Genomic DNA, 72,089 nt, shown 5'->3' on the forward strand with positions numbered 1-72,089 from the left:
TCCTCCAGAGTTAAAGCTTTACTGAGCCCAGCATTAGCTTCTTCGGATAACTGAGGAAAATTATTAAGAAAGACATTACCATCAGTTTGTGTGAGTTCACTTTTGTACAGTTCCTCATAAAAACTAATTGCTCTTCTTCGAATGTCAGAAGGGTCTGACAACAAGACTCCAGCTTCTGAGTGTAAGGCATGAATAAACCTTCTCTGTCCATTTTTTTTCTCCAAATTAAAGAAAAATTTTGAGGGTGCATCCATCAATTCTACACTTTGAAAATAATAAATGTGAAGAGAAATAGCCAAAGCAGGTAGAGCCAAGAGAAAACACACAGAGAAAGATGATATTAACGTATTATCATTACTAACATTGCGCATTAAGTTTTGCAAGAATTTTCTTCAGACGATACACTTCCTGGTTAGTGAAACCTCCATCACTCCTAAAAGCCTTTGCTTTTTCAATAAACTGCAACACATCGGGAAATATTCTTCAACACAAACTTTTCTCATTCAGAAAAATCGCTTTCACTCTCTGTATCAGTCTGACTCAAGTCACAATCATCCATTCTTTTCGCCTGTTTACCAACATCATGACGTTGTTTTAGTCTTCTCTTTTGAGGCGTTTTAAATGCACAATCTTCTGAATCAATCACAGAACAGCAATCCTCCTCTATACCGGCTAAAAGTTGCTCAACTGCAGCGTTTTGCGACTCGTTCGCTTGACCCGCTGGCAGATGCCTCACCGCGGATACTTCATCTTCCGCCTCAGCGGCACTGCACTCCCCCTTCAGTAGTCTTATCTACCAGCACAACTTCTGATACTCTTCCAGCGTCTGCCACTGCTACCGATTTTTGAGCCATAGTTGTTCCAGGCACCTCAGCATCCGTAGGCAATACAGCAGCAACATTCTGCATTTCCTCGTCACGAACAATGTTATTTTCCTCACCACCATCAACCGGTGGAGGATTATCATCATTCTTATTCAATCTGACAAGCGCGGATAAGATGCCCTGTTTCACCTCAACCGAAACATTTCATAGTATTTGTTGTGGCGAAAATGACATAGTTAAACTCATCATGACGAAAATTTAGAGACAGATCTAAATCGTCCAGGTTGTCTTGGAGAACCATATAGACATAACGCCTACATGACACAATGTGCTTCAAAAGTGGTGACTTGCACCCAATTGGAATAATTTTTATAGGAGAAACCAATTTACCATACCGAGAGAGCATTCTGGTCAAAATTTCGTTTGAAATAAAAGGCGGCACATTAGAGTCACTTTTTTTTGAAGGAGTAGAAAGAGGGAGCACTTGGGTAAAAATACCATTAAGCACTACTCCAATTTCTACCAAGTGATTCGCTAAATCAACTGTCTTCACAAACACAACAATAGCGCTGTTCATGCGAGACGCAGACAGAATGTTCTCAGGCCCAATCACTTCTCCAACAGCCAGGCTACAGTCTTCTATTCCGACCGCTGAGTCTATTCTCACACCATGACGGCGTCAAAAAATCAAACCTCCCGCTACCTGGGGCAGCCATGCAGCAGACGCCCTAGAATATTAAACACCTCCTTATCCTCCCAAATAAATGAATAAAACAATACCTAAATTTAAATCACCCAAAAAAAATAGATAGAAAAAATATATTACTCATACCTGACACACACGCCAAACTCAGCTCACACTCAACGCTCCACCCACTCACTCAGCACATCCGCACAGAAAGAGAGAGAGAGAGAGAGAGAGAGAGAGGTGAGAGAGAGAGAGAGAGAGGTGAGAGAGAGAGAGAGAGAGAGAGAGAGAGAGAGACGTGTGTGAGAGAGATTTTTTTTTAGATTTTACAATTACATTATTAAAACAGTTGTAAAAATAACACTCAATCAAATAAAATCACATTAAATCAACACACTCTTGAAAATGAGATTATTCTCTACAATAGAGCAGAGCACATCCTTGTGACACCAAATATTGGAAAACTTTTCTAGATCGTTCATCAAACTGTCACGTCTATTGCGATCTCAAAATTCCGGCCAGTTGATAATACCTAGAATATCTAAATCGACTGCTGGCGGTAGATCCTTTTCCTATTTAGCACCAAAACTCTGGAATAGTCTTCCTACCATTGTCCGGGAAGCAGACACACTCTGTCAGTTCAAAGCCAGATTAAAAACACATCTCTTTGGCCTAGCATTCACATAATACATAATAGACTTCTATAGTTCAATGTTAGGCTGCATAGATTAGGTCAGCCGGAACCGGGAACACTTCCCATAAATCCTGATGTACTCATTACATCATAAGAAGAATGGCATCTACGCTAATTTTAGTGTCTTTGTTTATCCCGAGGTTTTCCCGCAGCCTGCCGGATCCAGGCCGTATCCAGATCTGATGAAGGAGCTTCGCCTTCACTTTAACGCACATAACTATAGAACCAATTCTTAATGCGCATCTGAACGCCATCAGCGTTTCTCACAGGTTCGCGTTTAAAGTCTGTGTAGAGAGAATGGTGTCATCTTAGCGGCCTCTAATTTAACAACAAATGATTGTTGCGACGGAAGCGAATCAATCAAAACTAACTTTAGCTGGAAAATAACTTTACTAAAGAACCGCTATAAAGCCAAAACAATCTCTGTTACCTTAAATTATACGCTTATCTCTGTAAAGCTGCTTTGAAACAATCTCCATTGTTAAAAGCACTATATAAATGAAGATGACTTGAATTGACTGTAGTAATTAAAATCTATTCATAAACGCAATTTCAACATTTTGACAAATACAAAAAACAGCATCATCATCTGTAGATCCTTCAGCCTTATTTCGTCTACTCATATACACAGCCATCTTTGCTCTTCCCAAAATGAAATGAAAGAGTTGACACCATAGATATCATATATAAACGCTAGATGTCTCGTGCGCGCTGCTGGCCAATGGAGGTCGACGTCCGCACGTGGCGGCCATCTTGCCACAGTGTGCTCGCTCACTCGTTTAATGGTGCATGTACTTTTAAATAACCATAACTTGCTCAATTTTCTACCGATTTTCAAACGGTTTGGTTTGTTATAAACGTGTAGATGTAGTTATGACACTGCATACATACACTGCATACATATGAATAATTATAACATACATGTTCAAGCATTCGGAATTATAGCCATGTTAATAACGTTTGTAAGAAACCAAACCGTTTGTAAATCCGTCAAGATTTCAGCGAGATGAGAGGATTTGTGTGCGAGCTGATCACTCACCTTAGCTTCACTGTGACAAGATGGCCGAACGGTGATGCCGGAAGTGACTGCGCCATATATGATATCTATGGTTGACACTGCTCCCTCTTTCTTTGGGAATACTTCTTGTTGCGTCCTGTGGACGTTTTTGTGAATTGTGTGCTCTTGGGAGAGTGATGTCACCTACTGGGCAAGTTATGCATTGCATGTTTTCTTCTCTTGCTCTTTCTGTCTCTCCCTGTTATAGATCGCTAATTGGATTCCAGCTGATGTTCATCATTCATCAGTACTGAGTGAACGCTACAGAGGTCCAAGGTGTACAAGACTGCAAAGAATCAATGCTGGTGTGCTGATGGCTACGCGCTCACTCTTTGTCCTGATCCAGACTGGTTTTCTTTTGTATATTTCAGTGTGACCGAGTGCGGTCTTTATTACTTCTTAACTTTGTGAATGAATTTTTCAATTACAAACTATGAGAGAGTGTGTGAATGCTATGGTGGGTGTGTTTATGATTCTTTTGTGTTATTTTCTAATTTATGTAAATACCTTTGTTTGCCTTTCTTTGGAAGCGGTAGGGAGAGGGTGCCATTTTCTTTGAACTTAAGATTTTGCTTATGTTTATGGTTTATGGATAGGGAGATGGGTAAGACTCTGTCATTTCTTTTCTTTTTTTTTAGTTAAGGTTATTTAGAGTTTCCGTGTTTAGTTAGAGGATGTTTTGTTTGTTATGTTGGCCTGGCCCTCTCCTGAAGATTTGCTTCCTTTGTTATTAATAAAATAAGTTATTTGCTTAATTTTGTGTTTGTGCTTTTCTGGATCAAGGGATTGATGGGACCGTCAGATTTTTTTTTTTTTTTTTACATTTTGTTACAACTTCATTTAACCCCTAGACTAACAGTGAGGTTCGTAACACTTGTACCCTAAAATAAACAACTGTTTGGAAAAAACTACACCAAACAATTTAAAAAGATCTTCCAGCATAGAGAACAGAGGCACAAGACGACAACAGTCCATAAAACAGTGAAAAACTGTCTCACGAAGAGTGCAAAAAGGACAGTCATGATTAACATCAGGGTTTAAAACAGAAATAAACGAATTAACAGCCACGGCTGTATGTAAAACTCTCCACTGCAAATCAGCAGCCTTCTTCAACAATGGTGGTTTATACAGCGATCTCCATTCAGGTCCAACACCGTCTATCAGACCTAAGCGAGCTCTCCATGGAGTGTCAGTTTTACCATTTAATTTATCTTTGTTTAAATTTTTTACAATCAATCTGTATAACAATTTCTTATCGGCATCATGAATAGACAGACAGGGATTATTGGTTTCTAAAAAAAAACCTGTACAGTCCATAAAGTCTGGGAGAACCTTCACCAGAGGAAAAATGTCATCAACACTATGTTGAACAGAACATCACAATAAAAATGCAACAATGTGCGTTCGGCATCTGTTAAAGCCTCTTTCCACTTTTTGAGCAACAATTCTATCATGTGAATAGAATGCACCTTCAAATGAGAAGCAAGGAGTTGAGTATTGTCCATGTTTGCTCCTGTAAAGTGAATTACATGTCCCAAAGTCACTACATTGGACAAAGATAATTGTTTGAGTAAACTGGGACCTATTTGCCAGGCCGCACTCAAACGGGTCCCATACACAACTGGCTCTTGAAGAAGCCAATAGAGTGACCTGTGATGCTCTGTCCTCTCCGTTCTAAACAGATTCCAGACTCTGAACAGTTCACGGTAGAAACTTGGCAATCCACCGGTGTTGAGCTGCTTTAAGTCCATCAGAAACAGTGTTCTGTTCAGGCCAAGTCCACCTAGCTGGTTCAAGATCGCACATGCCAACGGTCTCCACACTAGATCTGCGGGACCACACAGAAACCTCTGCACTTGTCCTCCTTCATCTTTCGGCAAAAATAACACACTTTGAGGCGTCCAATGCAGACGATCCCAAAAGCAGTCGACAAGAAGTGCCTGAATGTTTGACAGCAAATCTGGAGGAGGATCTACACATGATAGACGATGCCATAAAGTGGATGAAATCCGGTTGTTAATGACAAGAACTCGACCTCTATAAGACATTTTCGGTAAAATACACTTCCATCTGGCAAAACAACCTTTAGTCCTTTCAAGAACATTATCCCAGTTTTTAACGACAAAAGTTTCATCGCCCAAAAAAACGTCTAAATATTTTAACCCCCCGTCTGTCTTCCAATTTAATCCCAACGGCAACTGAAACTTGTTTTCCATCACTCCTATACAGAGAGCTTCACTTTTGCTCCAGTTTACTCTGGCTGAAGAAATGATGCCATATTGAACTATAACATTTGCTAGTGTGACGGGATTAGGTGATTGACAGCAGCGTTTGCCTATCAGCAAGTAGTATCTTCTATTCAAAGGCTGATTGGCTGTTACCTGGGATGCGTCATGTCCGTTTTCCTCTTTTTGTTTGCTCGTGTTGACGGTGGTTGTAGGTAAGCGTGCTATGTTTTAATAGGTGATGATTTTGGGAATTGTTGGGGTGTGCATAACCTGAACTCATTTGTATGTTAATCATAGTGCAGCTTTATGCTTTGGTGCTGGTGCCCTTTCCGTACTGCTTAGTGGATGTGATGACTGTTCGCCTCTCAGGTATGTTTATTGTTAAGAGCTCGTTATATAGGGCTGATATGGTTGTGCGGGCTTAATATTCTTTTCGCGTACTAAATAGGCATGATTCCCTGTATCCCATTGTGTTATTGGTGGGCATGACTGTGACCAATCCGTGTCTATAAAGCGTGCTATCTGGCGTGATATCCTGATGGTAAGTGTTTAAACGTAACTATGACTGGGAGTGGGGATAGTATTATGATTGGTAACATCTCCTTTTGTGTTCGTTATAGGATTCTCCCTCTCGTTCTATGCCGTGATTGTTTGCTGCTGTCTTTGCGCTGTTAAAGTGCTGCGGTTTATACAGCCGCACAGACGCGATCATCACCATTAATAAAAGGGGACTGCTCGTTTGATCCTTATCGTGTCGCTTTAGTAGCTTGACTACGTCAGACTTCTTACTTCCGCTCAATTTCATTTCGCTTCTGTACTCAGTCTGAGACAGCGTAATAGCTTTCCGTTTTCCTCCGGCTTGAAAACAGCCGGCCAATCAACGAACAGAGGGCGGGCTGAGAGCCGTGACGTAGACACTGATTGTACCATGGATGCGTAGATTTTTACTTCACATAATCTGCAAAAATCGTTCACAGCCATGTTCACTCCGGTATTTCGCTCCATGGTTTTGTTTTCGCATCATACATGTGTTTACAGTGGAAGTTAGATGCGGCTGAGCCTGCGCATAACACACGTCATAACCAAACGTTATGTGATTGGCTTACGGGTAACCAATGATTTTAAACTTCAGACAAGCGCCCCCCCGCGAGAAAGAAAACACTTTTCAATTATGCCATGCCAGACTCTGTCTACGAAGCAAAGCGAAGTAGCAGAGTTTGGTATTACCAGGCTATCGCTTTAGTGTCCTGCTTCACATCTCTGGCTTGTTTGGGAGGCCCGATTAGCTCATTTCACTTGTCTGGGAGTTAAACTGGCCTCTGTTTCTTTTTTTCTTTTGATTTAACCCATTTAATCTTGTTGTTTTTTACTTTAATTTTGTGGAAGTAAAGTTTGTCTGGCTTGGTTGAATTGATTTGCTTTTGTTTTTGTAAAACCAATTAATTGGTTATAGCTCTGGATGTATGTGATCAACCATCTATTAATGCAACTCTATTTGTGTGTGATCATCTACTGAGTTCAAGTTGTTTTGTAGTAATCTCAGGTGTTTGTTATTGATATTCATTGCTGTGAGGACTTGCTTCATTAGTGATGTCCACATTACCATTTCTATGTTCATTTCTATAGTTTCTTACCCTTTTTGGTAACACTTTATAATAACTGTATGCTATTAATCATTAGTTCAGCATTAGTAAACAATCAATTTGTCATTTATAAAGCATTAATAGACATTAATAAGCAGTTTATAAATACAGTTATAAATGCTTTGTTCTTGATTTATAAGCATATCTATAATGTGCTTAATAATTGTATTTTCATACTTTATTAATGATCAATTCATCATTTCTAAATGAAGTATAGCATTATTTACAAACCAGTTATTTAGGAGTTGTCAGTGGTTCATAAGATCACTTAGAAAGTGTAAGTAAAAGATTAATAATAATACGGTTAAAATACATATTATTATTCAGACATATAGTAATAGTTACTTAGTGTGTTAGTAAATACTTTATTAACATGTATTTCTACTGTAATTCAGGGTTAATTCCATTAGTTATAAACCTCAACTAAACTTCAACTAAACCTCAGCCCTGCCGGTATTATTTAGTTTTTGTTTTACATGCATAACTGCTACATACTAAGTTGGGTTGTTTTTTTTTTTTCTGTTTGAAGTAGGGTTTCTAGTGTTTCTTGTTGGTTTTAGTGTCTAACATTTTAAACCATTTTTGTATTAATAAACATTTGTATTTTTTGCTCTCTACTCGCGACTTGACTAATTATATGAGGGAACCGAACCTGTGTGCTTTACTCAATTTTTGAGTGGTTTGAGTATTTTCCCTGGGGTTAACTCCTAGGGTGGCGTAGTTGGACTTTCTTGCTAGTAAAAACTTGGGCTTGTGTCTCAAAATTGCACCGCCCCGCCACACTAGCATATCAATATCTTGTTGATTATCCACCGTATTATGACTAAATCATCTGCATATGCAGATAACTTTAAAGGTATATTGCACCCTGGTAAAATCACACCTTGTAAAACAGATCTAAGTCTATGTAGTAAAGGTTCAAAAGCCAGAGAATATAACATGCCAGAGAGGGCACAGCCCTGTCTAATTCCCCGCTGGACCTGAAGAGGAGCGCTCAACACACCATTGACTTTTAAAACATTCTGAACATCACAATACAAAGTCTTAATCTTGTTGATAAAACCAAAAGTAAACCCAAAAGCGATCATTGTTTGCCATAAATATTTGTGTTCAACACGATCAAAAGCTTTTTCCTGATCAATAGAAACAATTCCCATTTTAAGACCAAAAAGCTTAGAGATTTCTAACAAGTCTCGAATGAGAACAATGTTATCAGAAATCAGCCTGCCAGGGATGCAGTAGGTCTGATCAGGCAAAACCACTTGCTCCATCACTTTACTAAGTCTATTTGCCAATACTTTGGAGAGTATCTTATAGTCGGTACAAAGCAGGGACACAGGTCTCCAGTTTTTTTTATGATCTGCAGGTCACCTTTTTTTAGCAGCAAGGTAAGAACTGCCCTCCTGCAACTCAAAGGCAGACGTCCGTTGGCTAGGCTATCCTTCAGCACCGCCAGAAGATCTTCTCCAATTATGAACTAAGAGTTGAATCAGAGTGTTTGAACTTTTCCAAAGTCCCACCATTGTTGTAAAGACACAAAATAATTTTCTGTACTTTGATAGTTTTTCCAAAAAGATACAAACATTTCTTTAAAATTTTAAATCTTCGAGTAGAGCTGTATTAAAATGCCAGTAGGCACTACTGGGCTTTACACACTTCAGAAAGACACAAATCACAACGAGTGAGTGATCAGAAAACCAGACAGAATGATGCTTAAAACAATAAAAACGGTCAAGTCTGGCCATAGACAATAAATTGTCTTTACAATGAGTCCAGGTGTACTGACTTTGATTATCATGCAACCCTCTCCACACATCATGTAACTCATGAGTCTCTAACAGTTGAATGAGACGTGTGCGAGAGGCAAGATGAGGCTCTACATGATTCCTGTCAAGTCTACTCTCTGTGCAATTCCAGTCTCCACCTATAAATAAAAACTCTTTATCATTGCAATCTCTAATAGCATCATTTACATTTTCCAAAAAAGTCAATCTCTCTTTACCAACAGCCGGAGCATATACAGTGATAAATACAAGTTGTTGATTTTCACATATTACTCTGACTTTTAACAGTCGACCTTCAATAATCTCTTCACATTCAACAGATTGAGGATTGAAACTTTAGGAGAAAAGAACACCCACTCCACAACTGGTACTAGTTTTGTGACTTCACCCTCCCATTCTCTCTTCCAATCAACTTCGTTATCAACAGTACTGTGTGTCTCTTGTACAAAGATAACGTCAAATTTTTTAAGGGAGCACAATCTGAAAAATGAAGCTCTTTTTCTTTCATCTCTAGCTCTATTCAAATTCAGACTGCCTATTTTTAACTCACTCATAAAACAAAAGAAAAAAAGAAAACCAAAAGAGAAACAAGAAATAAACAAATATGAAAATAAGTTCTAACATTTCATTACTAATAAACGCAGGGACTTGCGACAAAAATATCTTTTTTGCCGGATTAACAAGCTTGAACCAAGATATCTTTGATCGTTACTCCTTGTTCAACAATTGTTGCAAATTTATCAAAGCTATCTACAAAAATCACAACACCGTTGTTCATCCTTGACGTGGATTTAACGCTATCATATCCGATAATCCCTCCGACTGCCAAAGCGCAATCCTCCACAGAACAGTCTATAGTTGGACAAAGTTGAGCGTTTCAAGCCCCGCGCCTCCAACACCGCGAACCGGCATGACTCCCGGTTACACCGGTCGGCGCCGCCACCACGACAACTAACCCACTTAAACTACACCACTAATGATAAATTAAATAAAACTAAAACAACATAGAAAAAAATATAGAAAAGATAGAAAAAAACACTCATGCAAAAACCACGCTCCCAATTTCGCATCCACTCACCCAACTTCCGCTCAGAGAGAAAGAGAGAGAGAGAAGAACCGGCACCGGAGCGCAGTGACCCGAGCTCATACCAGCTGAAGCCCTCAAGCGAGGCTGAGATGTGGAGGCATGAAGATAAGAGGAGAAGCCTAATGGTGGATGCAGGTGCAACTTCACACATCATCACAGACTTCACCTCAGGTGCAGAGGTTTGACAGTAGTTTCCAGGCTGACACACACTGCGTGTAATTGGCTGATGGCACGAGGTGTAACGGAGTCGCCAAGCACAGAGGGGAAGCAGTCGTATGTTTGGGGGACAGCAGAGGACGGAGTTTCAAAACTACACTAAGAAACGTGCTGTACATCCCAACATATCCACAGGACATCTCTGTGAAGGCAGCCGCCTCGAACGGAGCAACAGTGATCTTCAGAGATGGGAAGAACGTTCTGCTACATAAAGACGGTACCGAATTCCCCACACACGTGCACAACAAACTGTACTATTTGCACACAATAGACAATGAATGTGTTGACCAGTGTAAAAAATGTTATGACTTGCAGACATGGCATTAGATATTGGGTCATTGCAATTATGGAGATATAATTAAGCTGGAGAATGTTGTTGATGTATTAAGAGTAGAGCAGAAAAACCTATCCCACGTTGTGAGATTTAGATGCAAGGGAAGTTTATTGAGACTAGAAACAGAGGGCCAGAAGCGAGAGCCAAAGCAGCTCTAGAAATGGTACGCACTGATTTAGCAGGGCCTATGCACCCAGTGTCCAAAGACGGCCATAGATATGCATTATCTTTCACAGATGATTATTCTAGTGCAGTGTTTGTATATTTTCTGAGGAACAAGAGTGACACAATGACCGCCACAGAAAAATTCCTTGCTGATATGGCTCCATAATGGAAAGTTAAATGCATCAGGTCTGATAATGGGACAGAGTTCACAGGAAGGGAGTACCAGGCATTATTGAGTAGAAGTGGTATTAGACATGAGACCTCTGCATCATACTCTTCACACCAAAACGGCACTGCTGAACGAAACTGGAGAACCGTTTTCGACATGGCTAGGTGCATGTTAATAGAAAGTGGGTTACCAAAAATATTGTGGACCTATGCAGTCCAGACAGCTGCTGTAGTGAGAAACAGTTTCAATAACCGCACTAAACAGACAGCTTACTTCATGTTAACAGGCAAACGGACATTTCTAGGATGCAGAAGTTTGGATTAGCATGTTACGCTTACCAACATGACAAAGGAAAGCTGGGGGTGCTATAGACAAGGTTGTCCAGTAGAGGGCGGCATGGGTTTGCATATGTTAGCTTTTCTCTTGATGCACTGGAGTAGAGAGTAGTGTTGTTCCGGTGTCAGTGTGTCATCTGCTGAGGCGGTGTCGAGATGCGTTGTCCGCTCTGCACCTGTTAATAAAGAATCAAAGTAATGTATCTCCATGTCTCCACATTTATGATGCACCAATATTACAGCGGACAGTAGATTATGTGTCAACACCTGCTCTCTCCTCTTATCCATCACTCTTTCTTTTTCTCTCAGTCTCCTCATCTTGCCCTGTCTCTTCCCCTCCTAAAGCTGAACTTTTTTAATTTACTGAAGGCTACAAATTGTATTATATTAAGTCTCAACATGTACACATTCATTATTAATCTTGTGCCTAACATGATGAAAACAGCTTTGTTAATGTTTTTTGACAGTAAACTAATTATTACATTACAGGAGTCACGTTACTTAGTAGGGGTGTAACAATACATGGATATCGATGCATCGATATAATGTCTAACGATACTGTAGTGCCTTCCAGTAAGTTGTGACAATGCTGTAAACTACACGGCTATGTGTTTTACTTTCACTTTCACTTTAACAGAAAGGGCGGAGTGACTAATTAAGGCTAATTGAAGGCAAGGTATATTTAACCAGGTGGAAAGAGGACATGTCACCTGGGTGTGTTGGTTTGACCTGTGAGAGTGAGTGAAGTTAGCGATTACCAAGTGGACAATGTCCTGTGTTATGTGAACTGAGGCTTCCTGCGCAAAGCTGTCTGTTGCGACGTGGAGTCTGGGGGTTCCAGTGCGACGCACCTCAAAGACCGGCTTTTGTAAGTGAGCGGTTCACTCAACAAACAAGGGGTTAACTTCCCTCCGGGAGCCTGACGAGGTCCTACCACACTCTCCTGTTGCAATTCCGTCTGCCAAAACTGGTCAGTGTGTTTGACGCACGATCACACACTACTACACTCATTCAAACGCTTTCAGACACACACACACACACGCATTCCATTCACATCCACATATTTGTTTACTGCATATCCATGCTTTTTGATTGTTTAAGTTGAATGTATTATCATTGATATATTTGCATTTTCTTTTTCACCTGTGATATATGTATTCAATATGTTTTTTTCTGCTTTTGTTCTTTATATGAAAACTGTTTGGCGTGAATATGGACACTCGAATCTGCCAGTGTGGATGCCCAGTTAGAGTGTGACCAGTATTACCCAGTTTTTGTTTGAGTATTGTTTTGTGATTGTGTGAATACTGATATTAAACTCCTACGTTGAGAACAATACATATATTTATATGCTTATTTTTTTGTTGTTGTTTTCAAAATTAGTAACTTTTTGAATGATGTGATGAGCATTAAGTAATAAATTACAGTTAAACTGAAGCCTATTTCGAAATATTTGTTTTTTTGTGTGTAATCAGTGGTTTTCTTTGCTATCTTGGGTTGTTTGATTTTTGTCAGTTTTTATAAAACTGTCTGGCGGCCGGATTTTTTTTTGTAAAATAAATAATTTAAGTTTAGGGCACCACCCACACTGTTACAGAGTCACTAAGGACGCCTCAGGGGTTTCAATAGATTGTTCGTTTTATTCCAGTTTCAATGCAATCAATGCTCCTTTTTTAGAGTCCTTCTTGTTCAGTGTATAACGTAAACAGTCCATTATGCCACAAGAGGCATTGTGCGTTCAAAAAGTCCATTTCAGTGTGTATGTGAGTGTTTGTGTGCACGTACGCATGTGTGCACATTGCAAGAAATTCCTTGCTCGAATAGTCCAATAGTCCATTGTGCGCGTGTAAAGATCAGTATACATGTCAGTTCCTACAAGGTGAAGTAAACATTACATATACATTGGACATTCATATCCACATGTCATTTTCCAACAATAAGCAAACCTTTGTAATCGGTCTGTCTATAACACTTGTCTTTGTTTTAAAAGTCAAGCTACGAACAATCCCTTTTGAATCTTTGTGTCAATAACTCTCCCCAACATCCAAGATCCCCTAGGGGCAGTAGGGTCTGCAATTAACACAATGTCACCATTTGCATAGTTTCTTTTCTCTTTAAACCATTTCTGTCTTTCTTGTAGGTTTGGAAGATACTCTCTAACCCATCTTTTCCAAAACATATCAGCTAAGTATTGTACTTGCTTCCATCTGCGTCTACTATACACATCTGATTTCTGAAATAAGCCAGGCGGTAATGTGGGTTGTCCTTTGAGGAGTAAAAGGTGGTTGGGTGTTAAAGGTTCGAGGTCATTTGGACTATCTGAGTTTGAGGTAAGTGGGCGACTATTCATTATGGCTTCTACCTCACAGATGAAAGTGTGAAGGGATTCGTCGTCTACTATTTGATCCTTTGTTAGTGATAGAAGTATTACTTTGACCTGTTTTATTAACCTCTCCCATACTCCTCCAAAGTGTGAAGAGGCAGGTGGGTTGTAAGTCCATTCTATGCCCTTTTGTTGCAGAGCAACTTGGAGTTTGTTGCTTTGGTTCCATTCCTTTATGGCATTCTTTAGTTCACGATCAGCTGAAGTCAGGTTAGTTCCATTGTCAGATCTTATTTGCCGTACTTGCCCTCGTCTGCTTATAAATCTGCGGATTGCGTTGATACATGAATCAGTGTCAAGTGAATTGGCTATTTCCAAATGTATTGCTCGAGTTGTGAAACGTAAAAATGACACCATATCTTTTCACTTCACTGCGTCCTCTTTTTACTATAATTGGACCAAAGAAGTCTGCTCCAACAAAGGTAAATGGTGGTAAATCTGGTGGTTTTCTTTCTTTTGGCAAGTCTGCCATTTTTTGTTCTCCTAAATTTGAATGTAGGCGTCTACAGAACACACACTCAGACCGTATCTTTCTAGCAAGGGAAATTGCTGCTGGAATCCAGTACTGCTGTCGCAGTTTGGCCAACATATGGTTCCTTCCACAGTGGCCTAGTTGTTCATGAATGTGTTTCAACACCAGTTTGGACACATGATGGTGTTTTGGAAGAACCATTGGATGTTTTCGATCCTCTGGCATAGCCATTCTGCTTAACCCTCTGAGGTCGGCAAACACGCCGGCGCGTTTTGCTGGATTTTCTCCACATTGTAGCACTATAAACTTTTATTAAATTACTCCGTCATTTATGGTGATACAGAAAAAAGAAATATAAAAAAAGAATCTGTGATATTTCTACTTTTGTATGTGTCCACTTACAATCAAATCAAAACATTGTGCTTTTGTAAAATAAAGAAAATAAACAGGGTGTGCGTTCTGCCTCTCCGTCGCGGTGAACTTTTTTTTCTTGAGCACGTCTATAAACTGAAACAAAACTCAGCGAATACTTGTCACACATTTATGAGCCATATACCTTTATAAACATTTAAGTGTGTACTTTTAAATGATCGGATTCAAACTGAAAACAAATATTCTCTGTTTAAGTAATTTGTTTAAAACCAACAAGATGTCCGGCTTCTCAAACGCTTCCTAATTATTTTTAATTTGACCACGCCCACTCGCGCAAAAGAGATTCACATGCTAATCTCCACATGGAACGCGATCGCGCTCATTACCTCAACAACAAAACACCAAAACACTTAACAAGTCTCTGCTTTTCGTCGAGTTTGAAAGATGCGCCGTGAGCTTATGTTGGATTTACATCAGAAGAAGAAGAACGCGATTTGAAGACAAGAAAGATGTAAGGTAAGAAATTCTTACATATTAGTTTGTTATTGTTGCATAAATTTCACATTGCAGTTGAACTGTTGCTAGATATATGGTAAATATTATAATATTTAGACCCGTGTTTACTGTTACTGTGTTTGTGGATATCTGCTCAAACGTTGATATGGTAACCATAATGTTTTATATTTGAGCGCGATCACGTTTGAATGTATCATATTTTGGATCGCGATCGCGTTTGAAATGTTCAAATGTTCGCGTTCATGTTTTTACTATTAGGCTATCTCATTTCATATCATCATAACGAATGGAAACATATGAAGTAACATGATAATCAATATATTTTTCTCTAGCTTAGTTGTTACTGAAATCTTTTGGAAGATTTATAGGCTGCTAACGTTATATGTTATTGTTATTATTATTTTATCCAGCACTGCGCATAGCCTATGCCTACAAGGCTCAACAAACCTGGTGTTCATTATATTATAAATTGTTGGAAACATATTTGTGTGTGTGTGTGTGTGTGTGTGTATTCTGTGAATTTTAAAAAGCAATTTTAACCAGAAAAATCTAAAATTTATTCCCAAAATCGTGCAGGCCTTTCTCTTGATATCAGTATGTTCACTTTTTCTTTCAGGGCCCAGATGCCACTGAGTCCTGCTGACTTCAACATTCACATGAGTCTCTGTACATGAACATGGTAAAGTGAAAATCAAACACCTTGGAAATGAAAGGTATGTACAATGTTTTTAGGAATGGCAGAAAGGTCTCTGTCTTTGGATCATTGTTTTCAATAAGTGCTTTTTTGGCATTTGTTGTGTATCTTTGGATTATGTTGTGTTGTAAATAAATCCAAACAATCTAAAAGCCATTCTTTTTTAAATCTCCTCATTCTTTGTGAAAGGTTGCTCAGAATGATAGGGCCTGATATCTCCGAATAGGGCCGTTAGGGGAGGGTCTTTGTCTTTCTCAGGTGTGAAAAGCTTACATATTAATGACCTTCCGCATAAAGCTTTTTCACACAAAACACATCGTAAAAATGTTAAATAAAAATATTTCTTCTTTTAGAGCAAATATTCTAGGCTACGTCATACAATTTTCAAAAGTCTTGTGAAGAAATAATCAGTATGGGTTTCATGGCCTTATTTCAGTGAGAATTTTTTTTTGTATTTTCACAAACCACGCATAAATGTCATTATCTCAAAACTACAAACTTTTACATACATGCTGCTGATATATTATTGTAGCAGAGTTTGTGCTGAATACAGTGTAATTAGACTTTAGCCATGAAAATGTCACAAGAAACAGAAATAACCACAAATGTCAGAGCATGTCAGAACACCTCCAGGGCCCAGGAAACAGCTCAGACCCCAGAGGGTTAATCTCCCTCCTGTACGAAGTAATCCATCTTGCAGAATAGGATCAAGCCTACGAATGTGGCTCTGATGACTGACATGAGCGTTTTCCTTTTGCAAGGTTTCGATTTCTTCTGGAAATGCCTCCATTTGAGTAAAGCGTACAATTGCATTTTCTGCCTTTTTGACATCTTCTAAAGTAATCTGCTGTACATTCATGCATTTTTTGACTGTATGCATTTTTCTTTCCATCAGACATTGTTTCTCTGCATTTGAGTTCTTAATACTCATGTTGGTAAGTATTTCCTTTCTTTTCAGACTTAATTGCAAGAGAACGTCTTTTAGCTTAAGTAGCCATGCTACTGCTCTGGTTAGATTGTTCCAATTTGAGTGATAGTGTATGAATGTGTGAGTAGGATTTTGTTCTTCCTTTACAATTAAGTTCATGATGAGAACATCCTTCTTCACTTCCACATCATCATCATCTTCTTCTTCATGTGTTTGTATGGCAATGTCAGAATTTGTCCATTCAGATTCCTGACATTTGAGAAATTCTGGACCATTCAGCCAAACCTTTGAATTCAGAAGAGCACTGGCCTTGAGACCACGAGATGCACAATCTGCTGGATTTTGTTTAGTGTTTATGTATCTCCATTGTTTTACTTTGCTCAATTCTCTGATCGTGTTCACTCTATTAGCCACGAATGTTTTAAATCTTTTGTTCTCATTCTGAATGTACTTTAGTGTTGATGTACTATCTGTCCAGAAAATGGAGTTCTCAAGAGCAAGTTGTAACTCTGCTTTGATAAGTCTATCCATTCGTACTGCGAGTACTGCTGCAGTGAGTTCCATTCTTGGCATTGTAGTTTGTTTCAGTGGTGCAACTCGTGATTTACCCATTATAAATGAGGTGTGCACTTCTTGTTCTGAATTTGAGAGACGAAGGTACGTGACACAGCCATAACCACTTTCAGACGCATCACTAAAGTGGTGTAGTTGTGCAGATGTTATCGGATCAAAGCCTTTTAGCTTGAGACATCTGTTGACACCGAGCTCTCTAATGCAACTTAGACCTGCCATCCATTCATGCCACAGCTGTATGTAGTGGTCTGGTAGGGCTTTGTCCCAGGCATAATTCAGCTTGCAAAAATCTCACAGAATGTTCTTAGCAGTAAGGACGAATGGGGAGATGAAGCCAAGAGGATCGTATACTGAGGATATGATGGACAGTATTCCCCTTCGAGTACATGGCTGATGTTTCAGGCTCACTGCAAAAGTGAGTTTGTCTCTTTCTATGTGCCATTGTATGCCAAGAGTTCTTTCTGTAGGAAGATCACTGGATTCCAAGTTAAGGTCTTTGACCTCCTTTGCTCTGGCTGCTTGGGGGATGGACATTAGGACTGTTCTGCTGTTACTTATCCATTTGTGCAAACGAAAGCCTCCCATTGAGCAAGCTCTTTCATGCTCTTTGCACAGCGTCACAGCATCAGCTTCAGTGGCCACCAATTTCAAGCAATCATCTACATAAAAATTTTGCTTAATTGTTTCCACTGTTTCAGGCAAAAAGAGATCTTTGAAATCTTCGGCAGTTTGTCTGAGGGCAAAACTTGCACAACTTGGTGAGGACGTTGCCCCAAATAAGTGCACTGTCATTCTGTGTTCTTTCAGTGGTTGACCTGTGTCACCATTTGGCCACCATAGAAAGCACAAAAAGTCCACGTGCTTCTCCATAATTCTCACCTGGTGAAACATGCTTTCCACGTCTGCCATAAGGGCGATTGGCTCCTGGCGGAAGTGCAACAGGACGCCTACCAAGTTACTGGTGAGATTTGGACCTTGCATCAATTTGCTATTCAAGGATATCCCCTGGAAGGATGCGGAGCAATCGAATACAACTCTCAGGGAGCCCTTCTTTGGATGGTGCACTCCATGATGTGGAATGTACCACACCTTTCCGCTTTGTGTTTCCAGTTCATCAAATGGCACAGATTCTGCGTGGCCCTTTTCAAGCATTCCTTCTAGAAATGCATTATATTCTCTATGATATTGTTTATTCTTTTCGAATTTTCTTTTCAGAGACATAACACGTTGCTGTGCCTGTTGGTAGTTGTTTGGCATCATTACATCATTTTCTTTAAAAGGTAATGGTAAGTAATAATGACCATTTCTTAGTTCCTTTGAACTTTCCATCATAGACATGAACAGTTTGTCTTCGACTGACATCTCTGATTTCTCCTCAGCTGCCAGTTCTGGAAAATCTTGATGATACTGTTAAATCAACAAGTCATTCAAATCTGCTACAGATATGCAATGTGCACAAGAGTATTGTGGTGTTTTTACCGGTGATGTTTAACTTTCTTTTCAATGAGTCCGTGCAAAATGTAGCTGAGCTACCAGGATCCAAAAATGCATGAGTATTTATGACTTTATCTGAATTTGAGACTTTTACTTTCACTGGCACAATAGCAAGAGTGCATTGTTTTGATTGACTGACCCCCATTAAGTCATCATCTTCTACAGAAACCATAGCACTACTCAATGGTTTGTTTCCAGTTATGACGCAGTCATCTTTAATTCCATCTTTTTCCTTGCCAGTGTGAATGTGAAGGATGGTTGGATGAGACAGAGAACATGTTTCACATTTCATTCTGTTTTTGCAGGTTTTGCTAACATGTCCCTTTGTTAAACATCCAAAACACATCCCGTTTAATTTCAAGAATTTTATTTTCTCACTATTTGGTTTAGACTTAAACTTTTCACAAGTTTCGAATGTGTGATTTCTTTCACAAAATAAGCAAGGCCTTTCAAGAGCACACTTATTTGTATTCAGTTTGTGTCCATATTGTGACTCGTTCTTTTTTATTTCAGGTGCCTGAGCAGCTGTAGTGGCAAAGCTGGTCCTCCCACTAAGTTTGGTGAACGTTTTTTTGTGGTTTAGGTCTTGACGTTACTTTGCTCTCTGTTGAGTTGTGTATGTCACCAAAAATTGGATCACATTGCTCTGGACTGTCTTTCAATAAAGTCTATCAAGTCCTTGTATGTTGCTCTGTGTTTGTTATCTTGCATGCTACACACATTTGCTCGCCATTTATCTCGCAGCCTAAATGGAAGTTTAGACACAATGAGTCTTAAGTTGGTGGAACTTTCAAGCTCTTTTAGGCCATCAATGTCTTGCATTGTATTGTAACAGCTATGTAAAAAGAGAGCATATGATCGCAACCTATTGCCATTGTCACGGGTGACAGATTACTTGAAGCGGAACGTTTGATGTGAGCCAGAGTTTCCGGGAGGGAAGACTTAGGCCGGGGGACCCGGGGAGTCTCCGGTTCCGGGTGTAGCGGCCGATGACAGGGCTCATCAACAGTTAATGGAAACTGGTGCGGGATAAGAACATGGGGCGCTGTGATTGGAACACACGCTGATGTGTCCTCCACTCTCTGTCTGAGTCCAGTGCAGACCCTGCTAAAGCTGTGAGTTACACGCACCCACCATTCTCTGTCTGAGTCCAGTAAAGAGCCTGCTAAAGCTGTGAGTTATACGTACCCTCCATTATCTGTCTGAGGCTAGTGAAGAGCCTGCTAAAGCTGTGAGTTATACATATCCTCCATACTCTGTCTGAGTCCAGTGAAGAACCTGCTAAAGCTGTGAGGTACACAAACCTTCCATTCTCTGTCTGAGTCAAGTGAAGACCCTGCTTAAGCTGTGAGTCATATGTATCCTCCACTCTCTGTCTGAGTCCAGTGAAGACCCTGCTAAAGCTGTGAGTTATACGTACCCTCCAATCTCTGTCTGAGTCCAGTAAAGAGCCTGTTAAAGCTGTGAGTTATACGTACCCTCCATTATCTGTCTGAGGCTAGTGAAGAGCCTGCTAAAGCCGTGAGTTATACGTATCCTCCAATCTCTGTCTGAGTCCAGTGAAGAACCTGCTAAAGCTGTGAGGTACACGTACCCTCCATTTTCTAACTGAGCCCCGCGAAGAAGAGTCATCCTTATACTCACCTCTGGAGTCCCGTTGCCAACGGAGCAAAGACTGCTTTTTCATAGACCTTTTAAATCAATAAAGTATTTTTTTTTCTTATTAAATCCCATTTTTGTCTGTCTGCCTGTTGTGTCCTTGCGGTGTCGGCTCCTCGCAGTGGTGCGCAGGTGAGGGGCGTGGCCGGTCATCTGGTGTCCACCCCGACCTGCGCCGGTGACACCATCCTCTGGTTTGATGGTTGGCCAGTTCAAGGCTTTATTCATGTAAGCAGATGCTATTTTATAGCTGTTTCCAAAGTTGTATTCTAGTTGCTTTTTAGCTTCTTTATATGCAATGGAGGAATCCATATGCATAAAGCTACTGACAAGGTTTCTGGGTTGGTCTCTTGTATACTGTTGTAAGTAGTATAGCCGGTCATCCATATTAGTAGTTTTATTCTCAATACATTGCTCAAATGCTTTGATGAGCGTCCTATATTGAAGAGCATCACCATTAAATATGGGTATTTCTCTATCTGGTAGAAGAGAGAGTGTTTGCTGTTTCACAAACATTTCAGTGATTTCAGTTTGTCTTTTTAATACATCAGTGACCTTTGCCATTTGGGTGAATCTCGCTTCCTATTGGTACTGAGATGCTCTGATTTGCATTTTGTTGTGCACCTGCAGTTTGCCTAGGGTCAGTTTGAGGGGCTGATCCTTCTCTCTGGGATCTCACTGGTCTTTGTACTGTTGCAAGGGTATCATATTCCATTGGTGTAGTGTCTTTGTATACGCCCGACACTGAACGTTGTTTTTCAGCTTCTCTGAATACTCTAACCTTTGCCTCTGCAGCAGCAAGTTCAGAATCTATGACCATTTTTTTCTCTTCGTGCCTTTAATTTTGCAATGATATTTGCTTCTTCGATATCAAGATCAATTTTGTTATCCAAAGCCTGCGCCTTTTGCTCTAATAGCTGCACATTCTGCTTCGGCCTTTAGATGAATGAAAGATTCTCGTGACGCGCAACTGAGAGTGCTTGTTGCTTTGCAGCTATGCGTGACACTGTGCACTTACTTGAGATGCGCTATCTTGGGACTTAACAATATCGTCCTGCTCCTCTTCTTTCTCATTATCTTGATTAACCTCGAGCCAGTTCGTGACACCTAAGAAGCTTTTGAAAAGGTGATATTTGGGTTGGTACCAGTCTAAGTTATCGGCCTCCTTTTCGTATGCATTTTTCGTAAATTTTTGTACAGTTGCTTGTAAACTAATAAAATCCATCAAACAAGTTAACTCGTTTCCTAACAGTTTCTTTGTCCCGCCAGCTTCAATAAGACTATTGATTTCATGTCGTTTGCATGTTAAAACACCAAGCTTCCCCCTACGTGTTGCAATTAACTTAAACAGTTCTTTTTCTTCATACAAATCCTGCTCTTCAGGCTCTTCGTCTGACATTTTTTCAAAGATTAACTCAAAAGTTCAACACACAAGAAATCGATAGCATTTCAAAGTCAACACATAAATGAGAAGACAAACGCAAGTGAAAAGGCCCATTCAGTTTGTGGTGTAAGCATGGCGGCTCACATTCAAAGTCATTGTATGAGCGCAGCGGCTCGCTCCAATTCAGCGTTTTACTCACAAACGTCCAAGGAGATAAAGGTTAACGTCATCAGCAGGAAACATGTATAATCCACATACTTTAGAGAATGCAGCTCCCAATCTTCCAAGTATCCTCAGGGTAAATCAGACTTTCCAAACGCAGGTGACTTCCAAATGTTCCAATGCAGCAGGTTTCACTTTCCAATAGCAGAGGGTTTTCAACTATGTAGTGCCTTTCAGCAAGTCACTTCGGAAGCCTCAGGGGTTTCAATAGATTGTTTGTTTTATGTAGTAGAAGGAAATCCAAGGCACTCTTCTTTAGAAAATTATAAAAAGCCTTTATTGGATTGGCTATTTCATGATAGAAAATTTAAAAGACATTGGGGAAAAAACAACCCACGTGTAGCGGCACAAACAGCCTTCTTCAGGGTATGTTTTCCAAGCAAACAATTTACTCTTTTATAGATGCTAATTAGAAACACCTGAATGACAAATTACATGCACATACAGAGAAGGTCCACTAGGAGGTTACATAGCAAATTAAATCCCAAAAAAAAAAAAAAAAAAAAGAAAAGAAAAATTGATACACATACACACATACACATATATACACCTACATATACATACACACACATGTATATATACATATACATACACGCATACATATACTCAAAAAAAAAAAACACACTGTATACACAAAAGGCATATCACAAAAAGGGACTGAAGTCTATTTCTTCATTCAAACCAGGGTATACTGTGGCCTGTAACTCATATATATAGAATGTTTCTCTCTGTAGAAGTAATTTTAATCGGTCACCACCCCGAATGCTCTTTTTGATCGTTTCTAAACCCTCAACCATTAGGCCTTCTGGATTACTATTGTTCACATTTTGAAAATGTTTTGCCATAGGGTAATCTAAATTAGCTTTTCTAATGGCATTTTTATGCTCCTATACTCTGTCTTAGATTGTTTGTTTTATTCCAGTATAGCATTTGATTCTCTCAATAAATAAACTCAAACTTGTAATAACGAAAACATAAATATGGATGACGAACAACGTAATCCATCCAATACTTCCAATACGATAAACTGTCACTAAACTGAAAAATTGAAAACCATATGCCTGCTGGCGTCCATGCATTTCCAACATCCAATTCCAAAACTTTCCAACCCCTCAAGGATTCCTCCTTTGTCTACCTCTATGCCACTAATTGCCGCAGGTGTGCAATTTGAACTCCTTCTGTTCCAAGGCCTTCCAAGGCCGTAAGGTCATGATTCACCAGCAGGGGTCATTAAATTAACTTCAACATAAATGTCACAAATGGCTCCTACAGATACGATGCATCGATTCCACACGTAAAATATCGATATACACCTTTATTTTGACACTCTCCACATTCTCACGTAACATCCTTCCGTCAAAGCGCACATTTTCGTTTACTCACCAACCATACTGTCTGCCGGAGTGTCTTTATAACGTTAATCTCCTCATCTGAAATAGATGCCTGGCAAGATTGACTGAACCCTAAACACGTTTTGTCACAAAAGCCTGTATTGTCCACTGTCAAGGCATTGCGAGTTCATGTTTTACAGCAGAAACAGACAAGCAGTCGCACCCTTGTTGGTGAACACAACACGATAAGTCCGTTTTAGCAACTCAGCGTGCAATATTCATGTCAGATGTCACTTCGAAAAGACACGCTAGCTAATGCTGGGTACACACTAAAAGATTTAATGTGAGAGACCACAAACCAGACCAGATTTTCAGAGTCAGCTTGTCCAAAAAAAAAAAAAAAAAAAAACCTTTTACCTATAGTATTTCTTTTGTTGCACAAATCTTCAATACGCCTATGATAAAACCATGGTTAATTTCCGGTCTCTCTCTCTCTCTGTCACACACATAGGCCTACACATGTGCACTGGTACACCTATCCTTATGTGGACGTCCCATATTAGGCTTAATGGTTTTTATACTGAGCTAATTACATTTTCTAGCTCCTTTCCCTAACCTACCCAACACAGAAAACTTTCTGCATTTTTACATTTGAATAAATATGGGTCATCATAATGAAGGTCAAACCAGACACACACACACACACACACACACACACACACACACACACACACACACACAGTCTATTGTGGTATGTTTTACATGACAAGTTGTATAAACACTCGTGCTGTTGCCACAAATCGACAAGCTGATCCTCCATCTCTGCTGTCCACATCCATTTAACTTCGCTGCCCTGTTTGTTATGCTTCTGTCTTCTCTCAGCTATTCTGATTGGATATTGTTTCGTTTCACGTGATCATCTCCAGAGTGTATGTGTGTTTGTCCTTGGGGTTCCCCCCACACATCAGGATTTATGATCGTAAATATTCAACATGCTGATATTTACGATTTACGATCGGGGCAGCTCCGACGTTCTTCCGATCAGATTCAGTCACTCTTAACACACCTCACACCAAGAGAAAATATGATAAGATAATCTGTAGAACCATCCAGATAATCGGGACATTACCTGGGATTGTCGGAAGGGGGGAAATCGGCCCAAAATCAGCCCATTTATCTTGTGGTGTGTGTGTACCCAGCATAATGCCTGGCTCACACTACAGGAGTTTTATAATCCTAACCGATTGTGAAATCTGGTGGCAGCACACACTTAAGGAGAATCTTTGCAGATTTTCTTCCCTCAGATCTTAACGCCTGTGTGGGCCTTCACAGTTTGCAGGATCGCCTCAGTCATTTGTGTTTGAATAGCGCGCGCTCTCTGTGGGCGGAGTCACATTAAAAATAATTAGCTGAGATAAGAACGACTGACATCTTGCTCTTTTCATACAGATTGCATAAACTGAGAATATTTGTTTTTTATAAAAATTACTTAATTTAAAAGAAGATAATTCAAGCTTCATGCCTGTGTGTCTGTATGCCTGATTGACTGAGTATTCATTTTCGGATGCATTTCAGGACTTAACTGACAGAGAGAAAGCAGAACTCGCTTCGTGTTTATTTTTCTTTATTTGGCAAAAAGCACAACACTTTGTTTTTATTGTGAGTATACACAAAAAAAATACACACTTAACAGGATCGATTGATGTATAACACAAGTATGTCAAAATCAAAATCAAAATAGTATTTTGACTCTCTCTTGCACTGATAAGGAAAAAAGCGAGCAGATGACGCCGGCGTGATTGCCGACCTCAGGGGGTTAAAATTGCTTTTTAAAATTCACAGAATACACACACAAATGTTTCCAATAATGTATAATGAACACCAGGTTTGTTGTGCCTTGTAGGTATAGGCTACGCGCAGTGCTGCATAAAATAATAATAACAATAGCCTAAGCAGCCTATAAATCTTCCAAAATATTTCAGTAACAACTACGTTAGAGAAAAATATATTGATTATCATGTTACTTCAAATGTTTCCATTCGTTATGATGATATGAAATGAGATTAGAGTAACATGAAGCCTTTGTTTGGTGCGTTTTGCTTTTCAAACGCACAGCGCGCTCCAAAATATGAAACATTATGGTCACCATATTATACTTATCTACGTTTGAGCAGATATCCACAAATGCAGTATAGTAAACACGGGTCTAAATATTATAATATTCACCTTATATCTAGCAACAGTTCAACTGCAATGTGAAGTTTATGCAACAATAACATAAACTAATAATTAAGAATTTCTTACCTTACATCTTTCTTGTCTTTAAATCGCGTTCTTCTAATTCTTCTGAGGTAAATCCAAGTGAAACAGCAAAGCACAGCACAAACACAGTCTTCCAAACTCGATGAAAAGCAGAGGAGTAAGTTGCCGAAGTCTCTGATTCTTTGTTTTGAGGTGATGAGGGCGTTTACAGGTCTGCGTTCGTGTCACGGGGTGACCAGAGCCGGAACCTTGTGGACACACGCGGTGGGCTGCGGGAGAGATCGGCGAGAGAGAGAGAGAGGCCGCGGCCACGGCCGAGGATGGAGGCCGCAGGGAAGAGAGAGAGAGAGAGAGAGAGAGAGAGAGAGAGAGAGGCCGCGGCCACGGCCGAGGATGGAGGCCGCAGGGAAGAGAGAGAGAGAGAGAGAGAGAGAGAGAGAGGCCGCGGCCACGGCCGAGGATGGAGGCCGCAGGGAAGAGAGAGAGAGAGAGAGAGAGAGAGAGAGAGAGAGAGAGAGAGAGAGAGAGAGAGAGAAAAGACTTCGGCTGGATTGCGGGTGTAAGCAGCTGTTGCGGCTGTTGCACCGTGAGTCTGTTGAATTGCAGTTTTATTGTGAAAGTGAGCACGAGTGAAATCTTGCAGTGTGTTGGTGAATATACGAGTGTGGGAATTGTGGTTCTGCTGTTCACTCGCAGTCACAGCTGTTCATACCTCTCCCCGCCTGAGCCCTGTTGAAGGAGAATGCTGGAGCTGCTGAGATGCGTTCATGTTATGTCCATAACTCTCTCTGTCTGAGCCTGAAGAAGAGAACGCCGAAGAAGAGAACGCTGAAGAAGAGAACGCTGAAGAAGAGAACGCCGAAGAAGAGAACGCTGAAGAAGAGAACGCTGAAGAAGAGAACGCCGAAGAAGAGAACGCTGAAGAAGAGAACGCTGAAGAAGAGAACGCGGAAGCTGTGAATTATGTTCATTCCTCTCTTTGTCTGAAACTGCTGAGTTACGTTCATTTATGTTCATATCTCTCTCTGTCTGAGCCCCGAAGAAGAGAATGCCGAAGAGACTTTTTAAGATTGTTTTTATTATTTAATAAAGAACATATTTATTTTGAATTCTGTGTCTGCCTCCTTTCGTGCTCACGGTCAGCTCCTCAGGGGCGGTACGCAAGCGTGGATCATTCGTCCGCGTGGATCATTTGCATGTCAATCGCTCGTGCGCGCGTGGTTAGTTTGGTAGGTTAGTTTGGTTGCTTACAGATAGCTCACTCGCTCCTTCTAGCTAACGTAACCTTCACCACTTCAGTTAAAACGATTGTCATTTGACAATGCATCTAGTCAATTTGTTCAAATATTTTGTTGTTTGCGAACTGAACGATGATTATTTTGCATGTTTGTATTTCAGAGTACATCACAGCTACTGCGTACAAATCTGTGAAACAGCCAATCAGAGCAGAGCTCAACATTATTATTCATGACCCTTCCAAATAAGGTAATAACAGCCCATTTCATTCCAGGGACAAATCCTAGGGTTGTAAATGAACATGTAAAACCGTATCTGGAGGATTTTAGAGGATGCCCTTTCCTAAGCCACATACATTGTAGGGGATTATTTTGAATTTTGAATTATTTGAACACAGAGGCCCGAAGCGCAGAAGACGGAAAGGACGGAAGAATGCCCATATATGGGGAACGATGTCGACACCAGAAGCCCCCTTGACTGGGGCAATAGAAGGTTGAGGTCACATGCTTTAGTTCCTCTGGAAAAAACCCAAGAAACTGCATAGGAACAATGTAACCCAGTTCTGTATAAATATGACTGCTTTTTGACTGTTAGTTGTTGCATTTTGATGTCGTGTACATCCCTGGGGAGAAATCAGCTCTCTTCTAGTTCAGTTTATTAACTGAAACTCTTTTTGCTTATATTGCTCTGCTGTATTATCTTAACTTGAATAGCTCAGATGAGGACAAGTTATTTTTTACATCTATTGCTTGAACTGCTTTAAGGTAAATAGCCTGTGTAATTCTCCACTCATACAGGACTGCCCTGTGGAGATTGGATAAGCTGAAGTATTATAACCTGTAACCTCTTGATGATTTGCAACAAATATTAATCATTGTGTAACCAGTATTTTTATCGTTTGTTCAAATACATTTTTATTTCATAAACACAAACACTGTTCAGTTTTACTTCAGCTTACAAAGACAGTTCTATAAGTAATAGACAGAGCATTATAGTATATCTTGCAAGACCAAGGACAACGAAGGATCCAGGAGAGATTCTGCTGGAGGGTAAGCATGAGTTTGATCAATGTGCCTAGTTGTCAATGATTGTTATTGTTGCACGAAGGTGTAGGGACACACCTAGATTTACTGGTATAGGCTAAACAAGCTAGTGAGGATTTAATCCTATTCTGACCTGACAGCAAAAGACTACCTAGCTACTTCGATACTAGGGGTTCTTCAGGAGATGAGATAAATACCAGATCTCACCACAACATACAAACATATCTGCATATATGTAGATATTTGAGAACAATTTCCCTTACGAAAATTAACCATGGTTTTACTATAGTAAAACTGTAGTTAACTATGACTGTAGTAGCCGTGGTATTTTGGCCAAACCATGATTTTTAAAAACCATGGTTTTGATACCATGGTTTTACTACAGTTATATTGTAGTAATATTACAGTAAAACTGTAGTTAACTATGTAAGGGATAATCCAAGGCTAGCCATGCATTAAAGGTTTTTAACGCGAAGCGGAGGGTGGTTGCCTCTACGTCGTGCATTAAAATCCTTTAATGCATGTCTAGCCGTGGATTATCCCGCTTATACCTTGGTTATTTGCCAAGTTAAAAACAAGTTAAAGCTGTAACTGATGTTTACAGTGTAATTTTTTAACAGATGTGTAAAAATGACGGTTATTTTCTTAAAGTTACGGCTCGTTAGTTCTAGCACTCCGTCCGCTTTAAATAAAGTAGAGCCATTGGATTGCTTTTATTTGAATGAATTATCACATTTATTTAAATTCATTATTAAAAGAGAGACAGAGAACTGAAAGAGAAGGAACAGAGAGAGAGAGATGCGTGCGAGAGTTACCTGTGTGCGTCTCTTCTTTAAAGTCTACAGTCCCCTCGTTGCTTAAGCATATAGCTAACTTAATGATTCTTTAATGGATTTATTACAATTATTTATGAATAACAGGCAACACTGACAGTGACAAGGCAATCTTTATTTGAACTAATCATGTCATTTATTTAAATGAATTATGTAGAGTGTGAAATAAAACCGGCGTTTCTAACCACAATTACTATATAAAGACACATTACATTTATTGAAATGCATTAAATTAAATGAAAACTAAAAAAAAAATCAAACAGTTGGAAATTTCGATAGGGGATTGTTTTACTCATCATGATGTTAAACTCCACATTTCCATTTATCGTAAAGTTAGACATGGAAAAGGGTAGGGTTATTTCAGGTTTAGGCTTGGAGGTGAAATTATGTTTCGCTTTGCTTGTTGAGGTTCTAGATGTCAGTATGTCACTCCATGCCCTCCTCTCTGACAAAGATGGGGCCCAATATGACCGCAAACTCGCCTCGCATCGGTGGCCTGTCACTGACATGATCTGGCTTTCTAGTCCTGCATCAGAGAGTCGTCCAACGGCAGTGCTCCGCAAACTATGGTTTGTGTACATTTGTGAGATACCTTCCACCTGAACAACAAGAATTTAAAGATTCAGTTCAGATTTGGAAAATAATATAAACAGTTTAAATTCATGGGCAAAAACGAAATATCTATTACCAACCTCTTCACAAATACTTTTTAGCATATTGCCAAGGTAATTTTTAGCATTTAGCAAAGGTAGCATTTTCTGGACACTTTGACAGATATTTTTTAAAGCTGTCCACGGGACAAAGTGGGTCGCCGGTGTTACGGGTGTAGTGCAGGTTGAAGGAGACTCAAAGTCCAAAGGCTTCAATACAAACGATTTACTTCAATCTTACTCACAGATACAGACAGGCAGGATGACAGGCAGGAACACACACTCTAAACACCATACTGACAAAGTAGAACCAACCAGGACTGACTGAACAGAGGAAACTAAATACACACAGATGAACTGAAAACAGGTGATACAAGAGAGGGTAATTAACAAGACACAGGTGATACAAATGAACTAATGAGGGTAACCATGGAAACAGATGAGCTAAACAGAAAAACAGAAACACAACACTGACAGTGACGTGACAGCCGGGGCTCGCAAACATAAATCCTCGTAAATTTTCCCTATCCGATGCAGTGGGATCCTTGTGGTTTTTTGTGCCTGGGTTATGCGCCAGGGTCAGGTACTCTTTCCAATTCTCGTCTTGCCGGAGAACGAAAGACTCTTTTGATAGGTTACGGTTTCCTTCTCTTCCCCGCCGTGCAAAACACAGCTGTATGTCAAACCAAACTTTTCTTACAAGTCCTGTGGGTGTGAAAGGGGAGAGTGCAGGTGCATTTCTAATTTTCTCCAAGTCAGACTCAGTAATATGCGGATGATGAACGCTGGTGTCTTTTCCATTTGTCCTGTAGCGCTTTAAAACTGATTTAAAGACGGCATTGCTTGACTTGAAGTTTTTATCACTTATGATGTTGTATTTTGTAATGTGACGGTTCATACCTGCATACCTGTTCATCAAACTTGCAACACTGTATTCGCGTCCAGTGGTAGACTGAACAGAGGCATAAAACTCCCGCAATGTCTCATTTAAAAGAGAAGCAGAGTAGGTCTCGAAATCACAATTGTTCTGTCTTTCGCGCAAAAAGTCACTGAAAGTGTTAACTGCCCATTTAGTTGTCTTTTTCGTATTGACCTCATCTTTGTCGTCTTCGATCTTATCTAGCTCTGCCGGTGTTAATTCTTTGTGCCGCTTTTTGTCATTCAACGTCTTCTCCAAGTCTTCTATTTCGTCTTGTGCCTGGGCCCATTTCTCAAAATTGCCATATTCACCATACAAATTAAACGATATGCAAAAATCATCCATTTAGCCTACCTAAATAAACGTTTTCATATGTGTCTCTCACTCTGTTTGCAAGTGTAACTGTGTTACTATGGTTACCAATGTTTATAGTAGTGGATTAATTTCGAACTGTAATCAAACTGACTAGAACTACCTGTGCATTAAACGGTTTTACTGCACACCTTCCAGCCAATCAGAATTGAGTATTTAAACAGCCCGTGGTATAAGACTGTAGTAACCGTGGTATTTTGGCTGTAGTAAAACCATGGTTTTACTCTAAAACCATGGTTTTACTACAGTTATATTGTAGTAATACTACAGTAAAACCATAGTAACCATGACTGTATTAACCGTGGTTAAAACCATGGTTACTACAGTCAAGGGTACTATGGTTTTACTGTAGTATTACCACAGTGGCTTAAATGGCTTAAATTTAAGCCATTTACTTACAACAAACATCTACAAAATAACAACAGAAAGAAGTTACCATTCTATGATACAGACTTTATTACAGAAATTACATAATCTGAAAAAAATAAAATAAACTTGCTTTTGTTCTCACATGTGACATAAAACAATAAACTACAAAGTAATACAAAATTATTGGTGATGAAGTGGTGCGGTGCAATGGATAAAAAATTCAGTTGCTAATTTACAAATAAAAAAATAGCAATTTGTTCCACAGTAATAATGATTTATATACAAAAATAACATTGTACAAATAAACATGACTTAGAGCCCCTTTAAATACACAGCATCTACCTACTCTAAACATGTCTATAACCTGTAAACAAGAGTCCAACACAAGCATGTTTGCAATTTATACTGTACATACATTAACAAGATGACAACAACATTACTTAATTAATTACTTCATTACTTAAAAACATTACTAAAAGTTTAATGGAAAATTCTTACATATACTACTAAACAAATTCAGAAGAAATTAGCAGTTCTTTGAAGAATGTTTAAACTGATATCCAGTCACAAGAGATGAAGACATGGAGTCTCCTCATGGGGGATGAAAACTCTAGGTGAAGAAGTTTTTGTTCAATAACAGGTGATGCAGCATTCATGCCAGTAGCTGTCAGTATGAAGTCAGTCATATAGGCCAGTAGGTTACAGTCCAGCTTTGGTTTGGTTCTGTCTCGATCTTCAGCCCACATGGACGCAGGAGCTAAAATGAGAAGAATACACACCACATTTGCTGGAATACTCAACTGTACTATTATTGGGTAGCCGAGTAATAATGTCCAAGTGCAATAATGTCCATTCAGCCAGTGTTTTCATAAATAACCCATCAATTATTAGGGCTCCTGTGGTAGATTTTTCCCTAAACCTCACTATCTGGGTCTCGTCTACAAATCGACGTCCCCATTCAATAATAGCACCTAACTAACTTGTTCCCCTAAACTAGCTTCCTTCCTAAACTAGCTTCCTGCGCAGGAATAAATCGACAAACAGACTTCAGCAAATGTCCTTTAAATGCTTTAATCATGGCCGGGAGAGTTTCTCGAGCAGTTCTCAGGGAATCTCTCCCAAGAAGCAAGGCCAGAGACAAATTCCATTGAGAATCCCACCAGAAAACACGGATACAACAGTTTTTATAGAATCGAGAAAACAAATAAGACTAACATCTCACCTTCAATATGATTGGTTCAATTGGTTCAAAAGCCCCAACCTGTTCCCTCTGTCACTGGCACAAGCTAACTCTGTTTTTGTGAATACTTATCACAAGGATTTGAGAACTAGTCATTTGTCTAGTTTCACTTCCCCTTTCTGTTATTTATACACACACACACACACTCTCAAAGTCTTCTCCAAAGAGTTTGGAAACATTAAAAAACATATGAATGTTGTTCCTGCAAGAAAAACAAATGTTAGTTGATTGATTAAAGTTGATTAATTAAAATCCATCACACTCCAAAAGCCAAGAAGAAAGAATGTGTAGCAGCTGAGTGTATTCTCCTTTACTTATACTCTTGAAAGATTAAACGGAACAAAAAGTACAAGTCTCATATATACATCATTTCACGAAAGAGAAAATGAGTTGGAATAAAGGACAAAAGAGATGGAGAAAGTATTGGTTTGAGTAGAGACATCTGTAACCAACAAAGGGATAGAGCTCTAGGCACTCAATTCAATCGTAAATGCATAATAACAGAGAATTGAGAGATACCCAGACAGATAATCGAGAAAGGGTTTTCCTCAGCCAAAGCTATTCTATTGTTTCAACCTGGAAAACAGTGCATGAGTCTTGTGGACCTATTTTATGGTGATTTTTCATTCCTTTTACAGTTTAAAAAAAGATTGGCTCTGTTAAATTTCACTACATGGAAAGAACAAATCAGAACATTCTTCCAAAGTTCACGTTTTGTGTTCCACAGAGTCATAAAGGTCCAAGAAAACGTGAGAGTAGATGACGACAGATATAAAACATTTTTTGGTAAGTTACTTATCCCTTTAATGTCTATCATATTTTGTGGAGTTATACTGACATTTGTTAGACAAAATTTAATTGATTTGTAAATGAACTTTGAATTTTTATTGATTCTATTTTTAAATTGATTGAATTTTTAAATTCTCTCCATTGGGAGCAATGCAACGAACACATTCAAGGCCCAGAACGATAGGAAAGACATCATTGAAGTAATCCATGTGACTCCAGTGTTTAACCGATTTTATGAAGCATCAGATATAAAGCGTTTTCAGATTACTTCAGTCGTCATAGTTGAGCCGAACCGTTTGTGAAAGTTAGACTGTTTTTTCACTCAAACCACCATTGTTAGTTAATTGTATCTTTAAGGTAATTACAGTTGCACACGTTGAATCAAATAGTTTGTCTGTAATCTCAGACATTTCCTACATTAGATCCACAAGCTTTAAGATGTGTGTTTTTACAGTGTGTGCAGTGAATGAAGAGCTCTTTAAACACGGCAGTGGAAACTTGTGAAACATCTGTCAGTCTGTGTGTTGCTCCACAAACTTCTGCTTTGACCTGCAGACGAAACACACAATCCTGTCAGTAACGTAAGTTCTTCAAGATTTATTCCTAGTTTAATAAACCATTGTACACTTGCAGCTGTGCTGGACTGAATATTCAGAACAACAGCATTCTTGCTTCTGTGATATTGTTCAAATGGAGGATTTCCAAACTTTAATCTTACATTTCACGTATTTCAAGCTTTCTAACATTACACACATCTCCTCTAAAGAACATGTAGAGCAAACTGAGGAAACTTTATTTCAACAATCACACAGACCCAAGATGGTGGACCATAGTCGCAGCGGCTTTGAGTTCCTACAGTTGGTATAGTTTTTGCACATTATTGGTGGTACTGTGTATTATTTTGCACAGTCATCATGTGGAGACACTTCAGTATAGCCGTGATAAACTTTTAGAACTTAATTCTGGAATACACCATCTATCAGTGGAGACATTTATTCCTCCGGGGCTCGTCAGATCATCACCGGAGATTCTTGCGGAAGTGAGCCAGAGGAGGAGACGCTGTGAGCGGAGACAGAAGAGAGGAAAGCGAGCAGGTGTATAGGCCAGGTTAACGGCTAACTCGTCCAGGCCACCGCTTCCTACCATCTTCCTCTCTAATGTCAGGTCGATTCGCAATAAGATGGATGAAATACAACTACAGTTGGCAACACGGAGGACCATATACAACTGCTGCAGCATGATTTTCACCGAAACATGGTTGGGTAGCACCATTTCGGATGAGGCCATTCAGTTAGCCGGACGTATTGCCTATCGAGCTGACAGGACTGCAGACTCGGGTAAGAAAAGTGAAACTAGAGGTGTGAAGTGTGCAACTAGAGGGGACAAAACGCTGGATCAGGTTTATACTAATGTAGCGGACGCATACAAAGCCCAGGTTTACCCACACCTGGGCCTGTCAGACCATCTTTCACTCTTGCTACATCCACAGTATACACCAAAAATTAAAAATAAGAATGTGAGAATGTGGCCTGAGGCGGCTATCCCCCAGCTCCAGGACTGCTTTCACTCCACAAATTGGGAGGTATTCAGAGGGAGGGGGACACCAACACGGGAGTCTCTGGATGAATACACTACCTCAGTTATGGACTACATTCATTTTTGTGTAGATAGTGTCACAACCTGGAAGAAAATACATGTGTTTCCAAATCAAAAGCCATGGATGACACATAAGGTACAAAAATTAATCAAGGCTAGGGATGCAGCATATAGATCTGGAGACAGGATCGCTTACAGTAGAGCCAGGACTGCTTTAAGGAGGGGAATCAAATCTGCCAAAGCAGAACATAAAAGACGGATTGAAGCCCATTTTAATAAATCAACAAATCCACGGCAGGTGTGGGAGGGCATCAGGGCAATAACAGGCTATAAGAAGACAACATCTCCCTCAGCGGGCATTGATGCCACCTTAGCTGAGGGACTTAAACCTGTTCTATGCCCGTTTAGACAGGAACAACAATGACCCGATACAACCACTGATGCCCTCCAATGACACGGCCCCAGTCCTGACCACACATGAGGTGAGAATCTGTTTGCGCAACATCAATCCCAGGAGAGCGGCCGGACCGGACGGAGTACCGAGGAGGGTGCTTAAGTATTGTGCGGGAGAGCTGGCAGAAATTTTCACCACAATTTATAACATCTCGCTGTCCTCAGCCTGGGTCCCAGCATGCTTCAAAACTGCCATAATAGTTCCAGTGCCAAAAACATCCAGAATAGCATGCCTAAATGATTACAGGCCTGTGGCGCTTACACCTATACTGGCTAAATGCCTTGAAAGATTGGTAATCAAACACATTAAAAACGCCATACCACCCACACTGGATCAGAATCAATTTGCTTATAGGGAAAACAGGTCAACAGAAGATGCCATTGCTATTGCGCTCTACACCCTGCTTCAACATCTAGAGCACAAGAACACCTATGCAAGGTTGCTCTTTGTTAATTTTAGTTCAGCTTTTAATACGATTCTGCCAAATAAACTAACAGCAAAACTGTATTCACTAGGATTGAACACATCATTATGCAATTGGATTTTGGACTTCCTAACCAATCGCTCACAGTATGTGAGAGTTGGTGGGCACATCTCATCCACTTTAGTTATCAGCACCGGAGCCCCTCAAGGATGTGTGCTCAGTCCATTACTCTACACGCTCTTTACGCATGACTGCCTAGCCTCTTTGTCATCTAATCTCATCATTAAATTCGCAGACGACACTACAGTGTTAGGACTTATGACCAATAATGATGAGACTGCATACAGAGAGGAAGTTGAATACCTGGCAACATGGTGTAAGGAGCATAATCTGGCCCTTAATACGAAGAAGACCAAGGAAGTGATTGTGGATTTTAGGAAAAAAGGACAACTTAACCACACTGCAATTTTTATTGGAAGCGAGGAGGTTCAGCGAGTTCCTAGCTTTAAGTTCCTGGGACTGACTGTTACTGAGGACCTGTGCTGGGGCATTAACACCACCTCAGTTGTGGGAAAGGCACAGCAACGCCTCTTTTACCTAAGGAAACTAAGGAGAGCTAATCTCCCTAAGCAGCTTCTGGTAAATTTTTACCACTGTGCTATTGATAGCGTGCTGACCTATGAACTATTGGTGTGGTTTTCCAGCTACACTAAGGCCGAACAGCAAGCCCTCCAGAGGGTGGTGAGGACAGCAGGAAGAATCATAGGGACTAACCTACTGGAGATAAACAATGTCTACACCACCCGCTGTCTGCGGAGAGTGCATAACATTCTGCGAGATCAGTCGCACCCAGCGCATTTGCACCCAGCGAATGTTATGCACCTGTTCCACCAGCTGCCCTCAGGGAGACGATACCGGGCCTTGAGAGCGAGAAACACTAGATTGGCCAACAGCTTTTATCCCAGAGCTTTGAGACGGTTGAACGAGCATTCCTCCAATTTACAAGCAGCCCCCCACATTTAACATACTTCTCTCTTCACACAACTTAATAGTTGGGAACTGGTGTATGCATTATGCACATGTATGCATAAGTTACAACCGATTGCACTTTGTAGACTTTTTTATTGCACTTATATTGTAGGATTCTCTGATGTTATTTCGTTGTTATTTATAACAATGACAAATATAGAACAATTCAGAAAACAAGTTATGTCATATAATTTTCCCTAATGCTTTTAATAAAGTAGTAAATGATTGCATGTTTTTTAACTAATGACTGGTTTGTTATTTAGTGTTGCCTGTCAAGATTTCATGAAACAATGGCAGAACAAAACGCCAGCAGCAACAGATCAAGTGAAGATTATTATATCAACGGATCAAGTGGAGTAGATTATGGAGATGAATGGAGCCGTCAGATGAGGGAATTTCTCAGGAAACTTGAGTCTGCAGAACCATTAATTATCAGGATCATTTCAGCCATTGAGATTCCAATCATGATCTTAACTCTGTTTGCGTTGTGTGCTCTTATCAAATCTCATCGCTCCACTCCAGTGTTTGTTATTCATTTGATTCTTTCAGATCTCATTCAGATCATTAGTAGATTAATGATGACATTCACAGGGTCATGGAAGGTGAATAATGCATATTGGTATAGTTTGATTGTGGGTGTGTATTTTATGGCATGTGTTGCTTTTGAACGATATCTTCTGGTTTCTCATACTATCTGGTACAGATCTCATCATTCACTAAAAGTCTGCTGTGTCATGTCTATGATCATCTGGTTTGTTCCTATGATCTTTGCAGACTTTGCAGACGTTAACCCTGATTGGCTGTTTAGCTTTCTGTCCCACTCGATCGCCTGTTTAATCCCCTACCCGATAATCATTCTGTGTTTTGTTGGCACTTGTCGCGGTCTTTCACGCGCACTATCACTTACTTCCCTAAAGCGCAAGAAAATTTTGGCCAGTTTGTTCCTGGTGCTTCTGACTTACACTTTTCTCATTCTCCCGAACGTAATCCTGAGTTTTATTGTAGATTTTTTTACAGTTTTTTACAGATTTTACAGTTACGACAGTTACAGTTACAATATATTTTGGTATTTTTCTGAATTTCTCCTGTATCTGAACCCACTGGCTGACTGTGTATTGTACATGTTCTTGAGGCCTGATGTTAGAGGGTTAATGAAGTCTGTTCACTGCTGTTGTAGAACTGACACACATCAGAGTTCGACACACAGCCGGGACGAACACTCTCGAGACAGTAGTGCAGCGTTTGCCTGCTGTGTTTCAATGCAAAAGCCTGCGTCTCATTCACAGACCGCCTGCAGTTCAGTTTAAACATCTGCACTCAATAAATGAAGTCAATGTCATTCTTTTCACTGCACACACCCTTCCTTTCTGTGACATTTAGGTTTATTAGAGAGAACTCTTGACTCATAAAACTCAAAACTCAATTGCTCTGTTTGCGCTCCATTAAACACATACGGTAAACAGAGTTTTATTAAAGATGTATTGATGTGCCGTTGATGCTTCTGCTGACGTTCTGTATCAGCAGGACTTTATCATGCGATGGAGAGGAGGGTTGTATAAAGCACGGTTTATTCTCATTAATTCCCCCGATAGACTGACAGATCAACAACATCAAGTAGTTTAATGTCATAGTCTTGCTTGTGTTCCTAATGCATGTACATTATACTCTTTTACCAAATAACTACTATTCACGCTATTGGGTGAACTATCCCTAAAAAGACTTGATTTAAAGTGCACAGAATATATTAGAAGAGTACTAAGTTTATATACACATATTAACCAGAGCTTGCATGGAAATCAGAAGAGAGTTATTTGTAATATTGTTGTGTCTTTATAGAAGTGTTTCATATCGAGTCAGAGACTGTCCTGTATTCTCTCTCTTCTATCATTAATATAATTAAAGAGCTCTCAGTTCTCCTGTATGTGTTTCTGTCTGTGATTATTTGACCAATAACAGCTGAGTTGAACGGTAAATGGAGAAGGTCAAAGCCAGAAACCAACTACACAACTAATGATCTTTTGCACCAAGAGGATCCCAAACTTGAAATGAAATGTTTGCACTTCCTGTGTATATTCTACATATGTTGTTGTATGTATTGTACTTTATATCTGTTTTTCATGCCAACAATGTTGATAAAATGATCAAATGCATTCAGTGGCACTCATAATTTAGTGTAATACAATGGCATCTGTAAGGTAAATAAGATGATTGTGTATATAGCCACTTAGCCATATGACCACAGCATAAACACTTAATTAAACTATAAAAGTAATGGTATGTGAGGATGGACACTTGTAGCACTTGAAGCTGAGGGTCCGCTCCAATGGGCTGGCATATTTAACTGTTGCTGCCCCTCATTTCTATAATGATACTGGGATTTATTTTTTCAATGTAACTCACCCCTGTGTTTTAATTCATAGTCAAACAGTGGTGGAAAGTAACTAATTACAAATACTTTCGTTACAGTACTTGAGTAGATTTTTCGATTTTTTTCTACTTTCTTGAGTATAATTAAATTGTGGGACTTTTACTTTTACTTGAGTAGAATTAAAATAAAGTATTCAACTTCGCTACATTTATTTTTCACCAAAAGTACAGAGTACTTTGACAAAGGTGCCGATGGAGCAACAGAGCGAGCTTACATTTCACAAACACTTTTCAAACGACTGTGTGCCGTGGAGGCTGAGCCCTCAGCCCTGCGCTTCAGCCAATAACAGACAGTTCTGATGCGCTTCAGCCAATAACAGACAGTTCTGAAGCGCTTCAGCCAATAACAGACAGTTCTGAAGCGCTTCAGCCAATAACAGACAGTTCTGACTCGGGTGCAAAACCAATCAAAACTTCCAGTTCAGCTGGGGGGCGTGGGCGTTCAAACCGTGCTTTGACATTCAATCACTGGCGCTCGTGTTTAGAATCCGTATTGCTAACGTTTCAATATTTTATTGAATATAAGTGAGCTATTGTCACGACGGGATAAATACAAAAAGGTGCGAGGACTCAAGTGCAGAGAAATTATATTTATTTATAAAAGAAAAACAAATACAAAACAAAACCCACGAGGGGGGAAAACATAACCAGAAAATACAAAATCAAAAACTGAACAAGAACTTACTGGGGAAACATTAGACAACGAACCGACACAGACTGCAAACAAGAGGGGACTTATAAAGGGAACAAATCAAGAGGGAACAGGTGGAAGAACTCAAACAATAATCAGATAACAAGGGGGAGGGATCAGACAATGACATGAGCACATGGCCCAAAATAACAAAACACCCATGTGTAGCACAAGACAGGACAGGCATGTGACATTACCCCCTCCCTACGGAGCGGCTACCAGACGCTCCATAAGACCAGGGCGGGACGGGAGGGACAGACCAGGGTGGGGACTTTCCCTCGGGCGGCCAGGGCGGAGACAACCCCTCGGGCGGCCAGGGCGGAGACAACCCCTCGGGCGGCCAGGGCGGAGACAACCCCTCGGGCGGCCAGGGCAGAGCAGACAGTCCATCGGGCGGCCAGGGCAGAGACTTCCCCTCGGGCGGCCAGGGCGGAGACAACCCCTCGGGCGGCCAGGGCAGAGCAGACAGTCCATCGGGCGGCCACGGCAGAGAAAACCCCTCGGGCGGCCGCGGCGGAGACTTCCCCTCGGGCGGCCACGGCGGAGAAGACCCCTCGGGCGGCCACGGCGGAGACGACCCCTCGGGCGGCCACGGCGGAGAAGACCCCTCGGGCGGCCAGGGCGGAGAAGACCCCTCGGGCGGCCACGGCGGAGACGACCCCTCGGGCGGCCAGGGCGGAGACGACCCCTCGGGCGGCCAGGGCACAGGAACAGATACCGGCTCAGGACCTGGAACAGACACCACCGGCTCAGGAACTGGAACAGACACCACCGGCTCAGGAACAGATCCCACCGGCTCAGGTTCAGGAACAGACACCACCGGCTCAGGAACTGGAACAGACACCACCGGCTCAGGAACTGGAACAGACACCACCGGCTCAGGAACTGGAACAGACACCACCGGCTCAGGAACAGATCCCACCAGCTCAGGTTCAGGAACAGACACCACCGGCTCAGGCTCAGGAACAGACACCACCGGTTCAGGCTCAGGAACAGACACCACCGGCAGCCACGGCGGAGGCTCAGGAACAGACACCACCGGCTCAGGCTCAGGAACAGACACCACCGGCTCAGGCTCAGGAACAGACACCACCGGCTCAGGAACAGACACAGGCTCGACGGCGGCCATCTTGTCAGGGGACACAGGCTCGGCAGGCGTGACATGAACAGGCTCGGCGGCGGGCATCTTGTCCGAAGACACAGGCTCGGCAGGTGTGACGTGAACAGGCTCGGCGGCGGCCATCTTGTCCGAAGACACAGGTTCGGCAAACGTGACGTGAACACTCTCGGTGGCGGCCATCTTGTCCGAAGACCCAGGCTCGGCAGGCGTGACGTGAACAGGCTCGGCGGCGGCCATCTTGTCCGAAGACACAGGCTCGGCAGGCGTGACGTGAACAGGCTCGGCGGCGGCCATCTTGTCTGAAGACACAGGCTTGGCAGGCGTGACGTGAACAGTCTCTGTGGCGGCCATCTTGTCCGAAGACACAGGCCCGGCAGACGTGACGGATCGCTGGGGTGGTGCAGGCAGTGCGAGCAGCTTGGGCGGGGCCAGTAGAGCATGACGCCTGGGCGGTGCGTGCAGAGCAAGACGCCTGGGCAGTGCGTCAGGGACGGCAGTCACCTCCGGGATGGTCTCCGTGTTAGGAGCCACCGGACTCGGGACCACCGGAACAGGGACCACCGGAACAGTTACGGAGGGAGCCTTTCTCCTCCTCCTGTGTCTTGGAGCCACCGGACTCGGGACCACCAGACTCGGGACCACCGAAACAGGAACCACTGGAACTGGGACCACCGGAACTGGGACCACCGGCACTGGGACCACCGGCACTGGGACCACCGGCACGGGGACCACCGAACTCGGGACCACCGGAACAGGGACCACCGACCTGGCAATTCTCTCCCGATGACGAATAAGACCCTCCACCATCGCCTCAAAACTGACCCGATCAAATGCTGATCGGATCAGCCAGTCCATTGGTTCGTCAAGCGCATGATTGAATAAGTCCTTACGAGCCTCCTCGCCAAGATTCAGCCCCTCAGCTGCGCTACAGAACACGTGACTGAATTCTCTCACCCCCGTCCCCTGCTGACGGAGGGAGACTAGCTCCTGAAATCGGAGAATCCGCTCCCAGTGCGGACAGGAGACTGGTTGCGCCCCCTTTCTCCGCTGAGTCCTCATTTGGTCGGTTCGTTCTGTCACGACGGGATAAATACAAAAAGGTGCGAGGACTCAAGTGCAGAGAAATGATATTTATTTATAAAAGAAAAACAAATACAAAACAAAACCCACGAGGGGGGAAAACATAACCAGAAAATACAAAATCAAAAACTGAACAAGAACTTACTGGGGAATCACAGGGAACAGGAAACATTAGACAACGAACCGACACAGACTGCAAACAAGAGGGGATTTATAAAGGGAACAAATCAAGAGGGAACAGGTGGAAGAACTCAAACAATAATCAGATAACAAGGGGGAGGGATCAGACAATGACATGAGCACATGGCCCAAAATAACAAAACACCCATGTGTAGCACAAGACAGGACAGGCATGTGACAGCTATGCTCATATTCAGATTTTAAAATGTAATTGTGGCAACTCCTGAAATGGGTCATCCCATTGATATTACCAGAGCACTGAGCAGTTTAAGTAAATAAAAAACTTGGCTCATAACATGGACACCGTTATTGCTTGGACAGAGCAAGAACAATGTAAGTGTCTTGAAAACATTAAAGGACAAGTTTGGTATTTTACACTTAAAGCCCTGTTTACAGATCGTTTCTGATGAAATAGAACGGTTAAGATTAAAATTTGGACACATGCAGCTGTCCCGAGAATTTTAGGTTTATTTCGCTTTCCCCAAAACCTCTAGAATGGGTGTATAGGTGCACTGGAACAATCCTTCATAAAACGCATTAAACTTTCGTTTACAAAGACGTGAAACTCACCGAGTGGTCAGGGGTGTTCACTGATATGCTCACACAAAAATCGCTGCAAAAGATGCTTTCCAACAGGTTTTATCGTAGTTTTTGTCCAACTCCATTGACTTGTACTGGACGAGCTGTGTGAGGTACGGTATTACTCTGCCGCTTCTTCTTCTGCTTCTTCTGTGTATTCAATGAAATGGCAGCGGTTTGCTTGCAATTGGCAAAGGTGCATTATCGCCACCAACTGGGCTGGAGTGTCTATTATTCAAGCTCTCAACGGAAGAATCTACGGGTGTGTGACGTTTGGAAAAATAGGTCCCCAGTTTTACAACGAATGGTAAAACACCTGTTGGAAAGCATCTTTTGCAGCGATTTTTGTGTGAGCATATCAGTGAACACCCCTGACCACTCGGTGAGTTTCACGTCTTTGTAAACGAAAGTTTAATGCGTTTTATGAAGGATTGTTCGAGTGCACCTATACACCCATTCTAGAGGTTTTGGGGAAAGCGAAATAAACCTAAAATTCTCGGGACAGCAGCATGTGTCCAAATTTTAATCTTAACCGTTCTATTTCATCAGAAACGATCTGTAAACAGGGCTTTAAGTGTAGAATACCGAACTTACCCTTTAACACAGTTCAACTGAAAGGTAAAGCTCGCCCTCTTTAACAATACAGTTAAACTAAATGTACGAAGCAAACTTTGTACAAAGCTGAAAAACCCTCAACAACAGTGAAATGAGATTGCATGATTTGTCTGTCAATCAGATGCATGTAAAAGCAATAGTAGGCTCCCAGCACATTTTTGGTAGAACGAAAAAAAGAGCATTTAATTTAACGTTAACCATACCCCACTTAATTTTTTTTTTTTTTTTTACTGGCACTTTTTTTATTCATACTACATCTCTCTTTTTTATCTGACCTTTCACTTAACCTTCTTTGCTTTCAAATATGAAATTATTCAAATAAAAACATTCAAATGATCTTACCTGGACTTACTTTTAAAGATTAGTAATAAAACATTTTCTCTTGACAACAGGGAAAGCTAGTATGTTTGCTTAGCATACCGTCAAAAACTACAATTTATGAGTTTAATATCATCCCTTATGAAAAAAAAGTGCACTTAAGTGTACTTTTATAAAGTGTACTTATAACATAAATAATATACTTTAAATATATACACTTAAGTGTGAATTAAATGCCATCTTTTCGGCGCACTTAATGCACATTAAGTGTAATTAATTTCAAATATATCATATATTAAGTTGAAATAAAATGTAATAAGTTGCCATTAAGAGTGATTTTTTGGAACAACTTAATTGGCACTTTATTACAACTTTATATATACTTTCATAATTGCTTCTAGTGTTTTTAAAATATACTTAAAGTGCAGTACACAATACAATGACACGTAATTAATGTGATTTAAAATATACTTTAATGTCAGTTAACAATACACTTAAGTGTGAATTAAATGCAATGTTTTCGACACACTGAATGCACATTAAGTGCAATTAATTTAAAATATATCACATATTAAGTTGAAATAAAATGCAATAAGTTGCCATTAAGAGTGATTTTTTGGAACAACTTAATTGGTAATTTATTACAACTTTATATCTACTTTCATAATTGCTTCTAATATCTTCAAAATATAGTTAAAGTGCACTACACAATATAATGACACGCAATTAATGTGATTTACAATATACTTTAATGTCAGTTAACAATACACTTAAGTGTGAATTAAATGCAATGTTTTCGACACACTGAATGCACATTAAGTGCAGTTAATTTAAAATATATCACATATTAAGTTGAAATAAAATGCAATAAGTTGCCATTAAGAGTGATTTTTTGGAACAACTTAATTGGTAATTTATTACAACTTTATATCTACTTTCATAATTGCTTCTAATATCTTCAAAATATAGTTAAAGTGCACTACACAATACAATGACACGTAATTAATGTGATTTAAAATATACTTTAATGTCAGTTAACAATACACTTAAGTGTGAATTAAATGCAATGTTTTCGACACACTGAATGCACATTAAGTGCAATTAATTTAAAATATATCACATATTAAGTTGAAATAAAATGCAATAAGTTGCCATTAAGAGTGATTTTTTGGAACAACTTAATTGGTACTTTAATACAACTTTATATCTACTTTCACAATTGCTTCTAATATCTTAAAAATATAGTTAAAGTGCACTACACAATATAATGACACGCAATTAATGTGATTTACAATATACTTTAATGTCAGTTAACAATACACTTAAGTGTGATGCAATGCAATGTTACAATCAACAAAAACTAAATGTAAAACCCTCTAAATTTACTGACAAAATAATCTCTAAAAGAAATACATAAAAACCTTTCTGTTGATGCACAAGAAAACCCCAAAAAACACTATGCATAAACACAAACAGTTTTGGAAAGAGACCTTTGGGTAATGCTTTACAAAAATATATTAGTTACCTACTTCAGTTAACATGAACTAAGAATGAATAATACTTTAAGCATTTATTAGTCTAAGTAAGATAATATTAGTCTTGGTTAGATCATGTTGGCTAAAAAATAAACTAATATTAACAAATGAGACCTAATTAAAAGTGTTACCGAACCTTGTTATTTAGCTCTTAAAGGGATACTCCACTTTAAAATGAAAATTCTGTCATCATATACTCACCCTCATGTTGTTTCAAACCTGTATGAATTTCTTTCTTCTGCTGAACAGAAAGAAAGATATTTAGAAGAATGTTAGTAACCAGACAGTTTTTGGTACCATTGATTTTTTTTCCTACTATGGAAGTCAATGGTACCAAAAACTGTCTGGTTACTAACATTCTTCTAAATACAGGGTTCTTGCAGGTTTCAGCAAGTCAAATTTAAGACCTTTTTAAGACATTTTAAGACCATAAAGATTGAAATTTAAGACCTACACGACGCATTATTACCAAATAAATATTCAAATCAAAGAATTCATTTTATTTCAATGAATTCAGTAATTAAAAAGCATTAATTTAATTTACAGATAAATCACATTAGTAACCTTCCACACCCAACAACGCATGTCAAAGAACAGAATCAGATATAATTTTTTTTAATAGAAAATTGTACTTTGCATATTATACTGTAAAAAACACATAATTAGTTGATTTTAGTTGATCATAGTTGATCATAATTAGAGATCAAATGGCATGAACATTTAATTTCATGATTATAGCGACAAAAATGATCATGGTTATCACAGAATCCTGTTCAAAAAGTACTAATACTACACAATGAAATCAATTCACCAAGTTTTATGTCGAAAACCAGAAAATAACAAATAAATTTAGCATCAATATGCACTTTTTTTTTTTACATAAACATTAAAATAATACCATTAAAAATGAACATTTTTAAAGTGTCTTGCATGTTATATACTAACATGTACAAGTTAAAATAAAGGTTTGACAAAAAAGGTTTTATAAATTTTTCAGACTTTAAATATTTTTTTATAAAAAGAATGAGTCAAAAAAGACAAATTACTGACATTTACAAAGCACTTTAGCTTATCTTTTATTATTAATAGTAAAATTCGGTCCGATTTTCCCATGGCATCTGTCGTTGCTATGCAACCATGCACTGCGCTCTCCACAACGAAAAAGAAGTTTTAGTAGCTAATGGATTTCCACCACAGAAAAACGCTTGCTGTAGCTCTGCTACAAGATTTATTCTGCAAGGGTGTATGTAAACTTTTGACTGTTAACTGTTGATGAATGTGTGATGTGATTGATTACCTCAGTCACCAGGGCCACATCGTAGTAGAAAACTGGGCAAGGTTCCTTCTATTTCCCACAAACACCAGGATTCCACTGACTACGCCATCTTTACTGACACTGGGCTTAAAGTGATTAAAAACAGAGAACCTTTTTATTGCTACTTTACAGGGAATTAAGCATAACTTTATCAATTACTCAAATATAGATATATGACCCATGCAAACCCAGGACCAATGCAAATTAAGAAAGGTATTCTTACATTTTAAGCTTGCCCCACATCTTCATGAAGGATGTTCCTGTTCCTGTATTTACCACGGTTGACACAGCAATGCTGCAAGCCTTCTTCCTTTGGTTTATTACCTATAAAATATATGATGATTATAGGGGCATGTGTAAATGCACAGGTGGGAATTTATTACTTGCACATGCAAAAGATTCAAAGCATTTAAAAGCTATAGGGATAGTTAGTGACTTGAAAGTAGTGTTTTAGCTTGATCAGGATGTGCTGTCATGATAAATCTTGTAACATCACCTCATCAATACAGGTCTGTGATTCCACACCGCTTGCACTGTATCTCCAATAACAAATATGAACTGATCCTGCAAAATGAATGTTTAAATCCAGATAAACACAAAAATATTACATATTCCAAAAACAAATAGTAACTGAACTCTTTAAATACAAAATGAAATTGAACACATTACAAGCATTTTTTCTAGAGGTGGGTAATATATGAAATATTTATGGTGGTTATAAGATTGATTATTTGTATTAAATGTGTATAAACGTCTTCGAGTGTTACAATATTGGATCAGCATTCAGCAAATGTTTAGTAGCTTGTTTAAAATAATTTAAAAAGTCGGTTTAGTTTAAAAAAAAATCAGCAACCAAATTCCTCGAACACGACCACACACGCCTTCCTCACATTACAATGTAAGACATTATTAGAATGCAATCATATAAATTATTGAAAACATGATTAATTCACCTCCCGAGTCTATTGAGTTTATAATATCTGCGATTAAAATGCACTCAGCAACTGACATGTTACGGTGAAAAAAAAAATTAACTAAAGAAAGCATCAAGATATACTTACTTGACTGATTATTTGCAGCATAACGTCTCATCTGCAAACAAACATCCAAACGTGGTGCTCCTTTTGTTCTCTTGTTTGGCTAGCTTCAGTATCATCACGCATCGCAAACGGATCGCAAAACAGCGCATTTTTCAAACTCTAGTGAAGTAGTGCGTCATAATGACGTAGTATTTCTCGCGCATGCGCATTAAACAACATATTCATATATCATGCATGGTTAAATGTTATTTCAGCTTTTCTGTTTAAGTTGAAGTTGTTCTAACTCATTGTGTTGTTAAACTCTGTAAGCCCTTGTGGAAAAACCAGCTAGACCAGTTCAAGCTGTGTTTTGGAACATGGTAGCTGGTTAGACCACCCAATACCAGCTTATGCTGGTTAGACCACCCAATACCAGCTTATGCTGGTTAGACCACCCAATACCAGCTTATGCTGGTTAGACCACCCAATACCAGCTATGAGTATGAACCACAAAGTATGAATTTGTATGAAATTATTAATTATTTGTAAGCTTAAATCAATAAAACATTTCATCGTAACTACTTAAGAGAAAAATAAATGTAGTTTATGAAGTGAAGCAAGCAATCTACTTTTTGGCTTTTTTGACTTTTTTGTTGATGTCTTGAATTTTTTTCTGTCAAGTAGTGCCCAAGCTTCACTGTTCTGGCCTTCAGCTCTGCTTCCTCCAAATTTTTGCCCTCCAGCCACTTTTGAAAGCAACCTAGGAAACAAATACATATACAAGAGAAATCCTTTAAGCCTTGACTACCACAAATATCTATAGATGCTGTTCTTGAATAAGGCTAAATTTGACAGTATGAGCATTATTACTGTTGATCGTTAGAACAGGCGAAGCACTGCTACTTGCGTGATATCTCTGTGCCCAAGTAGCAATGCTTCGCCTGTGCTTCCCCCCAATAGCCGCTTTCCGACCAAGTAGTTATAGGAACTTAGTTCTAGGAACTGTCCACTTCTAAACAGTTCTAAGAACTACTCTCCCCCAAACTCGGTTTTGCTGTTTGCGTTCGCACTGGCCAAGTGGCCATAGGAGCTGGTAGGAGGGGTAAGGGAGTGACGCAAGCACGGTGACTTTTATTTTGCCGGCGCGACGGACCTTTATTTTGGCGGCGCTGAGAACGCCAGAGCAAACAATGCTCACATTCTCTGTGTTCATTAGTTAGCGATCTGTCTAACAGTACTGTTTAATATCTTATTAGATAGAACTGTTATAGAAAGTAGACAGTATATGAAAAAAGGTTATTAGCCTACATAATCATGTTTGGCTTGGTCCCCTCAAAGTTGCATTGGATTTTCTCTTCAGCATAAAGGTTTAGAGACTCATCTATCACTGTTTTCCATGTTTGTATAGTTAGTTTATGGAGTAAATATATAGGCTATAATCTGTGTGTTTACATTCTAGCTGTTTTAAAAATGGCGGGTGCTGGTGCTCCGCGTGCGTTCGGTCAATCAGCGTACACTAACGTCACGGGTAGTTCCTATAGTGCTGGTTTAGACCCTACTCTGAAGTAGGACCTAAATTAGTTCCTCCAAATGGAGTTCCTAGAACTAAAATCGTTCCTAGTTCCTGCGGTGCGAACACGCCGACATCCGGGTACTTTAGCCAATAGTTCTAGGAACTGTGAAAAGATTCCTCCGGTCGGAAAGCGGCTAATATAGTCCCATGTCAATATCTGCCTAGGAAATCGCCTAGTCTTAATCTGCATTGCTATTTGTACTCGTTGTGAATACGCAGGTCACAAGAAGTAATTAGGTTTTTTTTTTTTTTTTTTTTGTTCACTTTTATTCTCGACATGCTATCTGGCAACATAGGATTCCATTCACTATGCTAAAGCTAAGCTAGCGGCAGCTCTGCCAGACTAAGTTAATGCATGCACTGAGACAAAAATGCTTTTGCCCACCTAAATAAATCTAGGGGAGACGGTGAATAAGCCCTATTTCAAAAAAACGGTGGAATGTTCCTTTAAATGCTTTATAAGACATAAATAGTCCTCACTTTAGGTGAACTCACAAAAAAGTTAGATATATAGATATGCTTATAAATCAAGAATAAAGCATTTATAGCTGTATTTATAAACAGTGTATTAATGTTTATTAATGCTTAACCAATGATTAATAGCATGCAGTTATTATAAAGTGTTAACCCTTCATATGTCGAGCCCTGAACATACTTCTCTAAAGTTGACACATCACTTACTTTTTAGTGTTCTGACTTTGTGAGGTGTCAGAGGTGGCCTAGGATCTGATTTTGTGGTAGGGCAACTTTTTCCTTCCAGGCTTCGGTTGGCCAGTGTGCTTGTTCCCCAAATGCACACTGCCAGCTCTTTCACAAACAAGCTGTCCTTTACATTGAGCTGTATCTTCCTCCATTTGTCACGGTGTATAACTACACCTTCACCGATATTAACCTAGAAGAAATAAAATTTTAAAATTAAACATTTATCAAGAAACATAACACTACTGCAGTCTCCATTCTTACAAATTTGTAATCAACATTTCTCTCTTGACTTTTTGCTGTTTTGTTAAGTAGAGGGCCATATCCATCTTGCATAAGAGAGACTGAGGTTGGCAATCACAATGGAAAGTTGTCTCAATCACAAACTGCGTTTTTGACTCAAAGTCTGAATTACACACGTTACAAATATGTTTGTTTGTATGTTGTTTCAAACAACTAGTTCAAAACTCATATTACAATATTTTATTTAAAACTTTAGTGTAATATTTGTATTGCTGTTGCAAGTGCACACAATTAAACCACACTTGTATTAATTCAGTCGAAAAACATCTACAATATACAGTGAAGGTAAATTTTACCCAAAAGTTTGAACTGGTTCCATTGTGACAGCTTACCACATGTTGTGACAAAATGCCTCACATTTGTGTGTTCAATTAAATATAATCTTTTTTTTTTCCTGGTACATAAAGGTGGAAATGCTCGGTAGCTTTTTTTGTAGGCTTTGAGGTATGTACCTAATGCAAAAATGTAAACCAGCTTAAACCAACTAATATAAACACTGGAGTAAGTAACAAGCAGCCCCAGCCTCTCCTAAATATTCTATTTAATTAAAATCATACCTCATTGTTATCTGAAGTTTGTTCAGAGTTTTGATCAACAGCAGAATTGATCTCTGTGGGAGGGGGTGTGCAGTTTAGGGAGGTGAAGTTTTCATAACAATTACAGTGGGACCAGATTAACCATGTGGGGATACAGGTAGTAATCCATCCATATGGCTAAACTGGCCCTATCATATAACATACATAACAATAATAGTAATGGTAATAATATGATTGATATAACAGGAAAAAAAAAATCTGCAAAGATCACCAATACTTACCAATTGCTGTTTGAGGGTGTTTTAAAGGGGGGCTGCTCTCTGAGGCATTGAATGAAACAAAAATGCAACACAATATTCAATATACACAAAAAATCTGCAAACTTATGAATAACAATCAGTGCAAGTTTTTAAGAGCACTGGAATTAGAGAAGGCAATAAAATTAGATTTTATAAATGTAATAGTTTTTACATAAGTTAACCAGGTTATTTGTAAATGAGGCCTGTATCTGTATTTCATACTTTGACAAATTAGGAAAATACAAGCAATTTTCAAACATTACATAGGCCTATGTGTAAAATCATCCTTAGCAGACACAAATGCATTCAGTAAGTGCCTTGGTGTGGTGGTAATGTTTTTAAAAGCCAGTCCTACCAGTTGTCTTTGGAAGAGCTGTAGTGGCTGCGGTGGTGTTGCAACCTGAAAGATATAATGGTAACACTTTACAATAAGGTTCATTAGTTAACTACATTAGTTAACATTAACTAATAATGAACTGCACTTATACAGCATTTGTTCATCTTTGTTAATGTTAATTTCAACATTTACTAATACTTTATTAAAATCTTGTTAACATTAGGTAATGCACTGTGAACTAACATGAACAAACAATGAACAGCTTTATTTTGATGAACTAACATTAACAAAGATTAACAAAAACAGTAGTAAATGTATTGCTCATTGTTAGTTCATGTTAGTTAATACATTTACTAATGTTTAATAAAGGAACCTTATTGTAAAGTGTTACCGATATAATGTACCCACAAATGCAAAAAAATGATCTCTCAACATACTGCAGAAAATAAAATTGGCCTTTTTCAGTTCATTGAGTAATTCCCTGTAATCTTTAAACAAAAAAATGCATCACAATATTCAATATACACAAAAAATCTGCAAACTTATGAATAACAAACTTAAGTTTTTAAGAGCACTGGAATTAGAGAAGGCAATAAAATTAGATTTTAATTTTTAGATTTTATAAATGTAATAGTTTTAAAATAAGTTGACCATGTTATTTGTAAATGTAATCTTTATTATTATTATTATTGTTGATGTTTTTGTTGTTGTTTTTATGGTGCACAAAATCTTACCAGTTGTCACTGGAAGGTCTGGGATGGAGGCTGGAGATGTGTTGCTTCCTGGAACATAAAGTCTCAAATATTATGTATGTGTAAAAAAAAATATATATATATAATGCTACTAATAATAATATTAATAATTACCAGAAAATTTTTTGGCTACTAAACATGTTTGAAGCTCAGCATTTAATTTCCTCAGTTCCTTCCCTTCAGCAATAGCTTCTTGATATTTCTGAGTTAGAGATTTGTATCGGTTCTCAAGCTCATCAAATTTTGATTTTGGAATTAGTTCATCCTCACTCTCACTTGTTGTTATCTCATCATCTACAATATTTTTTCCTCTTTTAGGTGTAGAATGAGGAGGAAATAGTGGTTGCTTCCTTTTCAAGGCTTGTCTCTTTTTTAAAATATCCATCAGAAATGTCTGCTTTCCTTCCTCAATGCTTGCCTTCTGGGCTGCCTGAAAATACAAATAACACAACAAGTAAGAGGTATTTAAATTATTCAATGAATTGAGTTCATCGTGCAGTCTTTTCATGTTACTTACAGCATTATCCTTAGCTTCCTTCCTTTCTGAAGTTTTGTTCTCTGGTGGACTTTTATCAAGCAGCTTTGGCACTCGAATCCTTTTCCCAGTTGCCAGCACATTTTCAATTTCCTCACAAGTTTCTGGAAAATGGGAATAGCTTTCTTCTTACTAAGTACTTGTTTATTTTCAGTCTAGAATTACACTAATGAAAACATCCATTTTTACTCTAGATTTAGTTTGATTCATAAATTAAAATTACCTTTTTTTCTTTTACTTTAATATCTAATTTATTGGAATGGTCACCTGGTATTATACTGGCAGAAAATAAAATTGAAAAAGCATTTAAATTAACTAATTTGATATCAAATCATATTGTTTAAACAATTATGATCTTAAAAAATGAATACATTAGGTTATTAAGATACAATGAGCTGGGTAACAACTAGCAGCTACAGGTTAACCTTATGTTATTAATAGCAGCGCTTTTCATTAAGTTATCTGGTTCACAGATGTCACAAAAACGTCCTCAGTTTTGTAAGCTGTTTATTAAGCATATTTATAGACATAGTACTGTAAATTGAAAGATTTAGGCCTAACTTACCTTTCATCAACAGAATCTGTCCTTTTATGAAGTGTCCTTTCTGCAGGATCCAGTAAGTGTGAGACGAGAAATCCGTCGTATTTTTTGGGTCAAAGTGTTTAATGTCTTTAACATTAACAACGTCTTTAACTCCATCGTCTAAATAATGTACATATGCGAACATTTTGTATTAAAAACGCAGATATCTGAAGCCTTCTCCGTGTCTGATAGAAGCCGATCCGAAAAGTTACCGTTAAATACGTGACGTGCATATGCGCGCGACACTTTGTGGCTCACGCAGTAGTTGCATGGATACACACATTCAGGTTTTTTTTTCAAGTGAATTAAATCTGTTACTCTTATATTCGTCCCAAATTTTTCTAATTGTATTTAATTAACTTTTTATTAATTTAGATGACCGTTAGATGGCGCGCAGCTATTTCTGACAGATACTAGAGGTCCACAAAGGCTATGATTCTCACTATTTACAGAGACTCATGGTGGTGAGTGAAAAGTCTACTAGCTATTCTGTTTAATATTGTAGGATATCAAATAAATAAAAATAACAATTTGTTCAGCACAAATATGGTCGGCCTATGTATGTCTCGTTGCAACCTTAACGTTACATTGTTTAACAGAGTTTAAGAACCAGACAACAACAGAGGGACTAAAATGAAGAGGTATAAGCAGTACCTGGAGCCAGATACTACTTATCTGTTGCCAAGGACAACAATATTTAGATCAAACACTTATAGCTCCAACAATGACGCACTATTAATGAAATTCCACCTGCCGAACGTAGAAAAAACGTGATACTTGCTGGTTTGTGGCATGGGAAAGGGGAACCAAGGATGGATATATTTCTTGACAAATTTGTAGAGCACGCAAAAAAATTGGTTGTAGATGGGGTAATGTGGTGGAACAAAATCACAGATTCATGGATAAAAAGTAAACTGGTAGGGTTATGCTGTTGTGTGGACTCTGTTGCTAGACCCTTGATGCAAAACCTCACTCAGTTTAATGGCTACTATGTGTGACCGAATGAGAGTATCAGCTCACTAATAAGACACCAAATTTTCAAGCCTCCTCAATAACAGGCTTTCAAATAAATGAAAAGGACAAGCAGAGACAATACCACAGTCTACAATTTTATTTATCAATTAAACACTAAAACAGCTGAGCTCAACATTCATGATAAAAAGACACTTTAATAAGTCAGCCCAATGGGCTTCGTTCTGGTCAATTTGCAGGGGGCCATACGCTGGTCAAGCACACACAAAAAAAAAAAAACAAACAATAAAATTTCACAAAAAAAAAATAAAATACAAATTGAACAAGGTGGTTTCTTTCCTTGCTAAAACATTTTGCTACTCAAACTAAAACAAAAATAAATACAGATCACAAACACTTCAAACCAACCAAACCAGAAATCAAATAATTTAAACCCACTCAACACCAATCAAATAAACCAAAGTTAATCGGCTCTGTATTAGAACAGCATTAATGTAGAGCAAGACAAATAAATAATACAACCAACCAAAAGAAACCAAAGTTAACAGATCTGCATTCAAGCAGTATCAATGTAGAGCAAGAAAAAACTGATACATACAAACAAAATAAACCAATTAAATAAGTTGGGTAATAATCAAAACCCAATAACAAAAATCATAACAATAATACAATAAAGAAATGAAGCACACCAAAAGGAACAACAATTTCAACTAAACATTACACACACACTTACACGAAATACACAGACAATGCACTGATACAACACACTGTACTTTCACCAGTGAAAACCAGGTGGCGCCAGAAACAAGGCCACGGATGTACAGCGCGTTACAACGTGAGCGTGGTGCAGACGAGGATCTTCAATGCAATCGCGAGAGTTGTAATGGGAATAACGGCTGAAGACGTTCAATGAAACCACACGGGCGTGGTATAGGTAATAGCGAACTGACGTTCTCGCTCATGTGTTCAATACAACCACGTGAGCGCGGCACAGGCACGAGCAACTGAAGACATTCCGTGCAAACACCTGCACAAATGCAAATCCCGCGTCCCAAAACTGGACACGCTATTTAAACAGCAGCAAAGCAGCAGCTGGCAACTTCTGCAAGACAAATAAATATTTTTGTTTGGTCTTTTCACCCTCCCCACTCCTCACATTTAAATCACACAAATAGGGTAAGGGAAAAATAAAATTAGCTTTCCTGTGCGGGACACTCACATGCTCACTAACAATGCCTGGACACACCCAACTAATCTAAAATTATACCAAACAAGCAAATTAATCAAAGAAGTGAATTAAATGAAATCCCCACAAACACCCATATTCTAAATGTATAATTCCCTCCCATCTTTGATCCTTCAATTTAACAGAACATACCTTTCTTGAGGAGTGAAGGAGATACAAGACCTACACCATCAGGCCACATCAGCATATGGTCATAAAGAAACCAAATCTCACCTGTGTTTATATAGCTACATGATTACCTGACGTACCCACCCACTTAACTATGACTGTAGTAACCGTGGTATTTTGGTGCGAACCATGGTTTTTAAAAAACATGGTTTTACCACAGTTATATTGTAGTAATACTACAGTAAAACCATAGTAACCATGACTGTAGTAACCGTGGTTACTACAAAAACCATGGTTACTACAGTCATGGTTACTATGGTTTTACTGTAGTATTACCACAGTGGCTTAAATGGCTTAAATGTAAGCCATTTACTTACAACAAACATCTACAAAATAACAACAGAAAGAAGTTACCATTCTATGATACAGAGTTTATTACAGAAATTGCATAATCTGAAAATATATAAACTTGCATTTGTTCTCACATGTGACATAAACCAATAAACTACAAAGTTATACAAAATTATTGGTGATGAAGTGGTGCGGTGCAATGGTTAAAAAATTCAGTTGCTAATTTACAAATAAAAAAATAGCAATTTGTTCCACAGTAATAATGATTTATATACAAAAATAACATTGTACAAATAAACATGACTTAGAGCCCCTTTAAATACACAGCATCTACCTACTCTAAACATGTCTATAACCTGTAAACAAGTGTCCAACACAACAGCATTTTGGCAATTTATACTGTACATACATTAACAAGATGACAACAACATTACTTAATTAATTATTTCATTACTTAAAAACATTACTAAAAGTTTAATGGAAAATTCTACTAAACAAATTCAGAAGAAATTAGCAGTTCTTTGAAGAATGTTTAAACTGATATCAGTCACAAGAGATGAAGACATGGAGTCTCCTCATGGGGATGAAGATTCTAGGTGAAGAAGTTTTTGTTCAGTAACAGGTGATGCAGCATTCATGCCAGTAGCTGTCAGTATGAAGTCTGTCATATAGGCCAGCAGGTTACAGTCCAGCTTTGGTTTGGTTCTGTCTCGATCTTCAGCCCAAATGGACGCAGGAGCTAAAATGAGAAGAATACACACGATATTAACACACGGCTTGCTGGAATACTCAACTGTACTATTGGGTAGCCGAGTAATAATGTCCAAGTGCAATAATGTCCATTCAGCCAGTGTTTTCATAAATAACCCATCAATTATTAGGGCTCCTGTGGTAGATTTTTCCCTAAACCTCACTATCTGGGTCTCGTCTACAAATCGACGTCCCCATTCAATAATAGCACCTAACTAACTTGTTCCCCTAAACTAGCTTCCTTCCTAAACTAGCTTCCTGCGCAGGAATAAATCGACAAACAGACTTCAGCAAATGTCCTTTAAATGCTTCAAGTGCCGGGAGAGTTTCTTGAGCAGTTCTCAGGGAATCTCTCCCAAGAAGCAAGGCCGGAGGATCTCAGACAAATTCCATTGAGAATCCCACCAGAAAACACGGATACAACAGTTTTTATAGAATCGAGAAAACAAATAAGACTAACATCTCACCTTCAATATGATTGGTTCAATTGGTTCAAAAGCCCCAACCTGTTCCCTCTGTCTCTGGCACAAGCTAACTCTGTTTTTGTGAATACTTATCACAAGGATTTGAGAACTAGTCATTTGTCTAGTTTCACTTCCCCTTTCTGTTATTTATACACACACACACACACACTCTCAAAGTCTTCTCCAAAGAGTTTGGAAACATTAAAAAACATATGAATGTTGTTCCTGCAAGAAAAACAAATGTTAGTTGATTGATTAAAGTTGATTAATTAAAATCCATCACACTCCAAAAGCCAAGCAGAAAGAATGTACATTATATGATCAGCTGAGTGTATTCTCCTTTACTTATACTCTTGTAAGATTAAACAGAACAAAAAGTACAAGTCTCGTGTATACATCATTTCACGAAAGAGAAAATGAGTTGGAATAAAGGACAAAAGAGATGGAGAAAGTATTGGTTTGAGTAGAGACATCTGTAACCAACAAAGGGATATAGCTCTAGACACTCAATTCAATCTTAAATGCATAAATAATAAAGAATTGAGAAATACACAAACAGATTTTCTCACCCAAAGCTATTGTATTGTTTCAACCTGGAAAATTTTCCATTGTCCTGTTCTTCTAGTCACTATGGATGTTGAATCGTTGTATACCAATGTTCCGTTTCAGGGTGGGCTAGAGGCAATTGAATTTTTTCTGAATCAACGTCTTTGTCAAATTCCTAGTACTGTATGTTTGAGTGATTTGGCAAAATTGGTACTTTCATAATTATTTCTTGTTTGGGTCTGAGTATTATTTGCAGATCTCGGGGGTCAGTATGGGGTCTAAGATGGCCCCAAGTTTTGCATCTTTATTTTGTGGGATGTTTGAACATCAATTTGTGTTTAATCCTGTTAACGATTTTTTAAAGCACATTCTTTTATGGAAAAGATACATTGACGATGTTTTTCTATTATGGAGTGGCACTGAAGCTGAGCTATTAGAGTTTCACAATTTGGTAAATAATAAATGTACTGCGTTAACATTTACCATTGATTTCCATCAAGAGAAAATGAATTTTTTGGATGTGCTTGTGCTTCATACCACGTCGGGCATTGAGACCACTTTGTATCGAAAACCTACTGATCGTAACACTATCTTGCACGGACAATCCTATCATCCGGTGTCATTAAAACGTTCGTTACCAATTTCTCAATTTAGTTGGATTCGCCGTATCTGTAGCAGTGATGATGATTTTCAACAGCAGTCACATATTTTATCAGAGAGATTCAGACATCGATCGTATAAAGAAGAGTGGATTCAGTCTGCAGCGAGTCGTTTTAAAGATGTGTCACAAAAAGAGAGTCTAGTTAAAAAATATAAAAAAACGGAATGTCGTGTTAATTGTTATATGCAATATTCGCCTGTTACCAAGGATGTTAATAATGTTTTATCTAAACACTGGCATATTGTAGAGAGTGATCCTAATCTTAAAAAATGCTTCGATAAACCACCTCGTTTAGTGTATAAAAAAACACCTAACCTTCGAAATATTTTAGTTAGAGCGGATTTGAAACCGGCTCCTCACTTCTTGAATAAAATACCTCATGGTAATTATAGATGTGGTAACTGTCAACAGTGTAATTTTACATACAAGACATCAACTTTTACACATCCTCACACGGCAAAAACTTTTAAAATTCGAGGCACCATTTCGTGTAAGACGGCCAATGTTATTTATATGCTGCGTTGCCCTTGTGGCTTATGTTACATTGGTAAGACTAGTAGACCTTTGAAGAATCGCATTTCTGAACATCGATGTGCAATTAGACACCACGATCCAAAAAGTCCAGTTGCACAGCATTTTGCAGCTTTCAGACATTCAGTTTCTACTCTTCAATACATAGGCATCGAGGTAGTTAAGTATCCACGTCGTGGAGGTGACATTGATAAATTGCTTTTACAGCGTGAGGCTTTTTGGATTTTCACATTAGACATGTTGTCCCCTAGAGGACTTAATGAAGATTTTGATATTCGTCCATTTCTTTGAATTGTTATACAGATGTGTGTGTGTTTCTCTTTTTGTATATAATACATCAAAGGTTTTGGAGTGATTACTTTAATTTAATTATTTTGATGTATATTTGCAGGTATCAAGAAAAGTGTTTTTTGAAGTGCATATTAATATTGATACTGTTGTATTTTGCATAGTTTTTTAGATATTTTTGTGTGTATATCTTTTTTTCTTTCTTTCTTTTTTTTGTGTTTTGTAGTTGTTGTATTGGTTAGTAACATGATGTTTGGACATGTGATCACCTGGAGATATAAAGGGTTGCACATCTGTAGTCAATTTGTCTGATGAAGAGCCTGCGTGCTCGAAACGTCACATACGCTATGCGATAGTTGTCTTGAAAATAAATATTTTTGATAATTTTGGAGCTTAGGTGTTGCCGACTTTATACTTTATTTTTTAATTGTTTCAACCTGGAAAACAGTGCATGAGTCATGTGGACCTATTCTATGGTGATTTTTCATTCCTTTTACAGTTTAAAAAAAGTAAGTAACTTTTTGGTAAGTTACTTATCCCTTTAATGTTTATCATATTTTGGGGAGTTATACTGACATTTGTTAGACAAAATTTAATTGGTTTGTAAATGAACTTACCACTAATACACTTGAATTGCCAACAGAACTCACTTTCTTCCAGTCCAATAATTCTTTTCTTCATTTTGGTATAGATTGGACAGGTTTTTTGGCAGGCTGGGGACAAAAAAAAAAAAACGATTTAAAAGACAGAAAATTGATACAGTACATACCATATAATCGTTATATGTTTATTAATGGTATTCACTATGACTTACTGTTTTGCGCAAAACAAACCACTTGCATCGCTTCACTAAATTGAGGTTAAACCACTGGAGTCACATGGGTTACCTCAATGGTGTCTTTACTTCCTTTCTGGGGCTTGAATGTATTAGTTGCGTAGGCTACCTACCTACCTTATGGAGGAGCAGAAAGCTCTTTATAGTTCATCAAAAATATCTTCATTTGTGTTCTGAAGATAAACGAAGGTCTTACGGGTTTGGAACGACATGAGGGTGAGTAATTAATGACTTTTAGCTGAACTATACCTTTAAGGAATCCTGGAAACACCTTAACTCAACCACAGCATGCACTCGGTCCATTTTCTGGAGTTACTGAAATGCAGATAAGAAAACAACAGTTTCACAAAAAAGCACAGCAGTTTTAAACGATTCACTTAAAGCTTCATGTAAAGCACCCAGAAAAGTTAAATGTTAGCTGAGCCCTATTTTACAGCGCAAATCCTCTCCATTCTGTGCACTTTTATGATAGAAGCTTGTTCCCACATTTGAGAAATTGTGTTTACACAAAAATATTGCTTTAACTTTAATTTGTCATGCACTCTTGAATGTGCAAAGAATGCTGAAACACCGAGTGAACTTTAAAAATGAAAGCATCAGATATAAAGCGTTTTCAGATTACTTCAGTCGTCGTAGTTGAGCCGAACCGTTTGTGAAAGTTAGACAGGTTTTTCACTCAAACCACCATTGTTAGTTAATTGTGTCTTTAAGGTATTTACAGTTGCACACGTTGGATCAAATAGTTTGTCTGTAATCTCAGGCATTTCCTACATTAGATCCACAAGCTTTAAGATGTGTGTTTTTACAGTGTGTGCAGTGAATGAAGAGCTCTTTAAACACGGCAGTGGAAACTTGTGAAACATCTGTCAGTCTGTGTGTTGCTCCACAAACTTCTGCTTTGACCTGCAGACGAAACACACAATCCTGTCAGTAACGTAAGTTCTTCAAGATTTATTCCTAGTTTAATAAACCATTGTACACTTGCAGCTGTGCTGGACTGAATATTCAGAACAACAGCATTCTTGCTTCTGTGATATTGTTCAAATGGAGGATTTCCAAACTTTAATCTTACATTTCACGTATTTCAAGCTTTCTAACATTACACACATCTCCTCTAAAGAACATGTAGAGCAAACTGAGGAAACTTTATTTCAACAATCACACAGAAAACAAGTTATGTCATATATTTTCCTAATGCTTTGTTGAATGCATGTTTTTTAAACTAATGACTGGTTTGTTATTTAGTGTTGCCTGTCAAGATTTCATGAAACAATGGGACAAAACGCCAGCAGCAACAGATCAAGTGAAGATTATTATATCAACGGATCAAGTGGAGTAGACGATCAGATGAGGAAATTTCTCAGGAAACTTGAGTCTGCAGACCGATTAATTATCAGCATCATTTCAGCCATTGAGATTGTAATCATGATCTTAACTCTGTTTGCGTTGTGTGCTCTTATCAAATCTAATCGCTCCACTCCAGTGTTTGTTATTCATTTGATTCTTTCAGATCTCATTCAGATCATTAGTAGATTAATGATGACATTCACAGGGTCATTGGAGGCATTTATTGCATACAAGTATAGTTTGATTGTGGGTCTGTATTTTATGGCATGTGTTGCTTTTGAACGATATCTTCTGGTTTCTCATCCTATCTGGTACAGATCTCATCATTCACTAAAAGTCTGCTGTGGCGTTTCTGTGATCATCTGGTTTGTTCCTCTGATCTTTACAGGCATATTTAGCCCTCTGTCCCTACCGATCGCCTGTTTAATCCCCTACCCGATAATCATTCTGTGTTTTGTTGGCACTTGTCGCGGTCTTTCACGCACAATATCACTTACTTCTCTAAAGCGCAAGAAAATTTTGGGCAGTTTGTTCCTGGTGCTTCTAACTTACACTTTTCTCATTCTCCCCTTCATGATCAGTTTTACTGTAGGTCATTTTTACAGGTACAACAGTCTTAAATTGTTTGGTATATTTTGGTATTCGTCTAGTTATCTCCTGTTTCTGAACCCACTGGCTGACTGTGTATTGTACATGTTCTTGAGGCCTGATGTTGGAGGGTTAGTGAAGTCTGTTCACTGCTGTTGTAGAACTGACACACATCAGAGTTCGACACACAGCCGGGACGAACACTCTCGAGACAGTAGTGCAGCGTTTGCCTGCTGTGTTTCAATGCAAAAGCCTGCGTCTCATTCACAGACCGCCTGCAGTTCAGTTTAAACATCTGCACTCAATAAATGAAGTCAATGTCATTCTTTTCACTCACACACCCTTCCTTTCTGTGACATTTAGGTTTATTAGAGAGAACTCTTGACTCATAAAACTCAAATCTCAATTGCTCTGTTTGCGCTCCATTAAACACATACGGTAAACAGAGTTTTATTAAAGATGTATTGATGTGCCGTTGATGCTCCTGCAGACGTTCTGTATCAGCAGGACTTTATCAAACGATGGAGAGGAGGGTTGTATAAAGCACGGTTTATTCTCATTAATTCCCCCGATAGACTGACAGATCAACAACATCAAGTAGTTTAATGTCATAGTCTTGCTTGTGTTCCTAATGCATGTACATTATACTCTTTTACCAAATAACTACTATTCACGCTATTATTCACAGCACTTGAATATTGTTAGTTTAACTTCTATTGTTCTCCTCATTTGTAAATCGCTTTGGATTAAAGCGTCTGCTAAATGATTCATTGTAAATGTATAACAAAGATGATTCAATGTACATATGCCCTCATGTCGACCAAAAGCTGGATAACTTTCTTTCTTCTGTGGAACATAAAAGACAATATTTAGAGATTTCTTTGTCCATATATTAGAAGTCAGTGGACAGTTTCGGGTGAACTATCCCTAAAAAGACTTGATTTAAAGTGCACAGAATATATTAGAAGAGTACTAAGTTTATATACACATATTAACCAGAGCTTGGATGGAAATCAGAAGAGAGTTATTTGTAATATTGTTGTGTCTTTATAGAAGTGTTTCATATCGAGTCAGAGACTGTCCTGTATTCTCTCTGTTCTATCATTAATATAATTAAAGAGCTCTCAGTTCTCCTGTATGTGTTTCTGTCTGTGATTATTTGACCAATAACAGCTGAGTTGAACGGTAAATGGAGAAGGTCAAAGCCAGAAACCAACTACACAACTAATGATCTTTTGCACCAAGAGGATCCCAAACTTGAAATTAAATGTTTGCACTTCCTGTGTATATTCTACATATGTTGTTGTATGTATTGTACTTTATATCTGTTTTTCATGCCAACAATGTTGATAAAATGATCAAATGCATTCAGTGGCACTCATAATTTAGTGTAATACAATGGCATCTGTAAGGTAAATAAGATGATTGTGTATATAGCCACTTAGCCATATGACCACAGCATAAACACTTAATTAAACTATAAAAGTAATGGTATGTGAGGATGGACACTTGTAGCACTTGAAGCTGAGGGTCCGCTCCAATGGGCTGGCATATTTAACTGTTGCTGCCCCTCATTTCTATAATGATACTGGGATTTATTTTTTCAATGTAACTCACCCCTGTGTTTTAATTCATAGTCATAAACAGTGGTGGAAAGTAACTAATTACAAATACTTTCGTTACAGTACTTGAGTAGATTTTTCGATTTTTTCTACTTTCTTGAGTATAATTAAATTGTGGTACTTTTACTTTTACTTGAGTAGAATTAAAATAAAGTATTCAACTTCGCTACATTTATTTTTCACCAAAAGTACAGAGTACTTTGACAAAGGTGCCGATGGAGCAACAGAGCGAGCTTACATTTCACAAACACTTTTCAAACGACTGTGTGCCGTGGAGGCTGAGCCCTCAGCCCTGCGCTTCAGCCAATAACAGACAGTTCTGATGCGCTTCAGCCAATAACAGACAGTTCTGATGCGCTTCAGCCAATAACAGACAGATCTGAAGCGCTTCAGCCAATAACAGACAGATCTGAAGCGCTTCAGCCAATAACAGACAGATCTGAAGCGCTTCAGCCAATAACAGACAGATCTGAAGCGCTTCAGCCAATAACAGACAGATCTGAAGCGCTTCAGCCAATAACAGACAGTTCTGAAGCGCTTCAGCCAATAACAGACAGTTCTGATGCGCTTCAGCCAATAACAGACAGATCTGAAGCGCTTCAGCCAATAACAGACAGTTCTGAAGCGCTTCAGCCAATAACAGACAGTTCTGATGCGCTTCAGCCAATAACAGACAGTTCTGATGCGCTTCAGCCAATAACAGACAGTTCTGATGCGCTTCAGCCAATAACAGACAGATCTGAAGCGCTTCAGCCAATAACAGACAGATCTGAAGCGCTTCAGCCAATAACAGACAGTTCTGAAGCGCTTCAGCCAATAACAGACAGATCTGAAGCGCTTCAGCCAATATCAGACAGTTCTGAAGCGCTTCAGCCAATAACAGACAGATCTGAAGCGCTTCAGCCAATAACAGACAGATCTGAAGCGCTTCAGCCAATAACAGACAGTTCTGAAGCGCTTCAGCCAATCACAGACAGTTCTGAAGCGCTTCAGCCAATAACAGACAGTTCTGAAGCGCTTCAGCCAATCACAGACAGTTCTGAAGCGCTTCAGCCAATAACAGACAGATCTGAAGCGCTTCAGCCAATAACAGACAGTTCTGAAGCGCTTCAGCCAATAACAGACAGTTCTGATGCGCTTCAGCCAATAACAGACAGTTCTGAAGCGCTTCAGCCAATAACAGACAGGTCTGACTCGGGTGCAAAACCAATCAAAACTTCCAGTTCAGCTGGGGGGCGGGGCGTTCAAACTGCGCTTTGACATTCAATCACTGGCGCTCAGGCTCGGCTCGTGTTTAGAATCCGTATTGCTAACGTTTCAATATTTTATTGAATATAAATTCTGATTCTGATTTTAAAATGTAATTGTGGCAACTCCTGAAGTGGGTCATCCCATTGATATTACCAGAGCATTGAGCAGTTGAAGTAAATAAAAAACTCGGCTCATAACATGGACACCGTTATTGCTTGGACGGAGCAAGAACATGTAAGTGTCTTGAAAACATTAACACAGTTCAACTGAAAGGTAAAGCTCGCCCTCTTTAACGCTACAGTTAAACTAAATGTACGAAGCAAACTTTGTACAAAGCTGAAAAACCCTCAACAACAGTGAAATGAGATTGCATGATTTGTCTGTCAATCAGATGCATGTAAAAGCAATAGTAGGCTCCCAGCACATTTTTGGTAGAACGAAAAAAAGAGCATTTAATTTAACGTTAACCATACCCCACTTAATTTATTATTATTTTTTTTACTGGCACTTTTTTATTCATACTACATCTCTCTTTTTTATCGGACCTTTCACTTAACCTTCTTTGCTTTCAAATATGAAATTATTCAAATAAAAACATTCAAATTATCTTACCTGGACTTACTTTTAAAGATTAGTAATAAAACATTTTCTCTTGACAACAGGGAAAGCTAGCATGTTTGCTTAGCATACCGTCAAAAACTACAATTTATGAGTTTAATATCATGTTTTGCTTTAAAAATCAAAATGACTTGAAATTACTTCTGTGGTTTCATGTGTGAGAATATATTATTTTTTTAAATTCTATAATACAGGCTATGTTGATTAGCATTGCATTAATGGGTTAGTTCACCTAAAAATGAAAAATTAGCCCATGATTTACTCACACATAATTAATATAAATGTCCTAGCTTTAAAAAAATTTAAAACCCAAAAAAGTGCATCCATTCATGATAAAATAAAAAAAACTCCACATTGCTCCAGTGGGTTAATAAAGGCCTTCGGAAGCGAAGCCATGGGTTTTTGAAAAATACTAATAAACGAAATAATCTAAAATAACTAGCTTCCGCCAGACGACCGTACGCATACTAATCAAATTGACTTGCGCCACAAGAGTAACCTGTGACACGTGTATGATGTAGAATGTAGAGTATCGTAAGCTTAGACGCCTCTCGTGGTTTAAACAAATTGGGCTGTGCAACAAACTGAAGCTCCTCTTCTATAGTATATATACGTTGTGCGTCGAGTCAGGGGTTAGTCTTCCACCGATGCGTATGGTTGGTCGTCTGGCTGAAGCTAGTTATTTTAGATTATAAAGTTATAAATATGGGTATTTTCCTTACACAGACACATGGCTTCACTTCAGAAGGCCTTTATTAACCCCCTGGAGTAAAAGTGGAGCACATTTATCATGGATGGATGCACTTTTTTGGGCTTCAAATTTTCTCTAGCCATTCACTGCCATTATAAAGCTGGGAAGAGCCAGGACATTTTTTAATATAACTGTGATTGTATTCATCTGAAAGAAGAATGTCATATACACCTATGGCTTGAGGGTGAATAAATCAGGGGCTAATTTTCCTTTTTTGGTGAACTATCCCTTTAAAGACATACATCATTCTTATGAAAATACCTTATAAAGATATCGCTATCATGTGTTTGTCTTCATGTTTCTTCAGTCAAATGTCTTATAAATGTTATTATATCCATATTGGCATTTCCTGAAATGTCATAAGTGAATCTCTTCTATGAATCTCACTTGTGGACTTTCTGCGCGAGGTATGAATCAGTGTGTGCTGGGCTTCCAGTATGAATGAAACAGATGACATGAGAGTGTTTAGCGCTCCATATCGCTATCATCTCCCCATTTTGGGTAAAAATAGAAAAATAATACTAAAGTACTTTGTAACGTAGTTACTTGAGTAGTTTTTAAGCAAACTACTTATTTACTCTTACTTGAGTCATATTATTTTTCAGTACTTCTACTTGTACTCAAGTAAATTATTACTTAAGTAGCAATACTTTTACTTAAGTACAATTATTTAGTACTCTTTCCTCCACTGGTCATAAACACCATTCATTTGAGATCAATCTGAAACTGTTTTATTGAGACGCAGCCAATTAGGGGTTTTGTGAAAAACAAATGTTCCACGAGTTAAAAATTGTAAGTAAAAATCGTTTCGTTTTCTGTTATTTCTACTATTCAAGCTAGGGTCAACCGTTTTCTTGATGGTTCCATTTATAAAACTTAATTAGTATCTAAAGTTAGCTAGTTGATAAACGATCATAATGTACCGGATTTTTCTGTGCGTTCATCCCGAGACAGTTTTTTCTTCTGTCTCCCTCTGGTCTGATGGTTTAAATTGTCATCCGTCAGTCCACTCTCCATCATCAAACTTGCTCTGGCATTCAACACCTGTGTATCAGTCTCCGCTGGATAACCGCTGGCCGCTCTATTTATTTATTTATTTATTTTTGCACAAAGTGCTGAAGGATTGTGGGTAGTGTAGTTTTTCTTTAAATGAACTGCAGAAATTAAGCTTCTTTTTTTAACGAAGCTGAAATAACAATGACTGGTGGCTTCTATACAATAACATATCAGCATTTAACAATTTCGAAAGTGAATAATACGTTTGTCTTGTTTTGATTTAAAATTGTATTGCTAAAAATATCTCGGGATTTTTACTTCCGGAATGCTACTCTCTGAAGAAAAGCCCGCTCTGCTCCCACGCAAATGAACAGATTCAACGGCGAACATCACGAACAATCCAGTGACACGTCATGTAAGATTTGATTACAGCTTTTAATTATGTAAAACTAAGAATTGCAATTATAAATGTTACATAAATGCATGTTTCTTTCTTCAGCACTAACATGAAATGTATATAGCACAACACTATTATTGTTTTTTCTGATATATTTATTCTATAATTATTTTATTGAATAAATAATTCTATATATTAGAATTATAATATATATATTCATCTTTATTCATGAAATGCAAAAATGCATAAAACCTTACTATAGTTAATCATGATAATATTTACATTGTTTTCAATGTAATTGTTTTGTGTGTTGAGTAGGCCTATGTCTAAACTGTTGCATGAATACTAAATATTACCTATTAATTGTTATTATTATTATTTTAAATATACTTTTTAAAATAATTGTTTATGTATTTATAAGGTGACGTGGCTCCGTCATTAAATCTAAAATTGCTGTCAATGATTGAAGGACGTCAAACAAAGAGGAAGAAATTGAAGTTGATTAAATGGCTCCAGAAAAACAAATTGATTAAAGCAAAAATTAAGTGCAATTTATGCCAACATACAATGAAGCTGACTCATAAACCCAGCAAAGCAGACAACTATGTTTGGTAAGTATTACTATTATTATTAATTTAAAATATATGTATGACCAGAGCTTGCTTGCTTAAATTATCTTTTTAATAATTCATACTGTTATTGTCCAGACATAGCTGGACGATTTAAAATGTCTGCTATGGTTTTAGGAAAATTGAAACAAATATGACGCAGAGTCTTACTCACTAGAATCTTTTATAACATGTTTAAAGGTCCTGTACACGAAACAGACATAAGGGAAGATTCAAGTCAGTGAGGTATGGATCACTTTTCGCCAAGTCAAAGTGTAATTTATTCTCCTGGATGAAGCTCATATATCGGTATGTTTAAAACATAATTCAAGTTTTAGTCTAATTTTGAAAGTAGTTGAACAGAAATATGAACACTAAGGTTTTGTCACTATTGTTAACAAAGGTTTGCTCAAGGCCTTCAGTTGAGACAAATCGACATGATTGAAGATGGCATTGCTGGAAGCTCACGTACACTCAGCAGCATGGCCAAAAAAGTTTGAGCTATTTGTAAAGAATCCATGAAGTTGTATGCCAGAAGGAAGGGCCAAATGATTGGACAACCCAGGGAGTTCGTTATGATTGATGAGAGCAACTTACGTCACAAGCCAAAGGTAATTTAAATATTCACATAAAATGTATACCATTTATTTTAGATTAATAACCTTAGTTATGTTAACCGATTGTGAAGTCTGGCTGCAGCACACACTTAAGGAGAATCTTTGCAGATCTTCTTCCCTCAGATCTTAAACATGCTCACACTACAAGATTTGAACATCGCGGCGCATCACACACTACAATGTTATTAAGATTATGGTGCCAGAGTGAGCGCCTCACGTGATCTCACGCAGCAGACCTGAAGCGGAAAAGCATGGAAACACAATATCTGTCCTTCAGATCAAGTCACATTCGTGAAAAGGTAGCCGTGACCAAGGAAAGTGAAATCTTTCAACATTTAAGGATATGTCTAATGAATGGCGTCAGCGCTGGTCAATACAGTGAATCAGTGCCATTGATCATGAAGTGAGCATCAGCTTCAGCGTTGGCCATGCGCCGCTTTGCTGCTCAGCTGAGCCTTGTAAAGTGAAGATCAAAGTTCAAATTAAATATTACAATAATTAACAGCTTGTTTCATTACATCTATCTTTGAATGAAGCCACATTTTTGTTTACATTTCTGTTGAATGAACAGTTTGACTCACTCAAAGACTGTCCCATGCCGCCGCCTGGTGGCGTAACAGTGTAACTGCACTGAGTGACAGCCTGTCTAGAACACACAGAGACTATCAAGGCCAACACTGGTGAAATATCAGCAGAAAGCCTCTCGTAAAGTGAGATTGGAGGAACTAACTGTTATATAACAATGGCCTAACAAGCTCAATGTCAGGTTTATGTTGTGTTTATTATATTATGTGGACCCGACCCTTATTTTGATTGTATCTTCATTTTACTCCACTTCGTTTTAACATGCTTTATAGTTTTGGTTTCATTACTGAACATGTACTCGTCTTCGTGCCTGCTGACCACAGCGTAACACAAGGCGCTTAGGCTTGGTGACGTTGTTTCCGGATCGACGGACGGGAAAAATGGCAACGGAAGGGAGGAAAGCGTGGGGAGAGACATCGGATGATGACAATGATCAAGAAATGGATTATCAGGAAGTAAGATACAATAAAAGGGAGAAAAAGAGCAGCATGGGTGATGGATCTGATTGTGAACGAACAATTAATAAAGTAAAACAAACGAGAAGTGAAGCTGATAAAGAGGAGGAAAGAGAAATCAAAGTCCTAATTACTTTTGCTAAGCAGTCAGAACAACAAACTCATCCTGTTAAATTATCGAAAGCAATTGAGAAATAGATGGGAGTAGTGACAGCTGTAGCTTGTCTAAACAGTGGAAGAATAATGATTAAATGTAAGGATGAAAAGCAAAAACAAAACATTCTGAAAATGAAAACGCTGGCAGGAGATATCATGCACAGAAATAGGTAATGGAATCAGAGGGGTTATTTCAGGAGTACCTCTTAATGTAAGTGTGGATGATATTAAAGGGAATCTAAGTGGAGGCACAGTTGTCTCTATTAGAAGACTGCAGATGTGGAAAGACAACAGAAGATGTGAGAGTATGAGCGTGATGATTCAGTTTGAAGGGAGTAATTTGCCCACAAGAGTGAAGTTAGGATTTGTTAGCTTCTTGGTGCGAGAGTTCATACCTCCACCTTTGAGATGCTTCCAATGCCAACGGATGGGACATACTGCAAATTTTTGTAAAGGGAGAATGCGGTGTGTAAAGTGTGTGGGGGGGTGGGGGGGGGACATGAATATGGCAAGTGTGAGGAGGGCGTAGTGATTAAATGCTGTAACTGTGGCGGTGGACATAGCGCAGCATACGCAGGATGCCCTGTACAACACGAAGCCCGCGAAACACAAAAAATAAAAACGGTGCAAAATTTAACATATGCAGAAGCTATGCGTAAGATAAAAGACAAAGGTAAAGCTGATAATAATAAGGTAAATAATGTGCGAGGAAATAGGATGGAATCCCATCCTCAGAGAGAAGTTTGTGGCATTCACAATGGTACTTCACAAGTGGAAAAGAAATCTGATAAATTAAGGATTATTGTAGGATGTGCTAATAAATTTCTCAAGTTGACAGGAGTTTCAGCAGAGGAGGTGCATGGGATTTTGAAAGCGGAGGAAGGAACTGTTGCCATGGATATGACTCAGAGTAATAATCCTTAACTGTAAGATGTCTTTCCTACTACTACATTGGAATGATAGGACTTGAATAGCAAATGGTCAAGAATTTAAAAAACATATCTCAGAAAGGGAAAAGGCACCAGACATCATGTGCATTCAAGAGACATGGTTAAATAATTCTTTGGACTCAATGGATATGTAGTAGAGAGGAAAGACAGAGTAACTGGAAGGGGGAAGGGGGAGGGGGGGTGCAACATTTATCAAAGAAGGTATAGTGTATAAGAGAATAAATACAAGTAATAATGTAGAATGTGTAAGTATAGAAGTAATGGGGAGGTATGAAGAAATTAGAATTTCAAACTTTTATAACCCATGCAAAGAAATAAATAATAGTATTCTAGAAGATGTGATGGGTGTTCACAGGGTAAAGTTATTATATGTGGGGATTTTAATGCACATAATGGTCTATGGGGTAGTAAGAATACAGACAATAATGGGTTAGTTGTAGAAGAATTTATAGAAGAACACTCATTAGTATGTTTGAATGATGGGAAATCAACAAGAATGGATATAGTTAAAGGCGGCTTGTCATGTTTAGATCTCACAGTAACATCAGCTGCATTAGCAGGGAAGTGCACTTGGAGCGTACAAGAGGATAATTCGGGCAGTGATCACTGGCCTGTAGTTTGTGAGATTCAGAGGGCAGTACAAAAGCAAAGTGTCAGCCGGTGTGCAAGGTGGGGATTTAAGCTGGGTGTTTACTAAAGACTCTAGGACCTTTGCAAGTACAGACATTTTAGAAATTGGCCGGTAATTATCGAGAATGGAGGGGTCCCCCCTTTCAGCAGGGGCAGCACATGTGCTGATTTCCAAACATCTGGTAAGTCATTTGAAGACAGGGACAAATTAAAAATGTATGTAATAGGTTCCACTATGATATGTGCAGAAATATCAATAGACAAAAACTCAAACAGTTTAGGACGGGAGACAGATTTAGTTACTCTGCAATTAAACCTGGTTTTAATGTAAATGGCAACACCAAGCTCTGACTTCAAAGAAATGTGATTCAAGTTAAACAGAAACATTGTGAAATCCCCTTAGAATATGTTGAGTGATTTTCTGTGCAGCTTATGAAAATTAATGTGCTGCCAATGATAATGATGAAGATTATGATTTGGCTATTGTAATTAGTAATAATTAATATACTTGTAATTGTAATAATCCGCCACTGGTGGACTGTAAGAATACAGAGAACTGCTTATCAGTGGCTCTGTTTACATTCCTGGTTGGGACACACTGCTTCAAGGGTGTGCAGTAAGTTGGAGCCGTTTGCAAGCTCATAGTGATCAAACCATAGACAAAGAGAGTTGTTTTAATTATGGTCAGCAGGGCCATTTAGCCCGTAATTGTAAATACCCACTCGGAAGGTGAGAAAAGGTGAAAGTAACAGAAATTTCTAGTATTAATGTGGGTTTGAAAGTAGATCAGTGTTTAAATGAT

The 72,089-nt window shown here is 38.7% G+C and overlaps 1 protein-coding gene and 2 long non-coding RNA genes across 3 annotated transcripts; 1 reads left to right on the forward strand and 2 right to left on the reverse strand.

Annotated features, from left to right (window-relative positions):
* Nucleotides 1-27,338: 27,338 nt before the first annotated feature.
* On the forward strand, nt 27,339-38,389 carry LOC311087191. The gene is made up of 3 exons (XR_014607183.1): nt 27,339-27,799; nt 33,420-33,546; nt 36,732-38,389. It is a non-coding gene; the product is annotated as an uncharacterized lncRNA (long non-coding RNA).
* A 9,481-nt stretch (nt 38,390-47,870) lies between these two features.
* On the reverse strand, nt 47,871-51,158 carry LOC311087715. The gene is made up of 5 exons (XR_014607355.1): nt 51,113-51,158; nt 50,740-50,778; nt 50,480-50,532; nt 49,602-49,812; nt 47,871-48,107 (listed from the first exon to the last, which is right to left on the reverse strand). It is a non-coding gene; the product is annotated as an uncharacterized lncRNA (long non-coding RNA).
* A 676-nt stretch (nt 51,159-51,834) lies between these two features.
* LOC311087559 (uncharacterized protein) lies at nt 51,835-53,166 on the reverse strand (the record flags this gene model as incomplete). The annotated part of the gene is made up of 4 exons (XM_084120887.1): nt 52,947-53,166; nt 52,364-52,485; nt 51,980-52,276; nt 51,835-51,876 (listed from the first exon to the last, which is right to left on the reverse strand). Exons 1-4 carry the CDS (start codon nt 53,107-53,109, stop codon nt 51,835-51,837), a joined length of 624 nt encoding a protein of 207 aa, XP_083977013.1. The 5' UTR covers nt 53,110-53,166.
* Nucleotides 53,167-72,089: the final 18,923 nt, after the last annotated feature.

This window comes from Abramis brama (genome assembly GCF_963993115.1).
Source record: "Abramis brama genome assembly, chromosome: 7".
Lineage (NCBI taxonomy): Eukaryota > Metazoa > Chordata > Actinopteri > Cypriniformes > Leuciscidae > Abramis > Abramis brama.